At 39.8% G+C, this 72,089-nt stretch overlaps 1 long non-coding RNA gene across 2 annotated transcripts; it reads left to right on the top strand.

Moving 5' to 3' along the window:
- The first annotated feature begins 17,075 nt into the window (after positions 1-17,075).
- Positions 17,076-45,623, top strand: LOC129397200 (uncharacterized). 2 transcript variants are annotated; one of them, XR_008624436.1, is made up of 4 exons: positions 17,076-17,276; positions 18,317-19,899; positions 24,276-24,344; positions 40,609-45,623. It is a non-coding gene; the product is annotated as an uncharacterized LOC129397200 (long non-coding RNA). The 2 variants fall into 2 exon arrangements; XR_008624435.1 differs by lacking the exon at positions 18,317-19,899.
- The last annotated feature ends 26,466 nt before the right edge of the window (positions 45,624-72,089 follow it).

Genomic DNA, 72,089 nt, shown 5'->3' with positions numbered 1-72,089 from the left:
TTACAAGATGATCATTCTCAACTTCTGTCAAAGTTTCAATGTGCCCTCACTAACTACCAAGGGAAACCTGTGAGCATGCGGAATCAGAAACTGGCTCTCTTTGGCTTTGTGAGTCAAGGCTATGAACTCAGTGAGTTTTCTTTATTTTCCACTTCAGCTCCATGGTAGGATTGTGGTAGTTAATGTAGGAGTTGACGAGGGGCTGCTTTCCCCTTTTGAAAGCAAAGGCTCGACAGAAAACCACGTGATGTGTGGCTACCTGACCAACACCCAGCCAGCATCTTGTCAGTTCAGAATCATTAAGCGGACATCTTCCCTTCTGGGCCATGCACACTTGCATTTCCCTGCCTCCTTTCAGAAGAAGGTATGTTAGTGGGAGCCACTTACTGCCGCCTCTCCAGGGCTTTACAGGTGCACCTGTGTTCTCCACACTGTAGCTAAGTCCAATTTTCTGTTCCTTGTCTAGGATGAGACAATGCAGCTGTCACCTCTCTATGTTCTACAGCATTAGTTTAGAATACATTCTCCTGGGTTTCCTATACTCAGGAGCTTTCTGGACAGATTTTTTTAAAAATGTACTCAGGTCCTCCAGACGTAAATCAAATGCCGGCTGCTTTTCTAATCGCTTGTTTTCTTTTGAACTTGGAAATCACATGTGAAATTTTATCTTACTAAAATATAAGTTTACATGGCTATTTTATTATCAGATTCTTTTATATATCTAATCCATAAAACTTTGTTCATCTGTAAAATGGGTTTAATGATGTCTGCCTGATTTATTCCACAGTGTTTCTGTGTCATGTCTTGCTATGCCTAAATTATTGATTGATATAAAATGTCCATTCTGAAACTGCACTCACGGTGACTACCAGTGCAAACCTACACATATATATTATCACGTGCCTGCATAGGTTTTATTGCCACCAATATTTTGATCAACAGGAATTTATTGAACTGGCAAAGAATAGGTGAGGAATAAATTAAAAGTTGTAGGGTGGACCCCTGACCTCTAGCTGTTCAGAGTGCAGCGATGGAGCTTGAACTCTGGAGCCAGACCGGCTCCAGAGTCAGCACCCTTGATTTGGGTGCTGACTCTGCCACCCTCTCACTGAGTGATGCTGGACAAAGTGTTTTTTTTCCACTGGCCTCAGTTATCACATCTGTGGAATGGCCACAGCAACCACCCCTAAACTACAGGGCTGCTGGGGGGATTCAGTGAGCTCTTTCATGTACGCCACTTTGAAGAATGGCTTGTACATGATAAATGCTATAAGCCTTTCTTAAATATATAAACAATAGATGTTCTAGTGAGGGAAACAAATGTATTTTATATAATTTTACTGTAATCAAACAGCAGGCGGGGAATTTCTCAAGTATTGCCTATGTTAAAGGAAAGATGAGCTGACAGGACAAATGAAAAGGAGACTACTTGGCATGCACCTGGGATGTCATCCCAGGCAGGTTGTGCCTGCAGTGCAGTACAACTGCATAACGGGGACCTAAGAGAGGGTTGGAGGGCTGCGCTAGAGAGGTGGGCAGGCTCATTAGCTGGGCCTGGTGGCACGCGCCTGTAATCCCAGCTACTCAGAAGGCTGAGGCAGGAGAATTGCTTGAATCCAGGAGGTAGAGGTTGCAGTGAGCTGAGATTGCGCCATTGCACTGCAGCCTGGGCGACAGAGTGAGACTCCGTCTCAAAAGAAAAACAGAAAAGATAGGAGGGCAGACTCTCCTGGCCACAATGAGAAATCAGACCCCTTTCTCCTCTTTTAATTATCTGACTCTTGTTTGGAATTTCTGTTCTAAAACTTGAAGTCTGAGGGGAAATGTTTGCTTGATTTGTGTTTCCTCTGAGATTGAATTTGACTGGAGATAATGCTGGCATACCCAAAAGCTGCATGTCTGCAAATATCTGCCAGTTCTATTCTTGAAAATTGACATATGTCCACATTCTACGGAGGGATGCTTTTGCGATCCAATTAGAAATAATGAAGCTCACAATATTACACAAGAAGTCAATTCCCAAGAGCTAACAGTGTCCCATACCTAGCACCATGGCCCAGGGGAACCCAGAGAGCAACTCTCTTCCTCCAAATGGACATAACAAGCAGGTACTTCCAACACCAGCTGGCTTTGCTGCTCAATTTTCAGAGGATGCCTATCTCTGATAAAGGGGTGACTTCCACACTTGCTTCAACAAACCTACAGGTAGATTTAGAACAATGGCTTCTGTCTCACATAATTGTTCTTTAAACAAGTGCTTTCTTGATTGGAAAAGTGATGATTTTATTTCATTTTATTTTTAGAAAAAAAAAAGTCACTGAGCACTGGATGCCGAGGACAGCTGGAGTGCGTGGGATGTGGGACGCTATTTTTTCCTAGCTGCTTTGGGAACCAAGCAGATGGGTGGCTACTTGATGACATCAGGGGCCATGGATGGTGCATTCCAGCTGCTGACCACGTGAACACGTTTACTATGGGCAAAGAAGAGAATTTCCCTCCTGCGCTCTGCTTCTCCCTTGGTCCCAGCTTCCTTAGATTGTTTTTCTGGGCTACTGAAATCGTGTCTGCCTCCTTCTCTCTGAAATACACAGCCATGGAGAGTCTCCATGGGGAAAAGAATTTCCAAGTACTTTTTGTGAAACGTGCAAAGGGGCTTTGCAGGATTCAGGTAACTTGCTCAGAGCATGGAATTTCTAAATGAAGCAGTGCCGTCAACTTTCTCCCAAGTTGTGTAGATAAGACAAAGCAGCGCTCTCAGGAGAGCTTGGCTCACAGCAGAGGGTTGGAAGTGAGTTTCCTGCAATCACAGTGGGAAGGTCTGAGGTCTTCCTCCTAGCCGGAGACATTCGTCTGTTGTTGGAATGGAAACCAGTAATGAAAAGATAACACTGTATATGCATATTTGCACTTTACAGTTTGCAAAGAGCTCTATACTTTACACATGACAAATGTGATTTCAAATACTCTCAGCTAAACACCAACTACTGGGGCCTCTTGTGTTTGCAAGACAGCCAAGCCTTCAGACATAGGCTCAATATTTCATGGCTGATGAGATGTAAAATCCTCTCCTACGATAAAAGCGTCTGTGAATGTGTGAGTGACAAGCGGCATGGCGTCGTGAAACACGTGGGCTCCAGTCCTGGCTGTCCCAAGTCCCTCTCTGAGTGACAGTCTGCTCATCTGTTGAATGGGGATTATTCCCCGCATTGCCCACCTTACAGGGTTAGGTTGGGTCAGAAGAAAATCCACTTGAGAAACTGTCTTGGAAATTATTAAGTTTTATGTACATGTTACTAATATTACGAGTAGTCTAAGGCTGACATACTCTCAGGAATATTATGATTCTACATAGAATCTTTATCAGACAATAAACCTAGACTTCCCAAAGACCTTACCTCTTTGTTAAAACAAGAACACTTTATATCACATCCTCTTTGGCATGTCCCTCAGAAAAGGCCTGGAACAAAACCATGTAGACAGAATTCGGTCTGTCTGGTGCTTTTGGCGTTGCATTTTTTTTTCCTCCCTGCATTTCTCAGTTAAGCTTGACAATATCCCTGTGAAGTAGGTAACACCTCTGAGACTTCACCTTTGATGAACCAATGCTTAGAAATTTGAAGATTTCTCCAAGACTCAGCTAGGAGGAGCCGGGATTGGAACCCATGCCTTCTGATCCTGACAACTGAGGCATTGTCAGTGGTCGGCTTTCTGTGGGGGATCCAGCAGGCTCTGGTTCAGTCTCTCTTGGGAGCTTGCTGCTTTAGAAAATCTTTTCTCATTTTTGTTTGGTCATATGAGATTTCATCTCTGGCTTCCCAAGCGTCTCTGTGGGAAGGGGACTTGAAGCCAGTTTGGAGTTTTAGTAGAAACTTCTCCAGTACAAGGCAGGTACTCAGGGGTGGGTGCAGACTTGATTTTACAAGTACATCTGTTCTGTTTATTTTTGCTTCTTTGCAGTATTATCAACTTCTGCTCCATATGGGTGATCCATATTGTGCCTTGGTGAAATGATACCACATTATGCTTTTATGCCTTTATCATCAAACACTACTCATGAAAAAATCACCAGGTTTGCCTAGGTTCATCTGTTCAATTTATTTTTCCCAAACTTTATTTTGAATAAAACACCTACGGTAAATGTGATTTATGTAAATGAATAAAACAAAACTGTTATATAAGCTTTTTTGACATCATTCAGTCCCATCCTGTCGGGGCGCCACTATACAAAATCCTCTGGCAGCATGTTTTCCATAGGATTATATTATTTCTGAAATCGCAGAGCCAAAGAGATAAAACTATAATATACTTTCAAATGCTTTAATTTAATTTTTTCTCTTCTCTCCCCAAGCTTCCCATATGGAGGAACTCCAATATTTTAAGAGAAGCTTTTACTTATGAGAATCTTGCAGCACTATTCCAAGTGCCTGTAGCTATTCCTCTCTCTCATACTCTCTGCCTTTCTCTATTTTTCTCACACCTCGCTCCCTGATTTTATTTAAAGAATGGCAATCTATCTTTCCTTCCCCCTCCCTCCTTTATTGTTATATTTTCTTACTTTCTACCCCCTGGGACCCTGAATGGAAGAATTTTCATTTTCCAAGCTGGTGCTAGGGGCCAAGTCCTGTGCCCTGGATTGACACACATCATCTCACGTATTTCACAGGATGCACAGCCCTGGCAGGTGTTCTTATCTCCACTGGGCAGATGGGAAATGAAGGCTTGGGAAGCTGAAGGGCCTGCCCGGCTCAAGGGCACAGCACTAGACTAACCGTGGTGCCACTGAACTTGGGGACATCCATGTGCACGCAGGCCGTCTTGGAGGATGAAGGCCTTTGCACTCACTCTTCCATTGATGGAGACCACCATGTGTAGTTAATGCCCTGGGTAGCAAGCCCTGGCTTCTGCTAACCGAGGCTCACCACATGGGAGACCCAATGGGTCATTTCATCCTGAGGAAGCTCCCGAGGGCCTAAGTGTCAGCCTTCACTGGCTCCTTTGTTCCATAAGGCAAGGAAACTGAGTCCCAGAGAGAAGGTCACGGCCTGCCCAAAGCAACACATCTAGCAATATGAAGTGTGTGATAATGAGATCCTTGAGCTCTGTGTCCAGCATGCATTTCCTTATCACCTAACATTCAATTGAAGACCCACACTGGCCCCAGAATGAAGAAGTAAACCACTGATTAATTCACTAAATATTAGTTTACAAGAACTTCTTAAAGTACATGTGTTATATCAAATGAGGTAATAGACATTTACATTTAACATACTATATGAAAGCTTTTTCAAATTATACATTAGTTAAATACATGTTATTTTTGTTGTTGTAAATGTGAACATTTAAGAACAAAAGTGAATTAAACTTAATCTTTCCATCATAAACAAATGTCAGCTGGCTTGGGTACCTTTGGCTCATTTTTATCATGTTTGTTGAGAGTTCTGTCTTTTATCAAAAGTTGAATTTGCATTACTATTGAGAAATCCTCTACAAGATTTTTCAAAGAGTTCTTTAAATTTTGTTGTAATTTCAGACACAATATTCAAGCACTGAACTCTTCAGCCCAGTGATTTTCCTGTGGATTACTCATCAGAAGATACACACTCACTACAGTAACTCCAGAGGCTATAAATCCCTGGAAAGTTCATTCGAATGACAAATTTCTATATCCTCATTTTCCTAGTACCAGGATAGAAAGTATTGAATATTTCTGAAAGTCTCTCTCACTGCAGAATAGCAGGCAAAATTAAAAAAGAAAAAAACCAAAAACACACCAAGATTCTTGAGTAGAGAAGAGCTAGAGATAGGCTGATATTTTTTATTCCATAATTCCTGGTGAAACTGCTTAGCCTAAAGGTAGTCATGAGAACACTTAGTCCCAATGTGTACTGTATCTCTGAGATGGTAACTGCAAAAGAGTAGTTGTACATTTGGTGGCCACTAAGCAGATATCATGAGCATTACTGTTTTAATACTTACTTCATTTGCTCAGAATTCATGCTCAGCATCAGTGTTTGGGGATCTGTTTTTAATTATGAAAACTGAGGTCCTATATTGCTTTTGTTCTTCTCTTTTTGCCACATTTCTGCTGCAGGGGAAAAATGTGCTCTCAACAGCCTGAAAACCTGGCTGAGGACTCCTTCCTAGCTCAGCCCCTGATGCTCATAGGGAAAGGATCAACATAAAATCATTTCTGTTTCAAAGTGCAACTTACTCCTCATAATAATTGCTATCCTAAATAAGGTGGCATTTTTTTTTCTCCTACACAGTTGGTATTTGGCATTTAACAATGCAACGCCTTACCTCATTCACTGCCTAGACAATGAGAGCTTTAAAGCGTTAGAGTCATGGAAGACTTTCTGAAATGTCTTACCTTAATTTAGAGTGAGGAGCTAAGAAAGGTTGGCCAGGAAAAGGCAGAGGCAAAATCCTGAGTCCAGAGTCATAGTCTAGCAGCAGTGGCCCCTGGATGCACCATTGCTTTACACGCATGAGGTGTTCCACATGGATCATGTAGCAGTTGGGCAAAGAAGGTGTCCTCCTTGTATTGTAGCTGATAAAGCAGAAGCTTAGAGATACAAGTGACTTGCTCAATTCCTGCTTCCAGCACATTCAGGTATTCTCACACCTGGATCTCTGCTCTCTTTCCTCTTTCTGCATCTTAATTCCTTTCCAGATTTGTGCCCATTTTGCTTCAGATTTGGTGTCACACTCAGAGATTATTGGATTGATCTATTACTCAATATTCTCCCAGAGAGAATTGCAGCCGGCAGGAACATTCATTGTAGACCCAGGTGTTAGTGAACAAGCTCTACCTTCAACCCTGTTCTGGACTAGCAAGTAATGAATTACACATTTAATTTCAGTACTCCAGTTGACCCTTGATTCCCTCAGTTGGCAGAATCCATTTCCCTAGACTTTAGAACAAGAAAGAAACACTTGTTCTCTCCCAAAAATACCCAAGTCAACAAATGAAAACATGAACTTCAAAGGATGACTTCAAGCCTAGAGTCTGGAGGAAGAGGACAGAGTGGTTTTGGGAGTTATTTAACCACTCTAACCATATTTCCTCTAATAAATGAGTATGCTAGTGCTTAATAGACCACATTCTTTTGATAACTATTTAAGTTAATGCACTCAAAGGTGCTAATATTCTCACCAGTGCAATGGAGAGCATTGTAGTACTTTGAGATGACATTGCTTTCACCAACTGAGCCAATCCTACTCCTACATTTGTTTCTATTGCCATGTAAGTTAATGTAGGTTTAAAATCTCAGGCTTCCAAGAAAGAGTACTAGTCTCAGGAACTACCCTCATTTCTACCTTGCACTTCCTATACTCCATGCCTAATTCTCTAGGTTCTATTTGAGATATGACTCCTATATGTAACCACACTCTCCAGCCCTGATCTCAGTTTCGCTGTGGAGTTTTAAGGCCTCTATTGTCAAGTATTCATTATTATTTCACATCTGTGCAATTGCAGTTGCCAGCAGTGTCTTGCAACTCTGACCCCCTTTCTTAAATAAATATTTTCATTATGTTTTGGGTTTCCAGCAAAATTGAACAGAAGGTGCAGGTATTTGCCATATTTTCCCTGCCCTCACATATACATAACCTCCCACTATCAACATCTTTTACCAGAGTGGGAAATTTGTTACAATTGATGAACCTATATTGACACATCATTAGCACCCCAAATTCATACATGCCATGGCTTTGGATAAATCTGTAATGGCCTGTATTCACCATTATAGTATCATACAGAACAGTTTCACTTCCCCATAAAATCCCCTGTGATCCACCATTCGTCATTCCCTCTCCCCAGCCCCTGGGAACAATTACATTTTTTTTCTGTCTCCACAGTTTTGCCTTTTCCAGAATGCCATTTACCTAGAATCATATCTTATGTAACCGTTTCAGATTGGCTTCTTTTACTTAGTAATGTGCATTTATGTTTCCCCCATGTCTTTACATGGCTTAAAGTTTATTTTTTTTGTATTAAATAGTATTCTATTGTCTAGATTACCAGTTTGTGTATTTACCTACTGAAGGACACCTTGGTTGCCTCCAAGTTTTGTTAATTATAAATGAAGCTGCTATAAACCCCATGTGCAAGTATTTTTGTGGACATAAGCGTTCAATTCATTTGGATCAGTGTCAAGGAGCATGATTACTGGATTATATGGTAAAAGTATGTTTAGTTTTGTAAGAAACTGCCAAACTGGCTTAGAAAGTGGCTGTGCCATTTTGCATTCCCATCAGCAATATATGTGAGTTCCCAATGTATGAGATTTGGAGTACCAAATCCTCATCAGAATTTCATGTTGTCAATGTTCTGAATTTTGGACATTCTAATAGGTGTGTAGCAGTATTTCATTGTTTGAATTTACATTTCCCTAATTATATATGATGTGGAGTATCTTTTCATATGCTTACATGACATCTGTGTATCTTCTTTGGCAAGGTGTTGGTTAAGATTTTAGGACACTTTTATTGAATTATTTTCTTACAATTTAGTTTTAAGAGTTTTTTGTATATTTGGGGTAGCGGTCCTTTATCAGAGATTTCTTTCTGCAAATATTTTCCCCCAGTTTGTGGCTTGTCTATTCACTCTCTTGACAATGTATTCGCAGAGCAAAAATATTAATTGCAATAAAGTATAGCTTATCCATTTTTTCTTTTAAAATTGTGGCTTTTGTGTTGCACCTAAAAAGTCATCACCAAACCCAAGGTCATAGTAGATTTTTTCCTATGTTCTCTTCTAAGGATTTTATAGTTTTACATTTCATATTCAGGTGTATAATACATACTGAGTTAATTTTTGTGAAGGATGTATGGTCTTTGTCTAGATTCATTTTATGTAATTTTTGCATGTGGATATCCAATTGTTCCAGCACCATTTGTTGAAAATACGATTTCTTCTCCATTGTATTATCCTTACTCTTTGTCAAAGATCAGTTGAATATATTTATGTGTGTCTACTCCTAATCTCTCTATTCTGTTCCAGTGATCTATTTGTCTATTCTTTCATCAATACCACACTCTCTTGATGATTATAACTTTATAATAAATCTTAAAGTTGAGCAGTGTCAGTCTTAAAACTTTGTTCTTCTTTTTCAATGCCGTGTTGGTTGTTCTGGGTCTTTGCCTCTCTGTATAAACTTTAGAATCAGTTTCTTGATATCCACAAAATAAGTTGCTAAGATTTTGATTAGGACTGCACTGAACCTATAAATCAAGTTAAGAATAACATCTTGAAAATATTGAGTCTTCTTATCCATGAACATGGAATATCTCTCCATTTATTTAGTTCTTCTTGTTTTTTTCATCAAGGCTTTGTAGTATTTCTCATACAATTCTAGTATGTGTTTTCATAAATTTATACTTAAGCATTTTATTTTTGAGGAATGTTAATATAAATGATAAGATTTTTAAATATAAAATCCCACTTGTTCATTGTTATATGAGAAAGTTATGACTTTCATATATTAACCTCATATTTCCTAAATTTGCTATAATTATTTGTTAGTTTCAGGAGTTTTATTTTGTTGATTCTTTTGGATTGTCTATATAGACAATCATGCCATATGCAAAGAAAAATGTTGACTTCTTCCTTCCCTATTAGTATGGGTTTTTTTGCTTCCATTTCTTGTCTCATTGCATTAGCTAAGATATTCAGTATGACATTGAAAAAACATGGTAAAAAGAAAAGATCCTTGCCTTGTACCTGATCTTAGTGGGAAAGCTTTGAGTTTCTTCCTATTAAGCATGATGTTAGTTGTAGGGTTTTTGTAGATATTCTTTATCAACTTGAGAAAGTTACCCTCTACTCCCAGTGTACTTATAATGTTTATCATGAATGGATGTTAGACTTTTTCAAATGCTTTTTCTGCATTTATTGATATAATCATGCAGTTTTCCTTCTATAGCCTGTTTATGGATGTGATGAACTACATTAATTGATTTTTGAATGTTAACCAGTCTTTCATACCTGGAATAAATCCCATGTGATTGTGGTGTATACTTTTTTTATATTATTAAATTTGATTTGCTAATCTTTTGTTAAGGATTTTTGCATCTATGTTCATGAGAGATATTGGGCTGTAGTTTTCTTTGTCTTGTCTTTTTCTGGTTTTGGTATTAGGATAATGCTGGCCTCATGGGGAATTATTTAGGTAGTATTCCAGCTGTTTCTATCTTCTGAAAGGTATTGTAAAGAATTGGTATTGTTTTCTTAAATACTTGATGGAATTTACCAGTGGACCCATCTGGGCTTCACACTTTCTCTTTTGAAAAGTTATTAATTATTGATTCAAATTAAAAAAATAAATGTAGGCCTCTTCACATTGCCTATTTCTTCTTGTGTGTATTGGCAGGTTATAACTTTCAAGGAGCTGGTTCTTTTCATCTAGGTTATCAAATTTGTGGTTCTAGACTATTCATGTTATTTCTTTTATATCATTTTAATGTCCATGGGATCTGGAGTAATGTCACCTCTTCCATTTTTGATATTGGTAATTTGTTTTTTTTCTTTTCTTTGTTACTTAGCCATAGTAGAGGCTTATTAATTTTTTTGCTTTTCTTTAGTTTCCTACAGTGCTAGTTTAAACCATTGATTTTAGATCTTCCTTTTTCTAATATATTCATTCAATGCTATAAATTTCCCTCTAAGCATTGCTTTCACTATATTCCACAAATTTTGATACATTGTGATTTCATTTTCATTTAGTTCGAAGTTTTTTTAAATTTTGATTGACATCTTGTCTTTGATCTATTTTAAATAGATTAAAATTTTTAAATTTTAAATTTGTTAAGGTGTGTTTTATAACACAGAATGTGGTCTATTTTGGTGAATGTTCCATGTGAGTGTGAGAAGTGTGTATTCTGCTATTGTTGAATGTAGTAGTCTTAAGATGTCAATTAAATTCAGTTAATTAATGATGATGTTGAGTTGTACTATATCCTTACCAGTTTTCTGACTGCTGAATTTGTCTATTTCTGACAGAGGGGTGTTGAAGTCTCCAACTCTAACAGTTGATTTCGCCATTTCTTCTTACAGTTTTATCAGTTTTTACCTAATTTTTTTTAACATGTATTTGTTAGGCCAATATATTTAGGAGAGTTATGTATTCTCGGCAAACTGATCTTTTGTTGTTATTGTTATGTAATGCCTCTTTATCCCTGATAACATTTCTTGCTCTGAAATTTGTCCTATCTAAAACTAATACAGGTACTCCTGCTTTCTTTTTATTAGTATTAGCATGGTATATCTTTTTCGATGAATTTACACTTAATCCATTTATATCTTTATATAAAAAGTGTGTTTCATATAGATAACATACAGTTGGATCTTTTTTTTTAGCAACTTTTTTTTTAAAATTATACTTTAAGTTTTAGGGTATGTGTGCACAAAGTGCAGGTTTGTTACATATGTATACATGTGCCGTGTTGGTGTGCTGCACCCATTAACTCTTCATTTAACATTAGGTATATCTCCTAACGCTATCCCTCTCCCCTCCCCCCACCCCACAACAGGCCCCAGTGTGTGATGTTCCCCTTCCTGTGTCCATGTGTTCTCGTTGTTCAATTCCCACCTATGAGTGAGAACATGCGGTGTTTGGTTTTTTGTCCTTGCGATAGTTTGCTGAGAATGACGGATCTTGTTTTTTGATCCACTGTGACAATCTCTGCCTTTTAGTTGATGTATTTAGACCACTGATGTTTAAATTTATTACTGATAGAGTTAAATAAATAGCTAATATATTTGGAATGTTTTGTATGTGTTGTCCTTGTTTCTTATTTTTTTCTATTTTTGTCTTTCAGTCTTTTTCTGCCTTTGTAATTTTAATTGTGCATTTTATTACTCCGTTTTCTCCTCTTTCTTGGAATATCAGTTACATGTTTTTAAAAAATTTCCATTAGTGGTTGCGCTAGAATTTACAATATACATTTACAATGAATCCAAATTCATTTTCAAATAACACTATACTATATCATGACTAGTGAGAGCACCTTATAATAATAAAATAATTCTAATTTCTCCCTCCTGTCCATTTTATCATTGCTGTCATTCAATTTTACTTATACATAAGCATATACAAACATATATACATACATGTAATAAATAATCAAATATACTGTTATTATTTTGAACAATCTACTGTTAGATCAATTGAGAATAGAACATAAATGTTTTTTATTTTACCTTCATTTATTCCTTCTTTAATGCTTTTTCTTTTTTCAATGTAGACCTGAGTTTCCAACCTATATTCTCTCCCTTCTCCATAAAGAATTTATTTTAACATTTCTTGAAGGCAGTTCTTTTGGCAATATATTTTCTCAATTTTTGTTTGTCTGAGAAAGTATTTATTCCTACTTTGCTCTTGTAGGATAATTTAACAGGGTACAAAACTCAAGTGGTTTTCAGAACACTTTAAATATTTCACTCCACTCTTTTTCTGCTTCCATAATTTTTGAGAAGATAGAGGTAATATTTATTTTTGTTCCTCTATAGTTAAGCTGACTTTTTTCCTCCTGGTATCTTTCAAAAATTATTCTTTATGTTTCATTTTCTGCAAATTGAATATAATAAGACTATTTTTTGTTGTTGTTGCTGTTATTGTTGTTGCATTTATCCTGCTTGAAGTTTTCTGAGCTTCTGTATTTGTGGTTTGGCATCTGACATTATTTGGGAGAAATAGTATTGTGGTTTCAAATATTTCTCTGTCCCATTCTCTCTTCCTTTTCCTTATGGTATTATCAATATGCATATGTTATGCCTTTTGTAATTGTCTCACAGTCTTACGTATTTTGGTGAGTTTTTGTTTTGTCTTTTTTATCTTTGCTTTTCAGTTTTGAAAGTTTCTGTTGTTATATCATCAAGCTTAGGGATTGTTTCTTTAGTCATTTCCAGTCACCTAATAAGCCTATAAGACATTCATTTCTGTTACCATGTTTTTGACCTCTAGCATTTCTTTCTGACTCTTTCTTAGAATTTCCACATCTCTGCCTACATTGCCCTTCTGTTCTTGCATGAGGTCTACTTTATCCATTGGAAGCCTTGGAATATTAATGGCAGTTGTGTGAAATTCACAGTCTGATGATTTTAGCATTCCTGCCATATCTGAGTCTGTTTTGGGTGCTCTGTCTCTTTGAACTGTTTTTTGCTCTTTAGTATATTATATAATTTGCATGTGGTCTTTCCCCACCAAAACTCATGGTGAAATTTGATTTCCAGTATGATAGTGTTGGGAGGTACAAACTAGTGGGGGTTATTTGGGTCATGGAAGTACACCCCTCATGAATAGATTAAATGCCCTCCCTTAAGGGTGAGTGAGTTTTTACTCTCAAGAGAAAGCATTAGCTTCCAAGAGAAAAGGGATGTTAAAAAGAGCCTGGATTCCTCAGTTTCTTTCTCTTAGTTTGTCTTTTGCCTGTTTGCACATACCTCCTCCCCTTCTGCTTTCCACCCAGAGTTGAAACTGTATAAGGCCCTCACTAGATACAGCTGCTTGATCTTGAACTTTTCAGTCACCAGAATCATGAGCCAAATAAACCTCTTTTCTTTATAAACTACCCTGCTGCAGGTATTCTCTTATAGCAACGCTAAGCAGACTAAGATAATATGCCTTACAAACTTGCAACTTTGTCTTGATAGCTGTACATGATATACTGGGTAGAAAGAACTTGCTGTATGTAAGCCTTTAGTAATGTGGTGGTAAAGTGTATGGGGAAGAAAACATTCTGTAGTCCTATAATTAATTAGGTCTTAGTCTTTTAATGATTTTGTGCCTCTGGCTCATTCACAAGTATGCTTTAGTTTAGTTTTGTTTTTTTCACTTTCTTAGGTGGTACAGAATAAATAGTGGGTCCAGAGTTAGGTATTTTCCTTCCTCCATGTGAAAGATTGCAGCTGGCTGGAGTTGGTATTTCCTTTCCTCCAGCTCAGTGAGGCTCTAATAAAGCCCCAACAGGTTAGGATCTCGCTAAATAGTTCTCCTGAGGGAAGATCCTATTAAAAAAAGAACATAATATTCTGGCATGTTTTAAAATGGCTACTTTTCCCCTCCCTCTGTTGGAAGCACAAGGGGATTTTTTTCTCCGATATTTACTATAAGAACCTGGGTCGAATTTCTATTGGTAAAACTCACAAAGTGTGGAAATACTCCTATGACTGGGTCCCCTTTTTGTTTTTAACTCTCACAATTACTCAAACTTAGCCTTTAGCAATTTGTGAATTACAATTTGGGTTTTCCCACCCTGGCACTGGTTCCCACAGAAGCTTCTGCTTGTGGATTTTTGCTCTGGTAAGTTGTAAATCTCTATTTGCCTATCTTTCTCTCCAATTTGAGGAACAGTAGTTTGCCCTATGACCTCATTTCCCTTATCGATGTGAGAAGAGTTGTTGATTTTTTAGTTTGTTCAGTCTTTTGTTTGCTGCTGGGATAGGGTGTTGACTTTCAAGCCTCCTGTGTGCTGGATCAGAACTGGAGCTGCTCCATTCTTCACGCAACATGTTGAGTCACTCCCTGGCTCTCAGTTGTCTTTAAAATGAGATTAACTTTCTTAAGTAGGACACACAATCATGGCTTCATTCTCCAGCTCTCCCTACCTCTGCAGCCTCCTGTTTTCCCAGCGTATTTACACCACAGCCGTAGCAAACTTAGAAATCTTTCACAAACTTGGGGTCCTCTCTTCCAACTCTGTACATTAGCAAGTGCCATACCCTATGTGTTAATGAACATTCCCTCCTCTTTACCTGTTGCATATATACTCATTCAAGATTTTTGTGCAAAAGTCATCTCCCCTTTTTCTCCTAAAACCTAAGCTAAAATAAGTGGCTTCTCCCTTGTCACTTGTAGTATTTGACTAGAGCACTCAAAGCTTTTATTTTATTATCTGCATTTTTCCTTCCCCATCAGCCTGTGCTCTCTACAGTGGAGTGTCTCTGTCTAATTCACTTCATTGAGCAAGTGAAAGAATCAACAGTTGAAAATAAGAAGGTTGAGTTTTTCTTTGCAAAAATCCTTTCCATGATTCTTAAATTGAGTTCTGTAATGGTCCTTTAGAATTATTCAATGACAAGATTTTACTTCTTAAGTTTCCTTTTGTTAAATGGATATTATAATCAATGTTGTCATTTCTCCTTTAATAATTTTATAATCATGATATTGCATAATTGCACTTGTAATTAAGACACTGGTCAACTCATTTAAAAATAATTAAATGTTACTTAAAAGTTATGACCTCTATCACCATTGCTTAACTTATCACATTACTTCCACTTCTGGTTTTGTTAGCTGCAGTTTTTAATCATGATATTTGAGACATTAAACAATATACTATCCATATCTCTTATAAAAGCCCATGAGGTAGATACTATTATAATTACAATTTTATGAATAAGGAAGATTAAGATCAAAAGATTGAAAAGATTTGTGCAGGTCACAGAGTTAGTGAGTGGCAAATTCAGGACTAGGATTTATCGTTTTTCAGTCCTCCTGAGCAACAGACATGCTGCTTTATGTTTTATGGGAGCTTTCTGGATGGCCCTCTTTTGCCTTTATTTAACTTTCTTGTTTTCAATAAACAGATTTAGATTTAGAGCTCTATATTTGTATTTCCAACTTTCTATAATCTGCACACAGTGATATTTTCCCTCTTCAATCTGTTACCTTTAGTCATTTTTAGTTTTATTTTCTTATTTATCAAAATCTTCTGATAATTTTCTCTAGCATTTTTGTCTTCTTTTCCCTCTACTTTCCTATTCTTGTGTCTGATTAGAAAATGAATTATGTAAAGTCATTATAAAAAGTAGCTGCTTTTCCATTTACTCATTATTGAATTTGACCTCAATGTAGGAAAATAAATAAGTGACACACTTAAACCATTTAATCAAGTAACATAGATAAACTGTCCTGAAATACCATGTTGCAAAATACTATGCTACATAAAGTCATCTTAGGCTCATTTTGGTTTCTTGCACAATTTCAGTGTATTTGTCTCATGAGAAGATAGTGCTCAGTGAGGTGTGAGGGTTCACCTTGACAAGAGAGTGAGGCTATATATAAACAGGTAACCTGCACCCCAGAGGCTGCAGGGGAGGCTTTTGCAACAACATAAAGGGGAATTCAAAATGGCCATATCTAAAAGCATACAGGAGCTTTATTCCCCTTAGTAATTTGAACTTCCCTGCTATTTTGGGAGATCATGAGATCTACTCTTGTTCTATTCCTGAGGTGTGCATAAAATGAGTTCTCTTATCAATTCTGCCTGCCCAGTACAGATAATTTTGTGACAGAACAGAGAGCTTCTTTGTGTGAATTCTACCCAGTTGCCTTTGCAAATGCGGCATGTGATTTCATGGACTTTTTACTTTTTTTATTAGAAGTTACTGCATTTGAATTAGCTACAATCCCTCTTTTTAATAGACTGCATCAAAAATGTCTACGTTCCATAGCATTGGTGGAACCATGCATTATGTCTGAGGACAAGGACAGGAACCTTCCGTGGTGTGCTATCAGCAGCTTTAAATAGGCATTGAGTTTGAAGATAGAGCACATGATGAAGGAAAGTCAGACCCCAGTCAGCTATTTAGCTTTCAGTTCTGAGTAACCTGTCATTGCTTGCTTCTGTAAACCCAGCTAATGTGATTTATCTGATCCATTTCAATGCAAGAGAATGAAATGGCTCCGGTATAACAACCAATACAGAAACAGCAGTTACAAACTTACAGGGCTGCTGCTGCTTAAATATCTAGGCTAAGTACTTTTGAAATTAGCACTTTCATCTTGTTAGTGGTCTGTAAATGAGAACCCCTCTAAGCAATCAGATGTTCACAAATAGGGCCATTTCCCATGGACCAATAATATTCAAAAGACTAAAGCTGTCTTGCTAAGGAGGTTTGACTTTGTAGCAGGGTTTTAACAGATATCCAAATACACCACAGGGACTCTTCTTCTGGGAGCACGGAGTGTGTGACTCTACTCTGATAGTCTTGTAGGAACTGATGTCACTGCCCCACACTCCTCTTGTCCTATTCTAATGTCATGTCTTTCCCTATGTCTTTCCAGCAGTGCCTGTGGGCTCCTGAAGGAAAGGAGAGATGAGATCATTATGGGCAGAACTTAGAACCTCTGGATGAATAGAGACGAGGTAAAATTCTGGCACCTATCCACAGCCTGAACCTTGGAGAGCACCTCCCTTTCATATGACTTCTGCAAAGGGCATGTTTCAGCTCACAGGGACAAAGAGTCACTGCACCAGAGAACCAGAAAGAGGTGAGGAAGAACATGTGCTTTCAACCATTCCTGATGTCTCCCATATGTCATCTAGCCACCTTGTTGCTGCCTTTCACTGCAATGTCTCTTATTATCATGTTTTTAATATTTTAATGTGTTTCTATTTAATCACGAGCCATGTTTACAAAATTTCTATTGGCATGCAGCGTGTGTATCCCCCCATCCCCTGCCTTCTCTCCATTAATGTTTATGTCAGTCATTTACTTAAACCTAAGAATTGATAGGCAGTAGGCAGAGTGTGGTACACACTGATATGTCACCCTCATCCCCTTTCAGTGAAGAAATGTTTGTCCCCGGTGCTGAGAACACCACAGATGATCTTTCTGCCCAGAGCCACCATCTTGTCTCTAAATATCAGGGTTATCAATGCCTGGCCATCTCTTTTCAATTTGGGACAACTGCCAGCAACCACTAGCTAGCTCCAGAATTCCTCAGGTATGGAAGCTGTCCCTGGGTCTCCATCACATCTGACTTCTTCTTCTTTCCAATTATGCTTCTTCTCCCACCTCCACTTTCACAAGTGTGTTCCTCAAAGGAGCTCCTTTGTTAAATGGCCTGTACCTAAATGTCATCCCAGTCTGCTTCTTGGGGTAATCCAAAATGCAACACACAACAAGCCCTGGTCCTTGCTCTTGAGAATTTATAAGTTAGGATGGTGAACTGGCCTCCACAAAACCAGGGACAGTGTGACAAACACATAAAAAGAAGCACAGGAAAGGGGCTGAGTGAGCCAATGGACAGTGTGAGGGAGCAGGGTGGGAGGGCAGGAAGGCTTCATAAAGGCAGTGATTAAAATGTGTCTTGAAGAGTAAAGAAAAATACCTAACATTAGGTGAATAAAAGCAGAGAGGTGATAGATTGTTTCAGATCAAAATCACAGACAAAATTCAAGAGTGGCTGCATTTTAAGAGACAGAGAAATGGTAGCAAAAGTAGTAAACGGCAGAGAGTAAACAATTAGATAGGAACCCATGTAGAATTTTGTGAGCCAAACTAAGGAAATTTGCCTTTTTTCTGGAGACCAGGTTTAAAAACAGAAGTTGATCCCTTTCAAAATAAAATCTGAGCCAGAATCCAAATGCATAAAACGGATACCAGCAAAGCTACCTGACTGATTATGGCAGGGTCTTAGAATTCAACCCAGTGCCTTCTCTCTTCTTCAGATGTTTCAGGAAACTGCCACAACCTTGTAGAGCACAGTTTGAAAGCTACTGCTGAAGAAATATGCCATCTTGAAGGCTTTTTAAACACGGGATTTGCAAGATAGGGTTCGCATTTTAGAAACATTATTCTGCTTGCTACACTACTGAGTTTGGATGAGGGAGACTTGAAGGCAAGGGAGCTCTGTTATGAAATAACTACGCTTTTCTTACAGAAGAAGACTATAATAGACTGTATCAAAAATGTCTACGTTCCATAGCATTGGTGGAACCATGCATTACGTCTGAGGACAAGGACGGGAACCTTCTGTGGCGTGCTGTCAACAGCTTTAAATAGGCATTGAGTTTGAAGATAGAGCACATGAAGGGCATGTTACAGCAGAGCTGAAGGGAGAACAGTTGATGGGGCTTGGTGATCAACTGATTTGGAGAGTAAAGCAATGAGAAGAATGACATTCATGATTTGGTATGAATTAAGGGTTTATTGGACAGAAGAAATGATGGGAAAGAGCAGGCATGGTGTAGGGGTGGAGTTGGAAACTTCCTTTCATATGGGCAACACCTCAGCAACCTCATTTAGACATAGGACCTGTGCATAGTAATCCCTTTTGTCTTGGAGGTGAGTTGTTGATTTTATTTTTATTTTTATTTTTTAGCTCCTTGGCACTTCTTTCTAAGGTTAGGGATCAGAAAGAAACATAATTGAGTTCCTGCCAAATTGAATATGCAGAAAGGGCACTGATAGGGGGATCAGTTCCTTACTTCTACCATGAGACAGGCAAGATAAAGAAGAGTTGATAATTTCTGCACCCATCTTACTTCCTGCCCACCACAGAGCGGTTCACCCAGTGGCCTGGTTGGATGTTAGCCATTGGCAGGGCAAGAAATCCAACAATCGACTGTAGAAGAATTCCAGAGAATCAGTATGGATCTCTTTCACACAGACAAAGTCTTGTTCCAGCTAATCTTAGGCTCCTATGTGAGAGGAAAGATGCTGGGAGGCCAGCACGGTGGCTCACACCCATAATCCCAGCACTTTGGGGGGCCAAGGTGGGCAGATCCCTCGAGCCCAGGAATTCAAAACCAGCCCGGGCAACATAGTAATAACCCCCATCTCTACAATAAATTAAGAAAAATAATTAGCCAGATGTGTTGGTGCATGCCTTAGTCCTAACTACTCTGCAAGCTGAGCTGAGAGGATCACTTGAGCCCAGGAGGTCAAGGTTGCAAAGAGCCATGATCCTGTCCCTAGGCAACAGAACGAAAAAGATGTGAGAAATACTCAAAGTCTTGGTCTTTACCCAGAAGAATCAGAGCAAGGAAAAGAAAGATCTCTTTCCCCAGTTCGACATCCATCTTCCTAAATTTGGACAAAGGGATCCTAAACCACAGCGTCCTACAGTGAGTCAAAACGCCCATGCACTGATTCTCATCTCACTGGAGGTAAGCGCTGGGTCCGAAGTAACCTTCACTTTACCAGTTATGGTTACCCTTTATGTGAAGCTTGAATTGTTGCCTACTGTCCCGACTTTGTTTCGCTCCCTAGCCTGCTTTGATGGGACCCTACATCCTGCTCTTCTGCCAGGCCATTTGGTTAGGGATCTGGGAGTTGTTCTATGTATCTCCATGTCATGGTTATTTCTCTTCCTTCAGATAGACCCCATAGACCTCATAGGCCCCTTATGTCTTTTGTAAAAAGCCAGTTTCTTTGAACTAGAACCTTCCTACACATCATGTAGTTCACAGGATCATTTGGTTCTTAAACTTGACTGCCCTTCAGTGTCACCTGGGAAATGTTCCAAAAATATTGATTCTGGAGTCTTATCTTAATTTAACTGAATTTGAATGGAAGATTGAACATGGGAATGTGTATTTTATTTTATTTTTTAGAAAAACTTTCCAAATCATTCTCACAGCTCTGAATGATTGGAGAACTAGTGACTGGGGTTAGTTTTCTTAAAATCTCCTTGTCCAAGTCTAGCTTTTGATACACACAACAGAGAAGGTAGTTGAAAGAAAGCTCTGGAAGAGCTCAGGGTTCTGATCTAGTATTGGAAGGAAGACCTACGCACGTTGTCTACTGGGCGAGCAGATGGCAAAGTTGGCATGCTGTCTGGAAGGTTTCAAATGCCGACTGCTTTTGTTTCTAGTCCAGATTTTGGGAGGGGTACACAACCTCCACCTTCACAAGCTGCCTCAGATCTGCTGAAGGACCTGGGAAAGTTGCTCAGTACAGACCCAGTATCCCACACCAGAGAGGGAAGATGACACTCATTTGTTTATATATCTGAAATAAGCAACTTCCAGATATATAGAGGAATAAATGTTTCCTTCCATCTCAATTCATCTCACTCTCCTAGGTTAACTAGTTAACTGACTAAAAGGTTGCTACCTTCGAGGCCAGGCATGGTGGCTCACGTCTGTAATCCCAGCACTTTGGGAGGCTGAGGCAGCAGGATCACCTGAGGTTGGGAGTTCAAGACCAGCCTGACCAACATGGAGAAACCCCATCTCTACTAAAAATACAAAAATTAGCTAGGCATGGTGGCGCATGCCTGTAATCCCAGCTACTTGGGAGGCTGAGGCAGGAGAATTGCTTGAACCCGGGAGGCAGAGATTATGGTGAGCCGAGATCATGCCATTGCACTTCAGCCTGGGCAACAAGAACAAAACTCCATTTCAAAAAAGAAAAGAAAAGAAAAAAGGTTGCTACCTATGTAGACACCATTGCATACGCGAATGTGGAAGTAGAGACAGAGGTAGGAAGAGGGACAGGGAGAGGGACAAAGAGAGAGAGAGAAAGAGAGAGAGAGAGAGGTACATTTGGCAAGTTATTTAACATTTCCACGTCACAGTTTCCTTATCTAGAGGATTAATGATGGCTCCTTCTTCATAGTGCTATTATGATAATTAAATGAGTTAATATTTGTAAACTTCTATGACCAATGTCTGGAACATAATAACCACTCTGTAAATGTGGTTAACACACATGCACATATGCTTTCAATACATAGGTTTGCAACTTGCAGTTTTTCACTGAAGATTATGTCTTAGATCTCCTTATATGACAGTACACACAAATATAGCATAATTTTGTAACAGTTACATAGATTGCATGGTGTTATATGGATGGACTCTACATTATTTAATATTATTCTTTGGCTGGGCAATCGCGTTGTCTTCAAAGTTAGTATTTTAAATACTGCAATAAATAATGCAGTGAATACAAGTATTTGTACTTGCATGAGTAGAAAAAAATTGTAGAATAAAAAGTCAGACTGTTGAGACAGGGGATGCAGATTTGCAGACATGAACAATAATGTCAGATTTCTACTCTCAGGCTGCCCCATTTACACCCACACCAGCAGCACATGAGAAAATCCACTCCCCTCACAGTCACAAAAGTTGGGTAGTACAAACTCATAAAAACCTTTACTAACGTGAGGTCTTGAAGAATAACAGCTTGATTTCATTTTAATTCCAGACAGAATTCTATCACAGGAAAGTTAGAAAGCAGGTATTATCAGCCTTTTATCTGGACAGTAGTAAATATCAATATCTAAACTGTAAGGTTGCCATGAGCTGAAACATGAAATGGGGTATTTAAATAAAGTTCTTAAGATTAGCATTCCTTTGCGGAGACTGCCAAACCCAAATCATCTAATGTTGGCATCACTATTAATAACATGTTTTTCCTTGAACCAATTGCTTCTTGGGGATAGGTAGATGATAGATAGATGGATAGATAAGCAGATAAACAGATCGATAGCTATATAATACAGATATAGCTTATAGACGAATAGATAGATGAATGTGGGCAGAGATAATACGTACATAGGTAGATGCCTAGCTTGGTAAATGATAATCAATAGAAATAGAGGCAGATAGAGATACAGAAATAGACATAGATAGGGGTAGATCTATGAAATCCTCTTAACATTTGCTTCTGTGAAGAAACTTTCAGGCTCTACTGAATGATGCTTTACTGTACCTCGAATTTAAATGATGCGATGTATATGATATCTGCGATGCATACAAAGACAGGGTCCCCTTGGACACAGGTCACCCTGGCTCACCCCACCAGGTCTGCCACGGACAAGCTGACCGCCTGCATATTCACTTTCTCCTCTCTGAATTTAATTTCTTCATTTATAAAACAAGGAACATAACATGTATAGCAAAGTGAAGTAGTGAAGATTGACAAAATAAAAAAGGAAGCATATCATCGAGTTTATGGTAAGCACGTGAGAAAGATCACCCTGTTTTATTCCTAAGTTACAGACACGGCTCACAGGCTTAAGTGTCTTGCTGTAGGTCATATGGCAGGTTAATGACAACACTGGGGCAAGAACACAGGTTACCCTCGTCCTGGGGAAGGCTCCCACACCAAGCTACACACTTTTGCAATGCTGTTCCAGATGTGAAAATCCGCTAAGACAAATAGGTACGTTTCTTGCCTCTGCCCTTCTGAGTCTAGCAGTTGAGAATACAACTATCTGCAAACCAATCTTGCAATTTCAAGCCAACATAATATTTGGGGTAATTATATTTACATAAAATTTTAATGACTATAATTAAAATGGATAATCCAAATTCTAATAATTATATTATAATTAACTAAAAATCTTATTCAAAAGCAAATATGCCAGGAAGACTTTCATCAGATGAGGAAGGTGCATGGCTGTAGTTTAAAAGCACGACTTCCGAATCGAACTTGATGAACACATGTGCTTCTTTATGTCTAAACACGTACAGAGCATTACCACCCACTAGAAGGAAGACTAGACAATGAGACTTTGCTCTTCATGTAAAACTTGTCCTTTAACACCCGGGTCAGGTTGTCAGTCCGAATGAGCTTCAGTGCATCCCTGGGGAATTGTCTCTTGGTATTAGTCGGATTGAACACTAGATGGCACTGTGTTGCAACAAAATTTGGATTTTGAATGCATTTTTGTGTGGCTGTAAATAAGGTGTTGCTTGGGGTGGGGAGAGGTGAAATGTCTTTAGAAATAATCAGTCTTCCTCAGTGGTCTCTTAAATATTCACTTGGACCAAATATTCTAAGATTTATCTATCACCTATGCAGCTTTATTTCAAATGAGCATGCACATAAGAGATGTGTCTATTTTATGTATCAGTGGTTTCAAAAGTCATATTCGAATACCCATTTTTTCATGGCTTTGTGTCATGAGATGGAGAGCAAAGCAAACTGAAAGCGGTGAGGCAATGTGTCCAGCTCTCCTTTCAGCCTGGGCTCTCACCGGACTTCTGGACTTATCGCACTGATGCTGAATGTCTCCACCCACAGGCCCCACAGGCATCACAGACCCATCATCTGGGACATCTTCTTATCACCAGCCTTCCAATCTCCCTAATATCCAGCCATTGGCAAGGCTATAAAGCCAATTTTGTGATATAAAATATTTTCGTGATTTATTTGACTTTTTTTGCCCCTCAATTATCACACCCAGTGAGTCATCAAGACTTGATTTTAATTCATCATTGCCTCCAAAACCCAAGCAAGCTGCTTGGTATATATGACCGAGTGCAGTGGAATCACTGTCATATTTCTTCTTTGCCTTTGACATCTTCTATTTTACAGCCCCAAGGCATTGTAAGTACTCCCACCCCTGCCTGGAAAGACAGGGACGGACATAGCTCTTTCTCTAGCTCCCTGTAGCTCTTTCTCTAGCCAGCAAATTTTTTGTTTAAAACCTGACTCCAAAGTTCCTTCATCTGTGCATTCTTCCACATAGCTCCCCCTAACTTTGCGCATCCTGCATTCTAATGATTTCTTTGTATTTCTACTTTCCCTTTAGGTCACAAAAACACCATGGGAGACGATGATGTCTTTTCCTTTTTGTTATCTTGATAAAGCTTCATACATGGTAAGGAAGTGAAGGTATAAATAGCATTTTTGTAAGACGTGTAATATTTTCCTCTAACTTGGAATTTATTAATTAAAATTTAACAAAATGATAAAATGGAAATTTCAGTTGAGGAACTAACAAATCGACAGATGTCTTACTCCACAACGAGGTGCAAGATCTTGAGGCTGGATTTAGAAAGAGGAAGAGAAGACCAGTTGCACAGCTCATCACCCTTCACCCATCTGATGATATGAAAGGTTTGAAGGAAGCCAGAGCTGCAGCCAGATTTTTCTCCGATGAGTTTTGATGAACTACAAAGAATGAAGATGCTCTCCCTTGTCATCCCCAGTCAAAGAAAAGGCACTTTAAAGAAATCACTCACGAGCCAGATATTGCGGGTGTATTTTGGTGGACACAGTGAAGTCACGTCTGGCTCCCTCCGCAAATACTGGGAGGGTGAGAAGTGGGAGGCAGCCGTGGGACCGCTGAGTGGAGGAGGCTGACCTTTGAGGAAGCACGTGGGATTTTTCCCCGCGGAACAGACGTGAGCCATGAACACGGGAGCAAAAGTGTGCTAGAGTAACTCCCGTCAAAGAGAGACCCTTACTAGGGCAAGAAGACCTTGATCAAAGCATACCCAGATGCCAAGGTTCTGAGGAAGGAAATAAGTGACCACCAGGCATGGTGCTCTGATTATTAAGCTAGTTTCTCAGCTCCAAACTCAACCTTCACTGCTTAGCCTTGTGACGGTGGGAAGGCTTTCCCCTTTGCCAGGGCTCCCTGATCAGTTCTGCCCATGTGCTACTAAGGGAAACGGTAAGGCTGGAGGAGGGAAAGGGGACACCACCCTTCTCTTTGCACACTGCTTATGCCAGCAGCATCCGAGCAATACCGCTTGCCCTGTAGTGCTTCTTGAGTCGGATTTCAGTTCAGTGTCTGGGTTTTTGAACATTTCTATAACCATTCTCCCTCCTCAATAGCACTCCCACATCAGAAGCTGAGTCCCAGCTCCCTGACTTCTCCAGATCCTAGAACTATCAGCACCAGCAGCAGCACACATTCCATTCCTGTGGGGCTTGGCTCTGTGAGGCTCCTCTCAGCTCCCAGATTCTCCCAACACAACTTCTTTCCTTTGTTCCCCCAGACTTCGAGCAGGTCATTTCTTGCTATGCCTGTCTAACCCCTTCCCTAAATTCAATTCTCTCTGTTAAGATAACCAGTATGTTTCTGCTTTCCAGTCTGGATTCTGATTGATACACAAAAGCTGCATTCCCACATCAAGGGAACTGCGAGTGTTCACCCTCCGTGGTAAGGGGAGACTGGGAGACCCCACAAAAGCATCCCAAGAGAGGAAGAGTCCCTTTACACACCTGCTGCCCCGTGTGTGGATGCCCACTGAGCACGGAAGTTGTCAAGTAAGAACTCTCAACTCCCTAGTGTTCCAAATCCCAGTTCTGGTGGAGTCAGGTATTACAGTCATAGCAGAGCAGAGGACCTTAGCAGCCCTAGGCAGAGAGGGGCTGAAGAAGCCAACCAAGGCTTCAGGTGTAGTTGGAGAAAGAAGTCTCAGCTTCGATCAAGTTTTCAGGTTGGATTAATACATGGGAATGAACTGTTACGTATCTGCTATATTGTTTTTGTGATATCAAGTAACCTGATTTTTTACATGTCCAAAAAAACAACAACAAAAAAGTATTGAAGCCTACCTTAAATTTCATCTAGGGACAAAAGGAAGAACTAGCCCACCAAGCAGGTTTAAAGGGAGTGTCAGACACAAAAATGACATGCCCCATATTGCAGTCTAGAAGGAACAATACGGTGAATTGTCTACTGCAGGTAAGCCAGGGGTGTTAACAGGCATCCTGAAAGGATACGGCGCAGGGTGCTGCAGCCAGGCAGTAAACAGTTGCATTTCTCTTTTCTCCACTGTCCTAAGGAGACTGCCCTGGGTGGCCCCTGCCTCGATTAGGTCACCAGATAGTTGCATTTGCCCTCCTCTGCCAACTCCCTAAGGTCAGGGTGGTGGCGTGCGGATTCCTAGCAGACGGCACAAGGTCTGAGGAAGGCTGGGTGGTGGACACACAGTTGATTAGTGATAGGAGCCATGGTGGAGGCTTGTCAAAAGTCAACAGAAATACAGACCAGCAGGGGTTGCCTGACTCTACGTGGAGCCTTGAGGCTGGGACTCAGCAAGAGCGGCAGGAGGGGACTGAGCTTGCTTTTAAGGACTGTTCAGAGAGCAAGGGGACCCAAAGGGAGAAGGAAGTGCATACCCTGACACAGAGAGTGAGGTGGAGACCCCAGCCGTGTCACAGAGCAGCGTGGGCTGGAGACTAAGCGCGGGGTGCAAGGGCTTCACGCGCCCTAGGGAGGAGGTCACTGTGGGCAAGAGGTGGAGTGGGGTATATGGAACAGCCAGGCACTCGCAATGAGTCCATCTCTCAGTTCACCCCGGTCAGCCCTAGACTTCTGGGCTAGCCCAGCCGCTCCTTGCGTCCTGGGATGGGCTGCAGGCCTGCGAGTGGCAGGCGCAGCCCGGCTGCAGGAGCGCGGCTGGGGCTGGCCGCTCTCGCTGCCCTCTCTCCGGAACTGTTTTTTTCTGTCCTGGTCTCTGAAAGCCTTATTGATTGCTCAAAGTGAACTTCTCAGCCCACGGTTTCCTCACCCCCGGGGCAGCTTGCATTTCCTCTGCCGGCGGCCTCTGTCGCCTCCCCTCCCGCGCGCCTCGGCCTTTTACATTTCAAATGCTCGACAGCTGGGCCAACTTCTGCTTCCGCCCAAAGAAGGGCTCTTTGCCGCTCACAATGGCCGGCCAGTGGCGCGGGGGCTCTTTTCTCTCCAGCTGTGAGAGAGGCTTTTTCAAAGGCCGGGGGGAAGCTGCCGTCCAGCTGCGCGCCTGGCCACGGGGGCCCTGCATGCTAATCAGCGGCGCGCAGAGCCGGGCTCCGTGGGGCCGCGCAGATGCGCCCTCTCCGCCCGCAGCGCCTTCCGGGCAGGTGAGGCCAGGCCGGCCGGGCGTCACCGCAGGTGTGCACTCCGCGCGCGCACTCAGCTCGCTTTGGTGTTTCTCCAGGCCCCCAGGGCCCACCACTCCTGAGTCCCAGCCCACAGATCTGCCCGAGTCTCCGCCCAGGAATGTGGTCCTGACGCAGGGTGCTGGAACCAGGCTTCTGTATGCACTAGAGAAATGCCCTTGGCTCTATGACGGTGACCACAGAACCTGGACACACTGGGTGGGGGCGGGGGCCGGGGGTGGTGGTGGAGTCCTGATCCTGGCCACAGCCAGATGATTTTTGGAATAATCCAGCTTCAACTTGTTCATCACAGTTTATTCCCAGTTGAGTGCTTTTGTTCACCCTGGTCTTTATTTTGGGAGAATCTTCTGCTTTGTACCATGAGCGTCACTGCCTGTGGAAACCCTCTCCATCTGTGAAGTCCTCTTTCATATGGCCTGGCTGTCCATCCCCGCAGGCATTCCAAACGTCTTCTCTTTGGAGCACCGTGTTATTTCACCGTGGTATTTTGCATCTCCTGTGTGCCCATCTCCACCCTCAGTCTGTTTCCCTGATTCACAGCATCTGTCTGGCTCCTGAAGGCATTGACTTTGCCTGGTTATGCTTCAAAAGCATCACCTCTGTCCGTGGAATAGTCTCTCATAGAAAAACAGCTCTCTCTGTGATCAGAAGGTCTTATTGCCATCAGAATCTGTGGTCTATATCTTTTGAGCTCTGCATTTTGACATAGATTTCAAAGATTAGGAAGGTTATCACAGAGACCTAAGTATGGTTAGACATCGGAAACTCCATTAATTATTAGTTGCATCACCATTTCCATTCATGCAGAAAAATAACTTGATAAAATTTATCTCTTTTTTTGTGGTAAAAACAATCCTCAAGAATGGTCCTAGCCATTGCAATATGAAAAGAAAAAAAAAAAGAAAGAAATGAAAACTTTAAACATTTAAGTAATAGATAAAGTTGCTATTATATGCAAATAACATATTTTAATAGAAAATTCAAAAGAATCCCCAAACCATTAACACTAATGCCTACTATATTCAATTCATTTATTCAACAAACATTTATTGAATGCAGTGGCTATTCCAGTTGCAGCAGGTGAGAAGTGCAGACAGTTATGCTTAGATGGGGCTAGTCTTTTATTTGTTTAAAAATAAATTTGTAATGTGTCTTATGATGACATGAATGCTCTGGAAAATAATTTAAAAAATAAATTTATTCACATATATTTTTTGAAATAGATGGTGATCAGAGAAGGGCTCATAACAATGAGATGACATCTGAGCAGTGCCTTGAAAGAAGTGAGGGAATTAGTGAATAGCTGAGCGGAGTGGGGGGTCATTCTATACTGGAGAACGATAAGTATGAATGGTTCAAGGTGAGGTTGGAGAAGTGATGCAGGTTCAGATGACTTAAGCTCTTGAAGGATTTGAGATGAGGGCCGTTCATGGTCTTCACACTCATTGCTGAACGAAGCACAAGATTGAAAACTGAGCAGGCTCTTTTTTACCACCTCAGCTTAGGAGTGTGCAGTGGATGTGGGGGTGTGTTGCTCATAACTCCCCCTGAGGTCTGAGGTATTTATTATCCCTGTTGTTGAAGTGTCGGGTGGCTCCCTGGGACATCCCTCCCCATAAATTTCTCAGATAAAGAAAGCCATCTAGCACAAGGAAATGTCCTCTTCCTAGAAGCAGCCCACTTCTAATGATGGCTGACATGGGAGGACAAAGACACAGCTCATGCCTCCATCTGGAACAATTCTGAGATGCGATTTCACCTCCAGGGCCCTTGTGGGATCAGCTAAGGCTCTGCTGGAAATGAATCACAGTTCAGTTCAAGTCTTCCCTCTGCCCAGATCTCCACCTCTAACTCCCATACAGGGGAATTCCTGAAGGGCTGGCCCAATAACCTCCCATACCAAATCTGTGACTCAATTTCCCAGGGAACCAAAGACAAGTGGTACATTCTTATTTTTTTTCAACAAGAAGTAGTCACATTCTCCCATGTTGGTGAAAGTGCGATGAGAAATGCAGTCTGTGTGCCTGGAAGAGAAACCCCATTGGTGAGCATTTACAATGTCCGTCATATGTCCCTTTAGATATCTACAAAGATACTAAGTAAGCAAGTTGATGTATGAACCCAGACTTCAGGAAGTATGTCCAGACTGGAGATACTAATCCTGGGTGGTATTTAAAGACATGGAACTGGGTGGTATTACCTAAATGCAGGTGGAGAAGAGAAGAGATGCAAGAACTGAGCTGTGGGGCACACCGATACTTACAAAATCCAGGAGATAACAATGAGCCCGGAAAGGAGACTGAGAATTTAAAGATGGGCGTATTCTGTGTGATAAAGCTCCTCAGTAAACACCCTAAGAGACTCCCACACTTGTACGCAAGGAAACATGTAAAATGGACATTGCAACATTTCTTTTTTTGTAATACAGAATAATGGAAATGATTCAAATATTCAGCCACATAAGAAAGGATAAATAAATCATGGCAAAATCATAAAGTGACATAGAATATAGCAGTTAGAACCTGTGGGCTTGCATGGCGTGTGTTGATATGGATAAATCTCAAAAACATAATGTTGAGCAAAAATCCAGGTTTCACCAGTATCCATTTAATATGCTACTATTCATAGGAAGCTTAAAAAGCATTCAAAATACACCCTAGATTGCTTATGGATGCATACTTGTGTAATAACCATCTGCACATGCGATGCTGTACATTCTGCAGTGGGGGAGGGAATGGGAGTTAGTGTGCATCCTGCATGTCATACATGCTGCCCTTTGCTAGCCTTGTTGTTGCTGTTGTTGTTGTTTTGTTTTGAGATGGAGTTTACTCCTTTACCCAGGCCAGAGTGCAGTGGCATGATGTCAGCTCACTGCAACCTCCGCCTCCTGGGTTCAAATGATTCTTCTGCCTCAGCCTCCCCAGTAGCTTGGACTACAGGCACGCACCAGCACGCCTGGCTAATTTTTGTGTTTTTGGAGATGGGGTTTCACCATGTTGGCCAGGCTGGTCTCAAACTCCTGACCACAAGTGATCCACCTGCCTTGGCCTCCCAAAGTGCTGGGATTACAGGCAGGAGCCACCATGCCTGGCTCCCTCGTAATGTCTGAAGTATTTTATACAGAAAGACACCTTCCCATCTTACTATTATAAAACCCCTCAAATATTAACAAAGTCAGCCCTGTTAGGTGTCATTTGTAACCACAAATTGAAAATCACTGGTAGCCATTACCTTTGATTCACTTGTGTGTTGCCAATACATCATGATGATTACAGTAATAATAATGAAAATGATTGTAATGATGATATACCCTTTGTTTAGCCTACATTGTGGTGGACACTTTGCCCAGCCTTCTGATGCATTATTTTATTTAATCCTCTGTAGGATCCCAGAATAGAGAGATGATTATTACTCTTATTGTGCAGATGAGAAAACTGATGTCTAGAGAGAATGAATAAATCCCATCTTTCACAGCTGGTAAGCAGCAGAACCAGAATCTATCCCACCATTGTTTTCCTCTAGAGAAAATATTCACCCTTGAGAAGCTTCACCCTCTCTCTGCACAGTATGAGCCTCAGACCATGTGTTCGGTTATTGTCTGTTAACTAAAAGTGAACCACCAGAACTGGAGGTGCCTGCAAAGGCCAGCAGGAGTAACAGCATGCGTCTGACACAGGTCCCAGAGAAGTTCCGGCTTCTCTTCTTTCTGAAGTATTGAACCACAGAGTAGTAGCAGAAATACCGTCAAGCCTTCTTTCCCATGTTCCCACGGCAGTGAACCCATTCGTGCTCTCAACACTTTCCATTCCACATATTTCTTCATAACAGAAGGTGTCAAAATGCTCCATGCTTCCTCTTTTGGGGAAATTAACTTAATTCAATTGAACTGCACTTATAATCACAGACGGGAATGACCTCAGAGAACTTAATTTCATTTTACAGGTGGAAAGGAAAACCCCCAAATTTAAGTGACGTCCTTGTTCCATATAGCACCCTTCCTTACTGGAACCCAGCGACTCTCAGTTCTATTTGCAACGGAGAACCACCTGGGGAATTTGAAAACATTCTGCTGCCCTGGCCACATTTCCACATACTCTGATTTAATTGGTCTGGGGAGGGACTTGGCTTTCGAACTGTCTTCATCTCACAGGTGCTTCCAATATGCAGCCATGCTGGAGAACCTCTGCTTTGTGTCTCCTTCCCTGACACATTCACATAAACACATCTTTGATCTTGCTGGCCCAAAGAGTAATGACTGAAGCTATGAGCTTATTTTACCAACAGAAGTGGGACTGGTTGGGAACAAATTGGGCAATGTTTGCTCTTCTAAAAACCCTCTGAGGTTGTTCTTAGGAGACTTTTCCCCCTATTTTTCCATAGACAGGTCTTCTGATATGTTAGGTTTTCTTCAGTGCATTTTTTGAGAGGTAAAGAAAATAAAAAAACATTGTTTTTATCAGCCACAAATGGAATATATTTGGGAGTAATGGCAGCTCAGAAAGTTAAGGATTGGATTTAGTTATATTTTGATAATCTGTAAAAGCCTAGCTCCAGCTAATAGAATGCATATTTTATTTAAAGCAGGCATTGTCAAACTTCTTCTGTAAAGGGCCAGATAGTAAACATTTTCAGCTCCACAGGCCATATGGTCTCTGTTGCAACTACTCAACTCTGCCATTGAGGTGTGAAAAGCAGCCACAGATAAGACATAAACAAATGGGTGTGGTTGTGCTCCAATAAAACTGTATTTAGAAAAACAGACAGTGGGCTGAATGTGGCTCATGGTCATTATTTGCCAATCTCTAAAGTGTCAGATTAGAAAAAGTACTGTTTGATGATGCTCCAACTCTAACAAAGGCCAAAATAGAATTTAAATGTTTTGCTTAGATGATGGGGGTTTCTGAACTTAAGAAAAAATCCCTAATGTTGTTTTAATATTTGACTCGGGTGTCCAAAAGCTTGCAAGACCCCAGTAGAAATTAAACAGAGTTTATTTCAGTGCCTTTTGAGCATCTCTGTATCTTTTTAATACATCCTACCTTTGGTGCTATTTACAAATGTTTCTTTTTTTATCTTAATAAAAATTTAGCAAAAAAGTCTGCTAAACCCCAGAAGCGTCAGATAATTACTTGGAAAATGGAAAGGCAGTGAACACTAGTCATTTCGTAATTTCAATTTTATGATTACTTTATTACAGAAAAACTTTCATAATAGTTGCATCATTTGAATCAGTTTTCGGTTTCAGCCCAAACCACGGGCACTTACGAAAACCTACCCTAACTTGATTTAGGTCTTCGAGCAAACCTAGAAAAATACTTACTAGAATGAAAAGAATCCTTAATGTGTTCTAATCATTGCTATGAGAGGTTGGAAGGCAGGCAAATGCTTTTCCTTTGCTATTCTCTCAGCTTGTAACATCCTGTCTAAATTCTAATAGCATCTCATGGCTATACAGGGCTCTTTCAGGAATAGAGGAAGGTGGCATTGAAAGTTAAGTATGACTTTCCACTGCAACTTGGCAATGACCACTCACTTTTGCATTAATAATGAATGAGTATCTAAAGGTTAGTGAGCGAAGGTAGCAGAACCAGCCAGAGGGAGTCATCAGGAAGCATCCCAGCTGAAATACACTGTGCAAGCCTGGGAGGAAAGAGGTTCCCCTGAAAGGCACTATCTGGACTGATGGGTTTTCAGGGAGCCAGTCATTCACTAAACCCATATAGGCTGGGAAGCAGATAAAGAACGGAGGCCGCAACGTAATCAGATGGGATTTGGGAACAGAAAGTCAGATAATACCATGTCTGTCTGGACCTTAGACCAGCGCTCTAGAGAGTTCTCTGAGTAAAACGTCAAAGTTTGAGACTTTTGCAGGACACTTTCAACTCTCAGCTGCCTTCAACTCCTTATTGTCACTTTTGCTTTGTTTACTTTACTGCAATTTTCATTTATGTTTTCTCACACCTGTAATTCCAGCACTTTGGGAGGGTGAGGTGTGTGGATCACCTGAAGTCAGGAGTTCAATACCAGCCTGGCCAACATGGTGAAACCCCGTGTCTGCTAAAAATACAAAAATTAGCCAGGCGTGGTGGCAGCCACCTTTAATCCCAGCTACTCAGGAGGCTAAAAGAGGAGACTTGTTTGAACCCAGGAGGCAGAGGTTGCAGAGAGCCGAGATCACACCATTGCACTCCAGCCTGGGCGACAGAGCGAGACCTTGTTTCAAAAAATATAAATAAATAAATAAATAAATAAATAAATAAAAATAATAAATAAAATTTAGGCAGCAAGAGTAGGAGGTTTGATTGTGTGTCTGTTGCTCTAGTCTCAGGAGCCTAATCAGCCAGCCATGAACTCATGGTTATAGGGTTACAGCATTCCTATGACTTTTAAAGTCCTAAGATTGGTTCAGTCAACAACCCAAAAAGACTAATCATAGTGTGAAATATCTACTTCCTGTGAACTGTACATTGTCATATTTCCACTTTAGTGCTGGGGAGTGCTAAAAAAACCATGTTGGTGCTAAAGAAAATACCTTCTTCTTCATGTCAGTAGGGAAAGTTTGAAAATTAGCCTTGTTTTCTACCAGCAAACTCTAGTCATTTGTTCTTTCATTAAATCCTATTACTGAAATTCTGCTGGGTGCCATCACTGTACTAGGCATGAGGAATACAGTGGTTAGGAAGATCCTGTCCCTCTCCCAAGGAGTTCCTAGATAGGTATGGAAGGATGACAAGAAATAAATAGCTACCACTATTATGAGTCGCATGGTAAGCACAGGGTGCTGGGACAATTCATAGCAGTGAGTTTCTCCCAAATCTAGGAGTCAGAGAAAATTTTCCAGGCGAGTGATATCTATCTCGAGACTAAGAGGATGAAGATGTCTTTGTTTCACATCTGAAAATTTATGTCAATTTTATCAGCTGATTTGAATTTTTGAATGAGGATTGCAACTAGAATAGATTGTTGGTTTTTACATTAACTCTTCCTCTAATAAAGTTGCCATTTTTGTCCCATCACAAAGAATGTATATTAAGTAACATTATATGATTTTTAAAAAAATCATATATGATTAAGTAATATTATACAATTTTTAAAAAAATCATATATGATTAAGTAACATTATACAACTTTTTGTTCAAGAAAGGACAAAAACATTACTGGAGAAACTAAGCATCTGGTTCATCCGATGTCATTAGACACTAGGGCCTACAGATAAGAAAATGATGATGAAGAAATGGCAGAATTTCCCCTTGATGATGGGAGGCTTGGTCAAGGCCAGGAAGACCACTATGTAGGGACTGTGTGGAAGAGACCTTCAATACTCTGACTCACTCCCCAACTAACATAACTGCTACTGACTGCTGGCACCATATTTTAATCAAACTTTTTCAAGATTCATCCATCCATTCATTCAAAAATATTTTTAATGAAATATTTCAATAACAACTGAAAGTGAAATGGCCCTTTAAATGGAAGAGCTCATTTTTTGTGAGTGAAGCAAACAGGAGAGTCATTCCCATCAGGGTGTCAGGACCATTCGTGGTTGGCATATGTCAAGTGTTGATACTCAAAGGTGGGCAGAACTAACTCAACCTGAGAAAACAGAAAAAAGTCCCAGATTCAGGCAGGTGGGGAAGAGAAAGAAGAGCATTCTGTTTGGTCCATTTAGGTTAAGCCGAGTGAAAGGACAGGATGTGCTTTAGAAAGAGCGAGCAGCTTGGTTTCTTTAAAACATTAACGTTCTGGGAATAAGGATAGAAGGACAATTTGAACAGAATGTGGGGACATTTTTTCACTTTTGGGGATTTTATGCTTTGATCAATTTGGAATTACTAAAGGACTTTGACCAAGGCAGTGATTCAATTAGTTTGTCACGTAGAAGATTCTTCTGCCAATACAACGGTGAAGGGCTGACCACAAAGACAATAGAGACAAATGTGTGTGCATATGTTGGGGTAGGTGGAGAATAAAATTCAATTGCCCTGTTGAGAGATAGTGCATTGAAAGGATGTATTGAAGGCAATTTTGGGAATTAAAATGTTCAACATTATTTGACCAGTGAAATGTGGAGGTGAGCATGAGGAATCAAGAATTATTATAATTTTCTCATAGAATACATGTTATGGCACAGGGGAAGCCAAGAGAAGCATGTTTAGGGGAATATGTCATGAGATACAATAATCTTAGGTGATGGGCTTCTTGATGTGCCTCAGCTTTCATCATGTATTTCTTCTTATTTCCTTCACTCAGAAGCTGTAATTTATGCAAGCTTCGACTGACTGTAATTCACTTACTGCTCAATGAATATTCCTCTGAATGATCTGTAAAGGCTATTTTGTCCAAAAGCTGTGTCTGGGACAAATGTGATAGTGTCAACGGATTTCATTCTGGACAAATGCATAAGAAAAAAATTTTAAAAGCTGAACACGCCAAATTTCTTATGATGAAACATTTCTTTAAAAAATAGGAGAAAAAAGTACAACGGCTTTAGAAATACCAGGTGAGGGATGTGTGAACTGATGAGTGTGTGGCTGTCACTTGCCCGTTATCACACGGTAAAGTGTCAGCAATGCCTCCACACCAAGTTAGACAAAGAGAGCCTTTAGAACCTATTCTAATTACTCTAGAGATGCCCACAGAAGGCTGACTCTGCACTCTGTTGATTTATTTGAGTAAAAAAATTAAGTGGTTCAGACATAGGATGGATATATAAGATCAGTCTTGGATTAGCTCACTGCACTGTATACCTTTTCCTGTGTTCATGGGTCATTTGAGCCAGTGGAGCTCTGTCTATAAGAAGACCTTTGTGCCTAGGGCTGAAGCGTGGGGAAATATAACATGTTCTCCTGTTTTCGATCATTGTGTCCCATCTTAACTGCAGAATGAGTGTTGGAAAGAAATTCTGACTTTGAATTTATCACAAAACACCCTTCAGTGTAGGATCCCAAATACTCTCTGAATGATTAAATAAATAAGTGAATGGATATCTTTCCTCCTGGAATGAAAATGGTATTTAAAGTAGACCTGGGTTTACCTCCCAGCTCTGATCTTGATTAGGTGTAAAACCAGGTGCAACCTATTTGACCCATCTTAGCCCCAACTTCCTCCCTTACCTGAGAAACAGGTAGAGATACCCATTTCATACACTAGTACATAAGGAGCAGAGGTAATATAAGCAATGGACTTTACTCATTGTTTCAACAGTTGGCTTTCAATGCATGGTAGGTCTTACTAGGGTTATAAAGATTCTTTGCCAAGTGTCTGATTCTCTAAGCTTGATATGGTTTGGCTGTGTCCCCACCCAAATCTCACCTTGAATTGTAATAATCCTCATGTAGGAAGGGTGGTGCTAGGTGGAGATAATTGAATCATGGGGCAATTTCCCCCATACTGTTCTCATGGTAGTGATTAAGTCTCACAAGATCTGATGGTTTTATAAATGGGAATTCCCCTACCCAAGCTTCTTGCCTACCACCATGTAGGACGTACCTTGCTCTTCTGCCATGATTGTGAGGCCTCCCCAGCCATGTGGAACTGTGAGTCAATTAAAACTCTTTCCTTTATACGGAGCTTGCAGTGAGCTGAGATTGTGCCACTGTACTCCAGCCTGGGCGACAGAGCAAGACTCTGTCTCAAACAAAACAAAAAAAAAAACAAAAAACCAAAAACTCTTTCCTTTATAAATTACCTAGTCTAGGGTATGTCTTTATTAGCAGCATGAAAACAGACTAATACAAAGCTCTATCATATACCCACCTTGTCAAAAAACAGGAGGAGATGGGAAGAGGGTGAAAATTTTTAAAGGTAAGAATATTGAAGGAGAACTATGGTTGAGAATACATGCTGAGGGAATCTAGAATATTCAAAAGAGAATTGGCGCTAGGGATACATGTATCATAGCACTCCTTTCATGGTTTATCCCAGAAATAGAAGCTTTTTGGATAAAGGATTATTTGTACAACCATTGATGAGGAGAGGAGCTGACAACAGACTGGAGCGTAGGTAATGTGACACTTCCTCGTGCCAAACTTTCAACACAGCTTGTCGTGGTTCAGCAGCATCAGTGGGATTTATTGGTTTGTTGAAAGTGACAAAAGTTTTCTCAATAGGCAATGATAAACAAAGGAGATTGTTACAATAAGAATAATTTTGGAGTTCTAAATCAGATATAATTTCACCAGAGAGAATGAAAGTATGGAATTTTACAAGTTGTGTGTGTGTGTGTGTGTGTGTTTACACCATTATGCTGTGGTCAGGCAGCTGCTTTTCCTTCTTTTTAATTAGCATTTTAAGAAACATTTCACATTCATTGTTTGTTTTTATATACTCTAGTTTTCTTTTTTTTTGTAATCATTAGAGTCTCTGTTTTATGTGTATTTCACACACACACAAAAACACACACAAACACACTCTTTCAAAACCCCAAAATGGTATTTTTTAATTGCCCTATGTCTCTAAGTTAAAGGAAGCTAACATTTTCACCTCTCCTTGTTTCAAGTAATATTGTTTATCAGCACTGAACTTTTCCTTTCTCAAGATGCCTGTGTTTGACTGTGAGTTTGATGATCATTCCCCCACATGCCTATGTGAAACCTGTAATTAAAGACATTTTATGAAAAATACTGTAGTTGTCACAAGCTAAAAGACCTTGCCTTCAAGTGGTGAAGCTGAGGCTCCAAGTGCTTAAGTTAAAATATTGGTTATATAATTGACACACGTGCGTGTCAACTAAATGATTTCCTTTGTTTTCTCTTCAATATTAAATATTTAGCAGAAAGAGATAAGTGCAAAAAAGCAAGTGTATAATATGATCAGTGTTTTGTTTTATTTCCTTTTTAATCTTTGATTTTTGAAAATCTTAATTCAACAATTAAAGGGCACTTGGTGCCACCACTATCCTCCATCTCACTCCCTCATGGAGCAACTACAGACTTTAATTTCTTTTAGTCCAAGTAAGATAGCTGTAGAACAGGGAAACTTTAATATGCATAAAGGCTGAAGGGTACTAGAGCTTAATTTCTTACTCACATAAAGTATAAAAGAGGTGTTCCTGTTGGTGGGCATCCCTCTTCCAAGCAGGGATGCAAGGTGCAGTTTTTTTCTTTTCTTTTCTTCCTATTTTTTTTTTTTCTTGAGATGGAGTCTCGCTCTGTTGCCCAGGCTGGAGTGCAGTGGTGCGATCTCTGCTCACTGCAACCTTCGCCTTGCGGGTTCAAGCGATTCTTCTGCCTCAGCCTCTGGGACCACAGGCACATACCACCATGTCCAGCTAATTTTTGTATTTTTAGTAGAGATGGGGTTTCACCGTGTTAGCCAGGATGGTCTCGATCTCCTGAACTTGTGATCCTCCTTGGCCTCCCAAAGTGCTGGGATTCCAGGCATGAGCCACTGTGCCTGGCCCAGCTTTTTTCATATTGAGTAGAAGCCCAGGTAGAAGAGAAACTCGTGGAAGATGGCTAGAGCAGAGCTTACGGGCCAAGCTGGAACCTGTAAAACAGTATACAGCTGTTTTGCTCATAGTTTATGGGCTAGAACTCTGTTACATGGGCACACCTAACTGCAAGAGATCCTGGAAAATGAAGACCAAGCATGCATGTGTGTACACAGGAATGCATGCACAGAAATGGAATCACACTCTTCCCATATTTTGCTGCGCATTGCTTTTACCATATCAGCCCATACAGCTCTATTGCATTATTCTTAGAGTTTGTATAGTGTTTTGATAGAAGAATGTTTTATGTTTTATTTAACCAGTTTATAAGCCCTCATTTTTAAAACCACACTAACTTTCACAACAGAGTAAAAACCTTGCTTATTAATTCTATGAAATGACGTGTTTTGGAGATTTGAATTTTGTTGGTAATTAAGCCTTTATCACACCAAGCACCACTTTTCATCTGAATTTTAAGGAATGTTTGCACGAATCTCTTTCCAAATTCATTGCGCAGTTAGGTGCTTTCTTAGAAAAAAAAATCATCCACAGACAATAATTTAACAATTTTATTCATGAGAATGGGGATCCCCCAAGCACTCAGTTTGTCTGTCGTATTTCCCACTCTCCTTGACTAGTTAACTGTTGCCCTAGGCTGTGGATGTAAGCAAAGTATGCTTATTTGGGGCCAACATATACAAGATCGGCTGCAAACTTCAAGCTGTCTTCCCCTGTCATGGTGATCAAAGATGTCTCACATTGAAGTGGTAGATGCACTAGATCAGAGCGATAAGAATCATTGAATTACTACGTGGAGGGCTACCCTGAAAAATTGCCAAGAACTGCAGTGGAATTTTCATGATTAAGAAACGCAAACCATTATTGCATCAACCTTCTAAGACATAGGTGTTATTACCAGAGCATATTCTAGCCTAAGAAAATGCTTATGCAGTATTATTTATAATATTAATCATATTACTTTACATTATTATATTAATTTACATGTTTTGATGGATTTATAGCTTGCATAAGGCTTTCCTAATCATTAGCTTAGGAAATAATTTATGACTTGTACAACAATGCAACTGTGGGTAGAGACAGTTTTGAGATGTGTTCTACGCAACATTTATGAATTTATGCTATTTTACTTTTGAGTTTGCATATCTTCTTTTAATAACATGTTTCTGCTTTTGTGTATGTCTTCTATCCTATTGCAACTTTTCATGTTATGTGATTTTAGTAGGCAACATTCAAATTTAGTTTTACCTGTAATAGCAAAAGTGAATTGTCTCAGAATGAGAAGCTGAGAACCACCTTTCTAAATAAGCTATTTTACTCTTAGTCCATAGAATTTGAAGCCTTTTTTTCTATCAGAAATATTATCTCAATAATACTTCAAATTGCTTCCTGTCTATTTTTATTTTTTTTAAGACAGAGTCTCCGTCTGTCTGTCACCCAGGCTGGAGTGCGGTGGCTCGATCTCAGCTCACTGCAACCTCTGCCCCCTAGGTTCAAGTGATTCTCCTTCCTCAACCTCCCAAGTAGTGGGGACTACAGGTGCATGCCACCACACCTGGCTATTTTTTTTATTTTTAGTAGAGAAGGGGCTTCTCCATGTTGGCAAGGCTGGTCTTGAGCCCCTGACCTCAAGTGATCTGCCCGCCTTTGCTTCCCAAAGTGCTAGGATTACAGGTGTGAGCCACCGCACCCAGCCTCTGTCTGTCTAGTTTTAAGAGTGGTCCTGTGGCAATCCTTAGCTTCTCTATGTGTTTTTAAACTTAATTCCATCTTGTCTCTCTTTACTTCCTATCTATAGAACACTTCACTCTGTCTCGATTACTACATGGTGAATTGAAGTTCTAGTAGAGAGGGAGTTGAGCTGATACTGAGGAGGTATGTATGCTAATACTGCCCAGTACTAACTTGGTGTCCATTTTAGCAGAAGGCAAGTCACTGCGTTCCTTTTTTCAATCAGTAAAATTATAAGGCTGGGTTTGATTACCAATTAAGATTTTTCTGTATACCAAATTATCTGGTCTTTGGAGAATGAAAAGCTGCTCAAATCTTATAATCAAGCAGCAAAGAAGTACTAGGTAACATATTTTCAGTATATGCTATGAGCCAGTTCACAATGCCATGAACTTCACTATATCATCTCATTAAACAAATTTGTGAGATTCTCTTACAATTTCTGTTTCATACATGGGAACTGAGGCATAGAGAGTACCATGCTCAGGGTCATGGAAGGAGTAAGCACTGAAACCGGCAGTTGCATCTGAGTGTATCTGACTCCTGGATCTCAGGTCTTCTACAAGAAAACAATAGTAGTTGCTACATAGGCCCTCAGAAAATTAACACAATAAATAATAGGTGCTGTAGTTTGTACCAGAAGCCAGGCACATTTCTGCCCTTGGTTGCAGCCTCTTCTGCCCAGACATTGTCGGTCCATACTTCCACAACCTGTCATCTCATGGTTAAGGAATCCCTTAGGAGCAGCAGCCACTGCAGCTTCTGGGCTGGCTAGCCACGCTTCTGTAGATTCCACGGGTGGGGAATGGATCTAGACAGCCTATTAGTCACAGCACAACAGGCAGCATGAGCTTCTTGTTGCATCTGTTCCATATGTCCCCAAGGTAGGCCCAGGTGATTGCCATGTACAATGGGGTCTGCATCACAGCTGAGGAACATGGGGTGCCAAACCCCTAACCTTAATGGGGCTGCTAGCAAACCTGCCCAAACTTTGTTTCTGAAGGAGACACTATCCTTATTATCTTGATCACAAAACAAGTCTGCCCTTTGCCCTTAAGGGAGACACTAGCTTCTAATGCTGCTAGATAAATGTAGTCTGAGAGGCAGAGACACCATAGAGAACTGCATCCTGACAATTCCTAAAGGTGAAAATGTGGCCAGAAGCAAACTCTATTCATATATGTGTCCATCTGGTGGGCTTCCATAGCATTTGCCTTGCTCAGACTTCTCTTCACAGCCAAGAAGGATGATACAACGTAGAGCATGGAGTGTGGATGAGAAGTCCCCACAAGTTCCCCAGAAGGCTATTTTTCTCTGGAGCAGATAGTCTGAGTGTAGATTGGTATAATCCATTTGGAAAACATTTTGGTAATATGAAGAAAAAGACATATAAGTACACTGATACACATTCAATGGAAATTACAGGTCTTGGAATCAATTCCCAAAAGCATAATTCAAAACTCTTGGGAAGACCCACAAAAATAGATCCTTTATGCAGCAAAAAGGTGATCATAACTTAAGAATAGGAGAATAGATACGATATAGTGTATTTTCTTGATGAATTATTATCTTTTTACTTAAAATGATGGCTATGGACTCCAATAATAAGAAAAATGTCTATGACATAATGTTATATGAAAAACTGGGTTTAAACTGTGTATATAATATGAGTACAAATGTGGTAAGACACTCACTCCTAAGGGGAAAATGTTTGAAGAAAATTCATTAACTCCTAATCATTTGTTGAATTAGACTGAGAGAATGAAGAATAACTTTTTTTCTCTTTCTATAATTCCCTGCTAACTTTAGACACATAGTTAGATTTTATAAGGAAAAATATGTATAAGGCTAAAAAGAAAAAAAAAATTGTAGTGATGTATTAATGTCCTCTCTAGACCTAAATCAGAAACCACCAAGCATTTTTCTTCTTTTTAATGTTGTCTTTTCATTTATTAGGTTTATTAATTAAAATCCCTCCATTAAACCTATTTGTCTGCCCAGCATAAAACAGCATCTGGGCCTCTAAAGAGAAGTCATGGGACAAACTACCTGCCCAGGGCTCACTGTTGAGGCAAAGGTACCCTTCATCGGACAGGATTCCATTTTTTCTCTCCTGGATCTTTCCTCTTTTATCTATTTATTTATTTATTTATTTATTTATTTATTTATTTATTTATTTACTGAGACAGGGTCTCGTTCTGTCCCCCAGGCTGGTGTGCAGTGACGCGATCTCGGCTCACTGCAAGCTCCTCCTCCCAGATTCTCGCCATTCTCCTGCTTTCGCCTCCCGAGTAGCTGGGACTACAGGCGCCCGCCACCACGCCCGGCTAATTTTTTGTATTTTTTTTTTAGTGGAGACGGAGTTTCACTGTGTCAGCCAGGATGGCTTCGATCTCCTAACTTCCTGATCCGCCCCCCTCAGCCTCCCAAAGTGTTGGGATTACAGACGTGAGCCACCGTGCCAGGCCGATCTTTCTTTTCTCTACAGGAATCCCCCCAGGAATAAAATGCAAATTTGCATGGGTATTGCAAGGTCCTTAGAAGTTAGTATTGACTCCTTCATAATCCTCTGGCCCCACCCGTCATTAATAGAGCCTTCCATTAACAGCATCTCCCCGCCTAAGCATGCTGGGTCCCACCTCGCGACCACCCCTTACTCTAACTGGACCCACACAGAAATTTTTTCAAGCTCCTAGAATGTTCCAGGGTCTCTGGCTTCCAAATCTATCACCTACAGTTCTATCTGCCCAGAACTCTCTGCCTCCCCAATTCACTCTCACCAAACTAGCTGTTTCCTGATTAAAATTGCTTTCTTCATGACAAAAGCCTGTACTCCAGATCCCCCGGTCTGGATCAGGCACCCCTGCTGGGTCTCCTCCCTAGGAGACTTCACCTTAGTCCCTGCCGTTACCTGAGTCTCATCGCCCTCGTGGTGCTCTCAAATGCTCCCTCCACAGTCTGGGAGGTTTTCACTGGGGACTATCCTGGAAAAGGCGTAACATGTGATTCTAAGAGGTGACAGTGAGCACCCACATGTCATCTCAAACTGCTGAGAACAGGGAAGGCAGGTGAAGGTCCCGCTTCTATTGTTTTGTAACAACGTAAAAGCACAGTTTATTTCCTACATAAATTTTATTTTCTAAAGAGGCCTGATCTTGGGTACTGAGATGTGAGATGGACTTCACGGAGAGCTGGCTGCATCACGAGCCCCAAAGGGTAAGAATCAGGCCTGGGACAGAGCACTCACACACATACCGTGTGCTCACAGGTAAGGGCAGGGGTGAGCAGCAAAGAAAGCTTTCCATGGCTCCCATGTAACCTGACTTGTATCTCTGCTTTCACAGAATGAGGCATAAAACTACCAGCTAGGCACTAGCCTTCCTTTCTATTTAAATTTGCTCTTTTGGAATGCGTTTCTATGTCTCATCTAAGTTATTGTCTCATAGTGCTTGGATAAACTTTGTTTTCCATTATCTTCCTAAAAATAAACTTCTTGAAATACTGTGTGTTAAATCATCTCAACTTACATCTGAGGTAATCAGGCTTTTGGTAAATTCATGAAGTATTTGTTCCAAGTGTTGGAAATTCACCCTTGAAGTCTCATCTCTGAATGAAATGTCTGCCTTAGAGAATAACAATGATCACAGCACCCCAGGACTTCTCCTGTATCAGTGGTTCTCCTCCCTCACCATCTAAGGGGAGGGGCAGAGAAACACCTGCTCTCTCATGGCAGCTCCACACCCCTCCCCACATCGGACTTCCTCCTTGGTGGAGAATTACTGACCATTCCTGTTAAGAATACAGCACATCTGACAAATAGATTGAATTGAAAAATGTATAAAATCATCCAATTGTTAATTGGAGAACTAGGTAAAATCCTTAATATGTAGAGAAATTTAAACGTACTTTTATAGGTTTATATGTATTTGGACAAAGATTTTTTTGTTTTTCTCCAGGCTAAAACACCCATAACCATCATCTTTGGTGAGGAGAAAAGACAGATATTTTAAAAAAATTTGTGTGATGAGAAATTATTTATTCAAATATTGTTTTTTCTTATTTTCAAACTTTATTTTTTCCCTAAAGATAAATACCCATCACTGTATACATCTACTTCTTGGAATTTGCAAGGGAACCAGTCAACAGATTTTTCAAGCCTTATAAGTTTATCCACCTGAGAAGTTCACCAGCTACATAACATCCTGGACTCTGGAGCCCAAGAGATGTGTAGTTGCCATTTTGGAGCCATTTTCTTTAATAAATAAGTAGTGAGGCTGCCATTCTTGTCAAAATTGAGGACCACAACCCTACTCATGAAACTGAAAGATTGTTTGTTATGAGGAGTTCTGTTTGAGCCATACAAGCAATGTATCCTTTTTAAAGAAATGTATCCGGAATCTTAGGTGTTCATTGCTCCAAGCCAAGTGCAGAATAAAAAGAAAAAAAAAAAAAAACAAGAAGTGTGAATATTTTTGACCAATACAGTGATTACACTCCATTCCCCAAAAGATTGCCTACAAATGTGTCTAAGCTAGAAATCATCTACAGTCAATACTACGGGGTGGATCAATGGTGATTTCATCAGCACCAGCCCAGCTGCTCCATGACAGAGAGGCCTGCATGCCACCCTCCATCTTCCACCTGTCCACGGCTGACACACGGTGGGAAAGGGTTTTGCTGACATTGGTGATCTGAGCTGAAAAAGTGAAGCCACCTTTTGGCATATAATTCATATTGGTTTTTCAATCATTTGTGTCTGTGTGTTTTCTTTTTGTTACATTTTTTCCCCTTCTTAAGAAACTCGTCATGTGGTATTGAAGGTGACCTGACTATGGCAAAGAGCACGTTCTGTGTGGTTTGCCTTTCCACCCACGCACAACACACTTTGCAGACTTGACAGGGATGGATCAGCCCCACAGAAGAGAAAACAGAAAACCAAAAAATACCCCTCCTCTGAAAAATACCCCCGGTGTGAAACTCTTTCTGAGAAAGACTGGCCCTTTTCTTTAATGTAAAAAAATATATATAACAAAAATAGATTTCTTCTCAAGACTCTTGTTTATTCAGATGATATCAATTCTGTTTCCAGCACAACATGTTGTAGCTGCTACTCAGAGATTTTTAGAAAGTCAGATCAACGCGACTGCAATGGGTTTTTGCCGTGAGTGAGCTGTGCTTCTCACTTGCTTACTAGAAGGTAAATGCATAATTATACAGCACACTCACGGAACAGCAGTGAACTTTATGGGCGTATTTCTAAAACAGTCTGTTTACATCAACGGTGCTATACAAGTAACAAATAATAATAACAGTGTGAAGAAAATTAGCTCCTTAGGATGCATAACAGTTAATATGTAGCTCTGTATAATTAATATCCTGCAATTTAATGTGTTACTCATTTTCTTTTTTCCCCTCCCCTTTACTAGGAAGAAAGAAACAGAATTTGTTTAATTAAATATGGCATTTTCACAGTAGTATCAAGCCATAATATATCAGGCTGAATTAATCTGATTTCCTATCCCATCCACTTGACATTGGGCATCAGTTTATGCCCGACTTCCACTATACCCACTTAGAATATGTAAATGTTGTCACCTCCTCATTGTTATTTTTATCTCCATGCCTAACAAATGTGTAGAGAGTTCTCTCCACTTTCAAATAATTGTATATACATTTAATCAGTGGTTTTCAACTGGGGCCAATTTTGCTCTTCCAGGGGACATTTGGCGAAGTCTGGAGACATCTTTGGCTGCTATAACTAGGGAAGGAGGGAGTTCTATTAGCATCTGGTGGGGAAAGGCCAGGGACCCCTGCCGTGCCCAGGCACACCTCCACAGCAACTATTCAGCTCAAAGTGTCAGTAGCATTGAGGTTGAGATCCCCTGCATTAGCTCCTTGATCTTTAAAACCATCCTCCAAGGTAGGGATTGTTATCAGTCTCCTCATTTTATGCATGAAATAAAACAAAACAAAACTTAGGCCCAGATGAGCCAAGAGATTTGTATCCAGGATAATCACAGGGCACAAAGTGAAGGACTTGGGTCTTGAATTCAGGACTCGAGTCTAAATCCTTCCACACTTGCCCCAGCCTTTTTTTTTTTTTCTTGCATGAGTCCTGCTTGCATAAGGCACTTTTGTTTACTGTAGCTGGCAACATATGTGCTCTACAGAAGTGTGTGGGGGCACATGTATTTTCCTGACATTCACACTCTTATTCTAGCAAACAGTTCCTAGGAGGCAAACAAGTCTGACTTGAGGCAAAATTGTGAGAAAAAGCCAAGCCCATCTTTGTGCGTGTGTCCTCCTGTGTTTGTCAGTGCTGCCCCCAACAAAGTGGCCACCCTAGAGAGTCCACTGCTGTGTGTTCTCATTCTTTCCTGGCCAGGGATACTTAACCCCACCCATCAATGCATCTCACTTGTAAAATACATATCAGACCCATATTGCAGCTAATCAACGAGCCAGGTGGAAAGATGGTGTGCTCAGAATGTGGGCATTTCCTGGTAAGCAGGAAAGGCTTCCTGGCCTCTTCAAAGCAGATCAGATTCCCATCGAAGCCTGTCCTCTTTTCTGAGGTGTCAGGGCCACGCACGTTGTGGCTTTTCAATGGAAACATGGTGCCTGTCAGATTCAGGAAGGCGTTTTCCTACTGCCAAATGAGCTCTCCATGCTCCCCAAAACAACACTCACGAAAAGCTGCCCAAAGCTAGGGATACAGAGGAGAGGGCTACTTTTTAGAGTGACTTCTAACAAACCATTTTTCCACAAGACAAAAGAGCAGAGAGATTCAGTTGTGTGTTCATCCTGTGGTCTACAATAACAGCAGCCCCTCCACCGTCAGCACCGCCCATAGTATCATGCCTCTGCCTTCTCTCTAGAGCAGTGCACTCCCGGAACACACTGGGAAGGGGCCCTTCCTCTAAACTATCTAGCTGTCACTGTCACCACTTAATAAACAGTTAAAATGCAGTGACTCAGATTGCAGGTGTCAGTTTGGCCTGGGTGATTGTCAAATGGACCCATCCCAGCTAATTTAGGTCTTCCGTGGCTCTACTCAGGATGCCTAAAGGCAGGCCTGATGCCAACACATCCTGGCAAATTCCAGGAGCAAGGGGGGCAAGAAAAGTGCATGGAGAGTGCATCCGGGCATGGTGGCATCCAGGTGTGAGTGACGTGGAAGAAAGACTTGGGAAGGAGGAGCCTCATGCTCTCAATCAGTGAGTAATTTATGGTCTGTGCTCCAAAAACAGCAGCAGTCCCCCTTCTCCTACAACCTCTGGAGGCAGAACCCCTGGCTCTGCCATGTCAGGTCTCTCCACACCTGCTGTGATGAGCAGGAGAGAAGAGAGTGTTTGTCACTCAAGGGAGTTCTTCATGGATGGCTCGCACTTGCCGTCGTGAGCCAGCTGGTCCCATCACTCCTTGTACAAGGGGCTTCTCTCCTACGCTCACTTAATTCAGTCAAATAGCATCCATGTGTGGTTCTGGGCCACATTCTATCATCCGGAGTGGCTCATTAAGGATGCCCAAGTGGGGTGAAGAGTGTCTGCAAGTAATTTTGTAAATTTTAACAAACTTAACAAGAAACAGTCTAAAGCATTCAAAACACAAAATCGACCAAGTGCCTGCTACAGGCCAGGCACTGTGCTGGGCTCTGAGGCTGCTCCAGCATAATCCTTGAGCTCAGGAGTTTCAGAGGAAGCAACCAGTTGCCAAATAACTCTATGTACATAATAATAAGATACATGGGATTCTTAAGAAGAAAAAGAATTTCTATCACTGAATACTGGAGACAGGAGATTTGGTGTTGGTAACAGAGAGTATAAACCACGAAGTGCACATGACTTACTGACTTCAAGGTGTGTGGCCAGCCAACAGGTATTCTTGACATCCTTAGCATGGAACATTTTGGAAACATTGTGCTTATTATCCCCATCACCAGCCTTTGCATTGATGTTTATTTCTTAATTCCACATTTATTCATCTTTCCACATTTATTTATCTTTCCACATTTATTCATCTTTCCACATTTATTCATCAAGCTTATTCATGTTTCCAGCCTATTTTAGGGCAAAACATTACCTTGAATTTTGTATTTCATGGATGTTCCGATCTGGGTTTTTTTCTGTTCTTTAGACCCGATTGAAATACTATCTCCTCCAGCAAGTTCCCACTGAATGCTTCTGGGATCCAATAATCTACACAGAGTGCCCACTCTTTATTTGCAGGTTTTTAACTCACACATCACTTTTTATTTTTTATCATATGAATTAGGTTTACTGTTGTGCAAATTGCTTTATCCAGTTCACATTCTTACAATCACGAGAAGAATATGTATATCCAGAAAAATGCTAAACATGTACAAGTTAGTCTTTGGATTCATTGTCGCTGAAATCTCACCAGCGCTTTCCATGATCCCCGTACAACACTGCCCTTCCTCCATCCCCACGAAAGTCAGGCCCTTCCCACCATGTGCTGGCAAAGAATCCTGAATATGTCCCTTCCAGAGCCCTTAGAAATGACACTGCCACTTGTATTTTTGTGGTTCTTTCTCTCTGATGAAACTTGAGTCCTAAAGAACAGAAACTGAATCTTGTTTGTGCCACATCTTGTTTAGGGCCAGATAAACAGGAGGAACTTAGTGTTCATGTTGACTGCATGTAGGTTTCTGTATGTAGGTTTCTGTATGTAAGTTTCTGTATGTGGGCATCTGCGTGTGGGCATCTGCGAGTGTGTATCTGCATGTGGGTATCTGCACGTGGGTATCCGTGTGTGGGCATCTGCATGTGGGCATCTGTATTCTGCATGTGAGTATCTGCATGTAGGTATCTGCACGTGGGCATCTGTGTGTAGGTGTCTGTATGTGGGCATCTGCACGTGGGTATCTGCATGTAGGCATTTGCATATGGACAGCTACATGTGGATATCTTCATTCTGCATGTGGGCATCTGCATGTGGGTATCTGCATGTGGGCATCTGCATTCTGCACATGGGTATCTGCATGTGGACATTAGCATGTGGGCAGCTGCATGTGCATATCTGCATGTGGGTATCTGCTTGTGGACATTAGCATGTGGGTATCTGCGTGTGGGTATCTGCATGTGGGCATCTGCATGTGAGTATCTGCATGTGGGCATCTGCATTCTGCATGTGGGTATCTGCATGTGGGTATCTGCGTGTGGGTATCTGCATGTGGGTATCTGCCCGTGGACATTAGCATGTGGGCAGCTGCATGTGGATATCTGCTTCTAGGTATCTGCATGCAGGTGTCTGTTACTCACGTGGGCAGTAGCTCTGAGGAGCCAGCACAAAGTCCTGAGGCTGGAAGCCTGGGACATCCCACTATTTATGTTACACAGATAAGTAGTAACATGCTCGAAACAAATCGTTCAAATCATTCATCACACTGGAAACGTCTTACTATGAGTAAATTCCACCCGTACATAAACAATTTTTGTTTTGTTCTTTAACCCAAACTTATGGACTGACCTTCAAGTGGCAATCTGAGTTTTAACTTTGAACTGTCTCTCATTAGGTGTTGAAAGCCAGCTGAGCAATTAGCACTTGAGGAAGTTAGTGTCAGATGTGACCCATGGATGCCTGTGTCCAGAGCTTCGAAATCCTGTCTTCTTATTAGGCTAAACCCTTGGATAACACACAGACCTTATTAGTGAGCCTCAGTAAACTATCATCCCTGAGTTACCTCTGAAACTCATGATGGCTACTTTTTTTAGAATATTTTTGTAAATAATTACCATATAGAATACATATCTGTCTGTTTTATATAGTTTCATGATAGGCATCTCCGTTGTAACCAAGAAAGGTAGTATAACATGGCTGGGAACAATGGATCACTGTCTTGGATCCCATGCCCATGGGTACTTCCTCTTTGACTAGCTGTGCATGAACTTGACTAGGCACTTACCGTGCAAACGTCCGTGCCTTCTTTGTCCAAAAACGATAATAAGAATTATCTCTGTGTTTGTGAAACTGAGTAAAATTAATATATAAAATGGCATACATGGCCAGGACATAATTAAAAATCACTTTTTATTATGCTTTTGTTCAATGTCAATGTACATTATTCTTTTAGTCACTGTTTAGTAACAGATAATAAAGTAAAATGAAAAATGCCAGTTTTTCTTTTGGCTGCTATGAAGCTCAGAGCAAATGTTTAATCCTTAGTCACAGTAGTTATCTGAATCTGGATGTTCATTATGTGGCTTTTCTCTTCCTCTCACGTTATTTTTGTTTTTATTTGACATTTAGATTTCTGAAGTCCATATTTTATCCAAACAACACATTTTCAGAGTAGATGAGATAGGTTCCATAAATAAGTAAATACATAATTTTTATTTATATAAACAGAAAATATAGGCTCCCTGTCATGTAGGACTTACAATATTGTTAGGGTAGGAAAATACACATAAAGTAAAATTATAGATGTCTGTGTGTACACGCACACACACACACAAATGCAGAGTGCTGTGACTGTAGCTTTCACAGCTGGCTCTCCGAAAACAACAACGAAACCCCTCATTTGTAGGGTTTGCCAATTTCCATGGTGTCAATATTCTTACCATGGCTAATTTTAAGCTCCCACTCATTTAAGAACTGGCTCATACAATTCCGAAAGTACGAGTTGGCTCTGCAGAAAGATGCTGAAGTGGCCTAGTCTCAAAGTGGGAACTCAATTCAGAAAAGAAGGGCTACACGTCTGTGGACCAAGAGAGTCTAAGAAAGTCTTGGGGAGCATAGACAACCTGAGGTGCATCTTAACAGACTCATACCATTTGGAAATAAATAAAGACAGGTGAAAAAGTTCTAGCACCTGTGTGTAGCCAGCTCACTCATTCATTGTGTATCATTGCTTTGTTTATTCAAACCATTTTTTAAAAATTATGACCAGACACCACGCACTGGCCAAAGAGTTTTAAAACGTGGAATTTTAATCCCCGCCCTCAAGGACAGGAGGCCAGAGAGTTGTAAAGTGTAAAGTAATGTGGAAACAAGGGGAGAGCCACATGACACTCTCCAGGTGATATCCGAGAAGAGTGGTTAACCTGCCTGGTAGGGAAGGGCAGGGAGCTTTGTGAGGTTGTGACCGAGGCTGAGAGGCAGGCAGGCGAAGCGCATTCCAGCTGGAGAGTCTTTGAGTGAAATAAAAAGTAGAGGACGCATGGAGTGTGGACAGCTCCAAGCACGGCCCTGTTGTGACATGACATGCATGCTAGGCACAGGCAGGAGCAAGAAATGTCTCAGGGACGCGGGAGACGCAGATTCTGAAGGATCTCAGGGCCCTGGAAAAGAGCATGTCGTTTCAGCAAGTCTCGACGCACCACTGCTGCGATTGAGCAGTGATCAGAATTGCATTTTAGATCAGCCACGTGAATGGATTCGCTGTCCGTGTTGCCTTTGAATGGCTGAGCGCAGAGGTTATGAGACCCCTGTAAAGGCCATTTCCAGCGTCCAGGCAAGAGTTGGTGAGAGCTCAAACAGAGTGACAGAATCAGGGATGGAGAGGAATCTACAAACTGTGCAGTTCATAACTTGTCTCTCAGTTTGACCTTTTTACTCAGCTTATACTGTAAGCCAAGCAATATCATTATCTATAAATTTAGGTTTACATTTTAAAAGAAAATAACATGATTTTTTATTAGCTAGTTTTGAACAGTCTTGTTTTGTTAACTTTCTGTTTATTCATGCAACAGACTCTCTGACAGATACATTAACCTGGAAGGCATTTTACATACATCGTATTCCTGTTTTGATACAACCTATAATAATAATTTTCAATTTTTCTTTTACATTAAAAATAACACATTTGTTACTAGATGAGTTTTATGTCAGTTGGGTAAGATAATAATTCAAAATTTTACTGAATTTTTTTGTTTGCGACAGTTTGGCTCTGTCACCCAGGCTGGAGTGCCTGGCATGATCTTGGCTCACTGCAACCTCTGCCTCCTGGGTTCAAGCGATTCTCGTGCTTCAGCCACCCGAGGAGCTGGGATTACAGGTATTCACCACCACACCCGTCTAATTTTTGTATTTTTTTGTAGAGATGAGGTTTCATCATGTTGACTAAGCTGGTCTTGAACTCCTAGCCTCATGTGATCCACCCTCCTTGGCCTCTCAAAGTGCTGGGATTATAGGCATGTGCCTCTGCACCTGGCCTCATGTATTTCTTTATAACAATGCAAGAACAGCCTAAAGCGAGTTCTCTTTGGAGGTAGTTTGCATGTTACATTTTAATGCTAATAATGAACATCTTGCATATACCTTGATCCCATATTTTGAAGTGTTTCCATAGGAAAGATTTTTATGAACATTTATTAGGTCAAAAGATATGCACATTTTTGTGGTTTTATTTTATCTTTCATGAGGAATGTTACCTGCACTCAATCTACACCAACATCTTTGGAGTTTTGGCTTATTTTAGATCTTTGAGCAGATTCAGTTAACTCATTTATTTTATTGTGTTTTGTTTTAGGAGACACTGGTTAGAGTCTGGCCAAATTCCAGTAAAATAGGAAAATATCAAATCTGAGACAGAAGAGAGTCAGAGTCAAGATCCCACATTAATCTACTTATTCCATCTGCAAGGGGCCATTGGGCATTTGGGGCCTTGACAGTGCTTGGCCCAGTCGGTGCTCAATAACTATGCATTACATTAAAGATAAATGAGAAATCTGAGTTGTACCCCAGCTGAAACCAAAAGGTGATGGAATACACAGCGGCTCCAGGAAGTCTGGAGTTATTAGTTGACAGCAGTTCTGCTCTTGCGGGTGGGTATCTTCTGGGTAGATCCAAAGGCTGGGTAATCTGAATGGGCATCTGGCCACAGCTCTGAAGCACTGAAGTGTGAAGGTCGAAGCCCATTTAGATCAAGTCACAATGAGCTCACAAATCCATACATCCATGATACATTGTCTGTAAGCAGAGGGAAAATGTATATCCTGCATTAGAACATGTGATGAATCCATCCTACTGTTCATGAGCCAATAGCACCTGTTTTAGGCTTTTTGTTTTGAAATAATTACAAATTCACAGGAAGTTGAAAACTTACTATAGAGTGATCCTATGTACCTTTCATTCAATGATTTTTCCCAGTGCTTACATTCTTACATATTATGGTACAACGCCAAACACAGGATCTGACATATCTACCATGTATGTATATAGTTCTGCTACTTTATCACGTCAATATGTGCAATCATCACTGCAGTTAAGATAGAGAACTATTCCATCACCACAGAGATCTTTCTATGCTGCTTTTTAATAGTCACATTCCCTCACCCAACCCACCAACATACACTGTCTCTAAACCCTGGCAACAACTAATGTTTCCCATATCCATAATTTTGTCATTGTGAGAATGTTATATACATAGAATTATATAGTGTGTGACTTTTGAGATTTACTTTTTAACCTCAGCATAAGGCCCCTGAGATCTGTCCAAGTTGATGCATGTATACATAATTATTTCACCTTTGTATTCCTAAGTAGTATTTCATGGTATGCTTGGTAAACTATGGTAAACAAAATACCACATTTTGTTTAACCATTCAGATTTCTCATTTATTTTTAATGTAATCAAAGGACATTGGGGATGTTTCTTAGTTTGGGCTATTACAGACTAAAGTGAAGGACTTTTGAGCTGTTTCTCAGTTTGGACTATTACAGAAAAAGCTGCTGTGGACAATCTTGTTCAGATTTTTGTGCCAAAATAAGTTTTCCTTTCTCAAGAATAAATACTCATGAGTGCAACTGCTGAGTCAAATGGTAATTGCATGTTTGGTGTTATTTTTAAAAAGCCATTTTTTTTTATCTGGAGTCACTGCATCATTTTACATTCCTACCAGCCATGTAGGAAACATTCTGTTTCTCTATATCCTTATCAGCACTTGGTATTATCACCCTTTTTAATTTTATGTGTTTTAATAGGTGTGTAATAATATCATGGTCTTGGTTTGCATTTGTCTAATGGCGATTGTTCAGAAGATGTTCTAAAGATGCAGATCATCTTTTCATATGCTTATCTGCCATCCTTATACTCCCTTCAATGACAGATACCTTCATATTTCTTGCCCATTTTCTCCCTGGGTTGCTTGTTTGTTGTTTTTTTTTTTTTTTTGCCATTGTGTTTTGAGAGTTCCTAATATATTCTTGATATGATTGCCTTTGTCAAATACGTGGCTTTCACACATTTTCACCCAGTCTGTAGCTTTCCTTTTTATCTTCTTTACAAGATCTTTCACCGAAAAGATAATTTTGATTTTGATAAAGTCAAACTATTTTCTCTTTTATGGATCATGCATTTGGTGTCATGTCTAAGAATGCTTCACCATGCTGTAAATCTTGAAGATTTTTCCTACATTACCTTTTAAAAGATTTGTAGTTTTATAATTAATATTTAAATTTATGATCCATTTTAAGTTAATTATAGTGGTTATAAGGTTTAAATCAAGGTTTAGTTTTTAACCTATAGATGTTCAATTGCTCCAGCACCATTTATTGCAAAGACTATTCTTCCTCCATTGAATTCTTTTTACCTTCATCAAAAATTAGTTGGCCATATTTGTGAAAACCTACTTTTAAATTCTCTATTCAGTTTCATTGATCTTTGTTCCATTATACTCCATCAATACCACACAGTTTTGGTTAGTGTACTTCTTTGATAAATCTTGAAAATTTGAAAAGCGCTTTCTCCAGCTTTATTCTTCTCTTTCAAAATTATTTTAGCTATTCTAGTGCCTTTGTAGTTCCATATAAATTTTGGAATAATCACCTCTATGTCAACAAAAAATCTTGCTTGAATTATGATAGGAATTACATTAAATTGGTGTGTCAATTTGAGGAGATTTGACAATTCACTATGTTAAGTTTTCCAATTCATGAACGTCGTATGTCTCTTCATTTATTTAGGTATTTTTATTTCTTTAATTAGAATTTTGTAGTTTTAGCACATAATTTCTTTGCATATTTTGTTAGATTGACACCTGAGTATTTTATCATCTTTGAGTAATTGTAAGCAGTATTGCAATTTTAATTTTCACAATTTCATTGCTAGTATGTAGCAATACAATTAATTTTTGTATGTTGATTTTATATCATGTGACATTGCTGAAATCACATATTAGTTTTAATAGTTTTTACAGATGACTTGGGATTTTCTCTGTAGATCATACTGTCATGTGCAAATAAAATCAGTTTTGTTTCATCATTTCTAGTCTATATGCCTTTTATCTCTTTCTTGCCTTATTTCACTAGCTAGAGTTTCCAGTACCATGTTGAATAGCAGTGGTGAGGGTGGACATCCTTTGCTTTTTTGTAGTCTTAGGGGCAAAGTATTCAGTCTTTCATCATCTAGGTATAATGTTTGCCATAGGTTTTTGTTGATGCTCTTTAGCCAGTAGAGAAATTCTCCTCTATTTCTAGTTTTCTGAAACTTAGAAACTTAAAAAAATAATGAATGATTACTCATTAGGAAAACGCTCCTTCTGCATCCTTTGATTTAATCATCTGATTTCTCTTCTAGAGTTGTTAACATTAACTACATTAACTGATTTTCAAAATTATTGAATATACCTTCCATCCCTGGAATGAGCCTCACTTAGCTATGTTTTTAGTTTTTTAAAATATATCGTGAAATTCTACTTGCTAATATTTTGTTAGGAGTTTTTGCATCAAAGAAACTGTCATCAGACCGAACAGACAACCTACAGAATGAAAGAAGAAATTTGCAATCTATCCATCTAATAAAAGCCTAATATCCAGAATCTATGATAAACTTAAACATATTTATAAGGAAAAACAACTCCATTAAAAAGTGGACAAAGGGCATGAACAGACACTTCTCAAAAGAAGACATTTGTGTGGCCAACGAACATGAAAAAAAGCTCAACATTACTCATCATTAGAGAAATGCAAGTCAAAACCACAATGAGATACCACACCAGTCAGAATGGCAATTATTAAAAAGCCAAGAAACAAGAGATGCTGGTGAGGCTTCAGAGAAATAGCAATGCTTTTATACTGTTGGTAGCAATGTAAATTAGTTCAACCATTGTGGAAGACAGTGTGGTGATTCCTCAAAGACCTAGAACCAGAAATACCATTTGACCCAGCAATCCCATTACTGAGTATATACCTAAAGGAATGCAAATCATTCTATTATAAAGATACATGCATGCATATGTTCACTGCAGCACTATTCACAATAGCAAAGACATGGAATCAATCCAAATGCCCAAGAACGATAGACCAGATAAAGAAAATGTGGTACATATACATCATGGAATACTATGCAGCCATAAAAAGGAATGAATTCCTGTCCTTTGGAGGGACATGGATGGAGATGGAAGCCATTATCCTCAGCAAACTAACACAGGACAGAAAATCAGACACCATGCATTCTCACTTATAAGTGGGAGCTGAACAATGTGAACATATAGATACAGGGAGGGAACAACACGCACTTGTGCCTTTGGCAGGGTGAGAGGAAGAAGAGCATCAGGAAAAATAGCTGATGCTTGCTGGACTTAATACCTATGCAATGGGTTTATAGGAGCAGCATATCACCATGGCAAATGTTTACCAATGTAATGAACCTGCACATCCTGCATATGTACCCCAGAACTTAAAATAAATAAATAAATAATTTTTGAATCTATATTCCTGAGGGACATTAGTTGGTAGGTTTCATTTTTTGTACTGTCATTGTCTGGTTTTTGGTATCAAGATAATCCTGGTTAGCTTTGTAAGATAAGCGGGAAGTATTGCTTCCTCTTCGATTTTGTGTAAAATTAGTGTGTGTGTTTTTTTTTAACTTTCAGTAGAATTCACCAGTGAAGGCATCTAGGCCTTGAAATTTGTTTTTAGAAGGTTTTAAATTATGAGCTCTTCTTTAATAGTTATAGGGCTATTCAAATGATTGGTTTCTTATTGAAAGAGTTGTGGTAGCTTTACTTTTCAATGAATTGTTATATTTTATCTAATTTATCAAGTTTACATGTGCAGAATTTTCCATAATATTCACTTATTATACTTTTGCTGTCATCAGGGTCTGTAATGACGTACCTTGTTTTATTATGCATATTCATAATTTGTGTCTTTTCTCTTGTTTTCTTTGTCAGCCTTGATAGGGAAATATACATTATATTGATCATCTTAAAGAACCAACTTCTTATTTCATAATTTTCTCTACTTTTCAGTTTTGTGCATCTGCTTTCTACATTGTATTTTTGTTTTCAATATCATTGATTTCTAATGTTATCTTTATTACTTTCTTCTGTTTGCCTTGATTTTCTTTTTGGTTTGGTTCTTTTGGCCTTGGTTTCCTGATTTGGGAGCTTAGATTACTGATTTTAAATGTTCTCTTCTTTAATACAAGCCTTAGGATCACCATTTTTTCACTTATTACTTTTTTAGCTGCATGTCAGAAATTTTGGTATCTTCTATTTTTATTTTAATTCAGCTCTTTGTATTATTTTATTTTCCTTGAGACTTCTCTTTTCTGCATAGGGATTATTTAGAAGTCAATTATTTAATTTCTCAGGTTTGGGAAATTATCCTGCTGGATTTCTGTTATTGACTTCTTGTTTGATCCCACTATAGTCAGACAACACGCTCTGAGTAATTTCGAGTTTTAAAAATTTATTGTGGTTTGTTTTGTGGTCCAGAATTTGGTCTATCTTTGTTTATGCTCTATGGGTACTTGGAATGAATGTGTAGTCTGCAGTAGTAGTTGCGTGGAATGTTCTATAAATATCAATTAGATACTAATTGTTGGTGATGTTGTTGGGTTTTATATCCTTGCTGATTTTCTGTCTAGTTGTGCTATCAATTATTGAGTGAGGGTTGTTGAATTCTTTCGTTTTGGATTCATCTATTTCTATTTTCAATTCTGTTACTGTTTGCTACAAATTATTTTACAGTGTTTTTGTATGGCACATGCACGTTAAGGTTTTTTTTCTTCTTGGTGGATTGGCCCTTTCGTGATTATGAACTGTTCCGCTTTATATATGGTAATTTGTTTTGATGTTTATTTTATTTGATATCGATATAACCACCTCTGCACTCTTTTGATTAATGTTTCCCTGGTATATCTTATTTTAAACTTTTTTATTCAACTTATCTATATTATTATATTGAAGTGACTTTCTTGTAGAAATTATATAGTTAGATCATCTTTTGTTTGGCTATAAAAATCTACTTTGCCATTCTCTGTCTTTTGTTTTCAGACCATTTACAGTTAATGAAATGATCAATTTGTTTTGTTTTTTCATTTCTTCATTTTTGTTTTTCTACCTTCCAGTAGGTTTCTTGAATATATTTTAAATTTCAATTTATCTGTAGTGATAGTAACTGTATCTCTATTTAAAGTGCTTTTAATAGTCACTGTAATTATAACCATATATATAAAATTTTACTAGTCTGAGCGAAGTATAATACTCTTATCCCCTTTAACTTCCATTTACCCTCCCTCATTTATAATAAGGATCTTAAATATTTTCTCTACATAGATTGTTCAATTGTCATACATAATTTAGAAAATTCCAGAAGAGAAAGGAATTCTATTACACTTTACCCATGTTTTAGTTTTCTTTTTGATGTTCCAAGATTCTTTCTCTTAATATATTCTTTTTCTTTAGAGAACTTCTTTTAACTATTATTTAGAGTAGGTGCACTGGTGATAAATTTTCTTATTCTTTGAGAACGTTTTGATTTTCCTGAATTCCTGAAGGATATTTTCAATTAATATAGAATTACAGGTTAACAGTTCTTTCAGTACTTGGGAAATTGCATGCCATTTCCTTCATACCTTTTAAAAAAAATTTTTTTAACTCTTGTGGGTACACAGTAGTACCATTTCCTTTTGGTCTCCATAGTTTCTGATAGAAAATTTACCAAGGGCCGGGCGCGGTGGCTCACGCTTGTAATCCCAGCTTTGGGAGGCCGAGGCAGGCAGATCATGAGGTCAGGAGATGCAGATCATGAGGTCAGGAGATTGAGATCATCCTGGCTAACAAAGTGAAACCTTGTCTTTACTAAAAATACAAAAAATTAGCCGGGCTTGGTGGCGGGCGCCTGTAGTCCCAGATACTCAGGAGGCTGAGGCAGGAGAATGGCACGAACCCAGGAGGCGGAGCTGGCAGTGAGCCGAGATCGCGCCACTACACTCCAGCCTGGGCGACAGAGGGATACTCCGCCTGAAAAAAAAAAAAAAAAGAAAATGTACTGAGTTGTTTCTACCCTGTAGGTAATGTGCCATTTCTCACTAGAAGTTTCAGTGTTTTTTCTTTCTTATTTATTTGATTTTTTACTTTAGTTTTCAAAGGTTAATTTTGATGATGTGTTTGGGTGTGGATTTCTTTGTGTTTATCTTGTTTGTTATTGCTCATCTTCTTGAATTTATACATTTATGTTTATTTGTAAATTTGGAAAGCTTTCAGCCATTATTTCTTTGACTACTCTACCTGCTCCATGAATATTTGATATTCTGTTATAATCACACATATCTCTGAGGTGCTCTCTCTCTACTGTGTTTTTCTGTTGTTGGGTTGGGTAATTTGTGTTGTACTACATTCAAATTCACTGATGCTTTCTTCCCTAGGGTGCTGATGAGCCTGTACAGTGAGTTTTGTTTTTCTCTTCGTTTTTGGCTAATGCTAAAGCATTTTCTTTTAATTCTATAATTTCAATTTAGTTCCTATCTTCCATTTATTTGATAACTTTCTATATTTTTATTTAATTGTGTTTGTGTTTGATCATTGAAACATTTTTATAATAGCTGTTTTAAAATCCTGATCAGATTATTCTAATATCTGTGTCATCATGGTTTTGCTGTCTAATAATTGTCTTTTTTCATTCAATCTGAGATCTTCTTGGTTTTTAGTATGATAAATAATATTTTATTGACATGTGGACATTCGGAGAATTATGGTTTGAGACTTAGGATTTTATTTAAATCTTGTCTGTCGGTGGGCCTCCTCTTATAGTACTCTGGCTGGTGAAAGGGGATCTCCCTCATTACAGTCAGGTGAAGTTGACACTCAGTGTTGCTGTTGGGTGAGGATGGAGGTTTATTCTCTCCACTTGGCCTCTGCTGATACCACCCTGGCTGGAAGGATGAGAGGCACATTATTGCTCCTCCTTATGCAGCCTCTACCAACACAGTATGTGTGGAGTGGCCTGTTTAATTCTGGGTGATGGTGAAAGTCCGGACTCTTCACTAGGCTCGGATGAGTCTACTCTAGGGAGAGGGGAAGGATGTCTCATTGCTGGTGGGGGTGAGATTTCAGGTTCTCAAGTGGTTCACATTTATCCCCAAATGTCTGTAGAATAGTGATCCCAATAAGATTGTGTTCATTTTAGATAAAAATAAAATATTGGTCTTGGCAGTGAAAATTAAGTGTTTATTGTAAGAAAGCTAAGTGATTTATCAGAGTCTCACTATATACAGGACATTCAAAACATGGCTCATACAGAGTCTGTTCCCCTAAATTTACTATCCATGGTCCATCCTAATCTGTGTCCAATATAGCTTTCCTACTCTCCTCTACTCCTCCTCATTACTCACCCTGCACTCCAACCAAATCAGTGGTTTATGGATATCCACCCACATCTAACATGTGCCCTCTCTTTCCTGACACTGCTTTCCTCTGCCTAGAAAATGCTCTCATCTCTTCGACTACTTTTAACACGCTACAAGCCTTGTTTGAATACCCACCCCTTCACTCAAAAGTCTTGCTCAACCACAGAAAGCTTTCACTCCTCCAAAATCTGAAGTCATTATTAGCATATTCTAGCAAGTCCCATGATGTATTGCAGGTGTTTTTGTTTGTTTGTTTGTATGTGTCCTGGTACCCAGATTATCTAGTAAAACCTTTGAGGAAATGCTTGGAGAGTATGTTGCTCAGAAAAAGCTTCTTTAATTACTCGTTTTTGTTTTTTTTTGCCATTTGAATGATGGTGAGGAATTAAAGAAAACCAAATTAGGAGGCGATGGACCAAAAAAAAAAAAAAAAAAGAAATGATCAGATAATTACTGAAAATTATTTTTAAAACTGTAGGCATTAGTGAAAATAATGCAAAAATAAAATTGTATAGGTACTTGGTAAACATAAAAATATCCCAAAGTTTATTTTTTATACAATTACAAAGAAGTATTCACTGTTAGACAGAGTTTTAGTTCACTTCATTATTTCTACTATTATTTACCAAACAGTAACGTCTGATTGAATTCTAATGAATCAAAATAAAGAAAATCATAATATTCTTTTATAATTATATTTTAGATGTTAATTTATGTCTCATCACTTGTAAAAATGATTTCTTGCACTTTGACATATTGAGTAGTTTTGGTGGAGTTTCTTGTTTTGTTTTCCATTTCTTCATTCAATTGTTTACTTACATTATGTGTGGAAATGTCCCACAAGAGCTGCATATTCTTAAAATTGTTAAGAAGGTATTTGAATTTGAAATGTAACCGAGGACCTCTGAGACAAAATTTATCGTGTTGGCTTTACGTTTTTTTTTTTTTTTTGAAATGGAGTCTTGCTCTGCCACCCAGGCTGGAGTGCAGGGGCGCGATCTCGGCTCACTGCAAGCTCCGCCTCCCAAGTTCACGTCATTCTCCTGCCTCAGCCTCCCAAGTAGCTGGGACTACAGGCGCCCGCCACCACGTCCGGCTAATTTTTTGTATTTTTAGTAGAGACGGGGTTTCATCGTGTTAGCCAAGATGGTCTAGATCTCCTGACCTCGTGATCCGCCCCCTCGGCCTCCCAAAGTGCTGGTATTACAGGCATGAGCCACGGAGAAAGTCCACACTCTCATTAATGCCCTAGGTTTTTTCTAGCTTTGTGCTTTATCATCCTAAATATCTGGTTTTGCCTGTCTGATTGCTTCTTGATCAGAAAAGCAATGCTCTGTCTCCAACCTCAGCCCTCATTCCAGGAAGAAAGAATATAAAAGTTACCCAAAAAGAGGTAGCCATCTTTTGCAGAAAAGCAAACTTTCCCAGAAATTCCCAGCTGACTTACATTTGCATCTCCTCGGCCATAACTGTGTGGCCCAAGCTGTAAAGAAAGGGTGACAAATGTTCTGCTTTTACTCTCCTATCCCAGCACATTGCCACCCTGAGAAACATCAGTGCTGAGTCTGTGAAGAAGGGGAGAATAGATTTGGGGTAGGGAATTAGTAATGTTTGCCACACTAGGTTAGAGCTCTCTTCTTATGAGCAGATAATTTACTTAGTCCTTAAAAAGTTAAGTTCACAGTGCCCTGGAGCAAAGGTAAAAATGCTTCAAGAGGTGGAGCCATTCTGAAACAGTTTGAGACTCAGTTGAGTAACCTCAGGGCCCATGGGGGCTCCTGCTCTGCATACCTCCTTCTGACAGGGCCCTTGGTTCTTGTTGACTTCCACTTGTTCTTGGTCATCATCCTGACGTCTGCATTGCCTTTTCATGTTAACCACCAGGATAAAAGTCATAATTTCCATCTGTGGTTGGTTGCCACATTGCAAAAAAATAGTGTTTTTAATTTTTGTGTATACACAGTAGGCATATCTATTTTTGGGGTACATGGAATATTTTGATACAGGCATACAATGTGTGATAATCACATCAGCGTAAATGGGGTATCCATCACCTCAAGCATTTATCCTTTAATTCAGGAACCTTCTATTTTATTTCAGAAGTGGCTAATATCCTCATTATTGATATACTGTGTAAGAAATTACTTATACATTACTAGTATAAAAGGACTGCCTTATAAGGAATTCCGTTTTTTACCACCCATTCAACACTAAACAGTCCCCCTTCACTACCTACCATTACATGCAAACAAATTTTCACTGTAGTGAATGCATTTTAAGATAACCACAGATGAGAGTGAGAAAGACAAAATCAGAAAATACAATCAACCTTTGCTCTGTTTGAACCATTTAAAGTTACGTGGTTGTAGTTGATAACTTACTTGCGTTAAAAATGTATCCTTTTGTCAGCACTGTAGCTTTTGTTAATTTTTTTTTCTTAAGAAGAGAAAAAGTTTCTCAACTTAGTATAGCAAAACCCTTTTCTAAAGGGCCTATAAATAATTTTGAGTCCCTGGTGCTGCCTGGAAATGCAGCTCTTCTGAGCTGCAATGTCGGCTATTTCTCTGAAACTGGAGTAGTCATTCAAAAATAGTTTCACTCAATTTAACTGCCTATTGAACCCTGTAAATTACAGATATTAAGCCTTTGGTTTCACAACAAACTTAATGAACAGTTCTGACAATCTATAAGCAAGGCCACTGGAAATTCATGGGCCAGATGGAATCACAGATTACACCATTTTCCTACTGGCCTGCAATTTTCTGGCACCTGGATCTACATTCCAGGGATACACATTATGTCTGGTGCAATAGTCCCTGCCCCTAATAACTGAATTTGTGTTTTAGAAAGCTCAATCCTAGCAGAGGAAAGACTTCAAACTTTCAATCCTGATTCTTTGCGATATCAGGACAGAGCCCAACCTATTGATACTTAGAATGCAAGGTGCTATAAGGGACCCTTTAAGAGGAAATTCGTCTAGAACAGGGAGGGACTATGGGAACAGGCAGGGGAAGCAAGAGTAATGGAATAAAGAAAGAAATCTTATCAGATGTGGGATAAGGAAGAAATTACATAAATTGGCAAAGGAAGAAAAGAAGAGAGCTTGAAATTCAGGACATTCCCCTGAGAATCTCTCAATTATTTGTGGGAAAATTAGCACTGGCGATGTATATTTTGCTATAAAGATTCCACGTATCTGCTCTAGAGTGATTCTAAGGGGAATGCACTTCATCACTGAGAGATTCCTTTTCACATCCTGAAAAATGGCCAAGTGTCAGTGACATGATTGGGCGTGAGGGAATCAGACTGTGTGAATCAATTTCCTCATTCAGAACGTTCATAAACCACAGCCCCTGTGCTCCAGCATGCTATAAATTTCCTGTTTTCAAAGAACATGTATCACTCTTCCCCCCACCTTTATATTTATCATGCTGTATTCTAATTGTTTATTTATTTACCAATTTGTTTTTCTCAGAGTAGGTAATGTGGTCTTTGAGGAAGAGATTCATCTTATTTACCTCCCTGTCTCTTGTGTCAATAGGAGGCCTGAAAAACAGTCAAATCTTGGCTGACAAGATGCATGCTCCAATTTCCTGGGGCAAATTCAATGATTTAAACATGGATTTTTATTTGAAGTGGAGAAGGGCATCCTAGGGAGAAGCCAAAACCTGACTTGAAACATTCAAACATATGAAAGGTAAAGCATAACGCCTGTATAGTCAGCAGCACTGAGCACTCTTCTTGAGGAAATCTGTGGATGTGATTTCATCTCGATGCTTCTCGCTTGACCCACTGTGGATATCAAGAGAGATGGTTTCTCTGGCAGGAAGCAGGGGCTCTGTCTCCTGGGTGCTCACGGGATAGAATGCTTTTGGTGGAAAGCAGAGGACATTTCATTGGCATTATACATTCCACACAGAACTTGTTATTAGAAACAACAACAACAACAACAACAACAACAACAATAGAATAGGTTGATATCAGGGGCTGAAAGGTCCCGGAGAATTGGCAGTGCAACTTATTTTACAGTTGTGGAGGTGAAGCCCATCTGAGAGAAGGAAGTCACCTGCAGGAGGTGGCTGGGTCACCACATGATTACTTTTATGCTGTGCAACATAGGGTCGCTGTTCCCCCTGGAATACCGAAAATTGGCGAATGCCTTATGAGGACATTTTTCTTATTTTTAAAAACATCTGACCAGGTGTAGTGGCTCACACCTGTAATCCCAGCACTTTGGGAGGCTAAGGCGGGTGGATCATGAGGTCAATAGTTGGAGACCAGCCTGGCCAACATGGTGAAACCCCGTCTCTACTACAAATACAAAAAAAATTAGCCGGGTGTGGTGGCGTGCACCTGTAGTCTCAGCTACTTGGGAGGCTGAGGCAGAAGAATCGCTTGAACCCGGGAGGTGGAGGTTGCAGTGAGCCAAGATCGCACCACTGCACTCCAGCCTGGGCCACAGAGTGAGACTCCATCTTAAAAATAAATAAATAAAATAAAATAAAAACTAATGAAAATCAGATTTTTGTTATCCATTGATTTGCCAAAATCGTAAAAATTAAGTTGTTTTATAGGTGAGGAGGAGATAATATTTCTTTATTTTTGGCTGAAATGATGGTGACAGTTTAGTCAAATTTGTTATTTGTTGATAGATTGCTAGGAAGACATGTGCCAATAACACCCAAACTATGACAAATGCTGTGCATTGTTTAGTAACCATACTTTGTTTTGATTTTTAGGTGATCTTTAAAATATTGTTGAAGTGCCTGAAGAAGTGTGTTTAGTGGGGGGAGACAGAGAACTATATCTGAGAGAGGATGCTCACCAAATATTCCATCTTCTTCCCCGACACATCCTGAGCTCCTGAATGTTAGGCAGGGCCAAGTCACTATAGCTTTCCTATAAAATGTGAGCAAAACTAATGTGCATCATTTCTAGTCTGAGGTGGTCGAAAACTCTTATGCAATTTGCTCACTTTTCTCTACTACAAGGACAAATGCATTTACCAGACAGAGGAGGCTTGTTTTCATCTCCCTCAGCACCCCCCTGCCAACCCTTTTAGCACAAAGAGCATGAGGAAGAAATAAACTCATCTGCTGCTTATTACAGAAAAATGAGGTCATTTGTTACTTTCGCATACACTAAACTAGCCTGACTAGGTCAAGATCTAACATTTCTCTGATACCTACTTACCCTTTCAGGTGCTTTTGAATCACAGTTTCACTTAATTCTTACAAAAGTCTATGATGGAGCTGAGATCTCTACCATATAGATGGTACAGTTGGGGGAAGAGCTGAGACTCAGTGAGCCTCCATCCATTTCTAAGGCCCCACATTTAATAACTAGCTGCACAATTGGACTGGAATCCAATCCTTCCTGGTCCCACTGCCTATGCACTCCCCACTGTACCATGTCACCAGATGAGCAGTTAAAATCTTGTGATAGTAGCAGAGTCCTCCTGAGTTCAAATCCACCTGCTCCATGATTTTTCGCACCCTGAACCAACTATATCTTTTGGTTAATGCAGGTTCCAAAGGAATCCACTATGGTCATCACAACCACTGCCATCACAGTACATGCAATATTATTTTTATTTCCTAAAAATAACAAATGGCCGGGTGCAGTGGCTCACTCCTATAATCCCAGCACTTTGGGAGGCTGAGGTGGGCAGATCACAAGGTCAGGAGATCGAGACCATCCTGGCTAACACAGTGAAACCCCAACTCTACTAAAAATACAAAAAATTAGCCGGGCATGGTGGCGGGCGCCTGTAGTCCCAGCCACTCAGGAGGCTGAGGCAGGAGAATGGCATGAACCCGGGAGGTGGAGCTTGCAGTGAGCCGAGATCGCGCCACTGCACTCGAGTCTGGGTGACAGAGCGAGACTCTGTCTCAAAAGAAACAAACAAACAACCAAAAACAAACAAACAAAAAGCAAATAGCAGATCGACTTTCTTAGCCAACCTAAATTGTGTATCAAATATAGAAATCACAGTGCTAACTCTTACAAAGGAATTCTAAAGTTGTTTATTATGGCATCTCCAATGACATGCATCACATCAGGTGCAAAGAGTCAGATTTGCATATGTCTCACTGATTATCTAAAGGAATTTTTCTCCCCCTCCTCCATCTCCTGCTAAGTTGTGTATCTATTTCCTTTCCTTCAAGTAGGTCACGTATTGCCAGAAAGGTTAAATGTAAAAGTCAGCAGTATCTGGCAGAGACACATGTGGAGATGGAGATGTTCTATGCTGCTCTCAGACTGATTAAATAAAGGATGCCGAGGGAGTAGAATGAGGCTGGATGCACACTTTACTAAATGAAAGTAATGCATTAGAATGCAGCTTTAGGGTCTCATTTAAAAATATAATTCAGGCACCAGCAGAAGCCTTTAAAATATCGGCAGATGTCTTTATGCCACGTTTCATGTAGAGGACAAAGTGGATTAAAAGACAAATGCAATCCGCAGAATGGTTCAGCTTCCCTTATAGTCCCTAGTGTTTTAATTTCTTTTACATGTATTTTATTGAAAGCGAATTTTTACACCTATTTTTTCATATGCTTTTGCAAAATTACTCAAAATCTACCTGAGATCATTTCAAACTGTTAATTTCTGTATACATTTTTCATTTGCACTTCCTTTCATCCAGCATGTATTTAGAACTTACTATTTGCGGACCGAAAAATGAAGACTGTTACCTTCAGTGGGGAAAAATGGAAATATCTCAGGGAGGCTGATTGGAACTGACTTTCCTTTTTCAATATCACAGGCTTCGTCAAGGGGGTTACCCCGGGGGATCATTTCTCATATAAACACTTGCATTTTCCTTTTCACGTTATGAGGAGGTGATGAAGGACAAAAGAGCTATTGTTCTCTCACTTCTACTTTAATTTCCCCCTGTGGTGTTTTATCAGGTTCTGCATTTTGGAATCTGTTTTCCGTTTTCCTGATCCTCCTATTTTTTTGAGTCAGTAATGAGGAGTTCAAATGCCAAGCAAACTGCGGATGCAAGCAATGTGCTATCTGTTTGGAGATGAACTTGGAAGATTTATCAATTAGGGAGGCTTTTGCGATACTCAAGTGGAGAAGTAGTTTCCAAAGCTACCTATTGTGTAAGACTGAGATAAAAGAATTGCCAGCCTCTTTACCATAGAGTGTGATTCCAGCTGACCGAAGTGAAAAAGTCAGAAATGAGAATGCTGCTGACCTGAGAATTTAGGGGAATCACAACACCCCTCGGACCCATTACTTTTGACTCGTGATGAGATTTTCTTTTTGAGAGGTTTACAGCAAGGGGCATCTTAAGGGATTTTGCCCCTAGACAAATCCGACTGGGCATGGCATTCATTAGAAATCTAAAACTGCTATTCACATATTTAGGAGCCAGATAAAGCTAAAAATTCATTTTGTAAATGTATTTCCTCTTAAGCTCTAGTGTCTTATGTATAAGAAATATCCTTAAAAGTGAATCAGCAAAGCTTCAGGAAAACCACTGAATCTAATTCTTAACAAAATTTTGGTTCTATGTAGAAAAAGTATTTTTTAAATGGTGTGTTATTTAATTTAAAAGATACAAATAAGTTAAAAATTAGAGCCAGCCTCACCATACAACTAGCTGTAAACTTAGGATGATGACCTGAAATATGATCAGCTCTCTATTGTTTGCATTTTGAAGAGGCTCAGAAAAGAAAAGTGCTAGGACCACTGGAAGCCACGGAAGTAGAATCATACATTGTATCTCCTGGTCTCCCAATTCCTTCCCTCCACTGTGTTCAGACTTCATTATTGCTTGAGTTTTGTTTTTGTTTTTAATACCATCCAGGTATTCCTTGAAGTTTACTTGGGTCACAATAAGAGTGGTTGTTTGCTCCTTTTGAGCACATTTGGATCTCACACCCTTGATTTGGAGGTTATCTATACAAGTTTTAACACACATAAAATTTACACTTCGTTAAAGCAGAAAATATTTATTTATTTTGTATAGATTTTGCCATCTGCAGGGGAGCATGTAATAAATATTTGATGTTCCTCAAATGGGCACACAAGAAATGCTTTGAAGATAAATTGGACTTGCCTTCTGAGATTTATTTAAAAATATATATCTGAGAATAAAGCTACTATGGAAGTGAGCAGACTTTTAATATTTCTTCTGGAAGCCTTAATTTGGAGACCACAACTTTTCATAAGGTTCTTGAATTTTTAGCGCTCAATGCTTCTACTCTGACTTTTGTGACATGTTAAGTCAGGCAATAAAGCAATCTGTGTCTCAGATAAAGTTTCTTATTAATTTTTATGTAAATTAGGGGCCCACTACTTTGTTTATTGGCTCCTACTGCAAAAAAGAGGGAATATGTCTTTTTAAAAATGATAAATTTCAATAGATCCGTCTGTCAAAGATGCAAAATAAATCTTCGTTTTCAAACTTCTGCTGCTGAGAGGGAGAGAATACCTCTTTTTTTAAAATGTGTTTTCATATTTGCATGGGAAAAACGAAACTTCAAGAATTAATGCAAGAAAAACAAGTATATAAAATGTGAAAAACAGAGACCTTTCGGTGGAACACGTTTCGGGTAGCGTTATGCACAGGATGGAGCAGAGGTCTGCTTGTAGAAGCCCTAAGCAAGCCTGACATTAATGAGCCACAGGATGTCAGAAGAAGAGGAGAAGGGTGAATTCATTCTTACAGATAGGCTAGAAGCCAAAAAAAAATTTGCAAGTTGTGGAGACTTTCCAATGTTTCTGTAAAATCAGGACCCGCAAAATTTCTTTTACTTCTATTTTCTTTTAGTCTTCTACATTAAAGTTGAAAATAGATAAAACAACTGTTATGGGTTGAATTGCATCCCCTCCAAATGCATAAGCTGAAGTCCTAAGCCTCATAGCCTCTGATTGCGACCGGAACAGGATCATTGCAGATGTAATTAGTTAAGATGAGGTCATACTGGAGTAGGGTGGGCCCCTAGTCCAATATAATCGGTGTCCTTAGGAAAAAAGAAAAGAAAAACTCTGCACAAGACACGCACACGTGCACGCACACACAGAGGGAGGATGGCATGTGAAAACGAAGGCTGAGATCAGGTTGAGGCTTCTACAAGCCAAGGAACACTAAGGATTGCCAGGAAACCACCAGGAGCTCGGAAGAGGCTTGGGACAGATTCTTCCTCACTGCCTTCAGAGGGAACCAACCCTGCCAACACCTTGATTTCAGACTTCCGGTCTGCAGAACTGTGAGGCAATAAATATGTGTTGTTTTTAAGCCAGCTGTTGGAGGTACTTTTTTACAGCAGCCTTGAAAACTAATATTACTCCTAAGAATTTTCATCATTTTGAATTTTTACTCTATGGCATAATTTTTTTAAAAAACTAACAAAAACAGATCTGGAAGAAGTCATGGGAAGGTTGAGGTATCCTGCTTAGCTGCATCTCACAGGGCAAGGGAAAAAAGAATAACAGATGCTGGATGGTGTGTAGGGCGTTTCAGCATTTCAGAGCATTGCACAAATGATAACTACTACACAGCTTCAATAGGGCTCCCTTTCTCCAGCTTTGGGGCAAGACCGATGAACGGGAAGCAAAATGGCTCCAAACCACAGAAAGAGACGTATGGATTAAAGTAGGCTATAGTTTCTTTGTAGTGTTTCTACTTTTACTTCTTCCATTTGTGCCTGGAGGATGCAGGCCTCCTTCACCCAGCAGGTGAGGTTGCTTCTAGTGTTCTATGTGTTTCATCTGCACAGCAAACATAATGTTGAATCACAACCCTTCTTGCTTCAGTTGGGGAATCTTCTCCATTCTTATGGAGTCCTGCCTATTCTACATCTAAGAATTCTCACCTATTGCACACACTTTTCTTTCTCTTTTTATGGGAAAGCTTTTCTTAACTTGCATTTCATAGCACTGTCTTTGACATGTGAAGAAAAATTTTTGGAGTTTAGAAACACTCTTTTACCCCATTTTTTGGAACAAAGCCTACCTTTCAATGAATCTTTTGTATTAGGTTATCTCTGCTCCTCTCCTAAATTAGTGAATGCCATTTATTCCATGAGTGGTGAAACTCAGGGCTAGAAATATCTATAAGAATTTAAAAAAATGCACCAGAAAAGAGTTAAACAACATTATCCCCATTACATCATGTTTTCTTTTGCAGAGGAAAGTGAAAGGAGTGGATACAGTATTGCCCTGGGAACCCTGCAAAGCTCAGGACAATTATAAACATGTGTGATCATTCTTGGGGGTTATTTGTTTGAATTAGGTATTCCCTTATCAAACTGATGAGCCTAATGTGTGTGTAATCTCCCCACAGAGCCTGGGTCTCCCTGGAGGAAGGCACAGAGTTGCACAACCCACGAAGGGACCCTTAAAGCAATCGGGAGCTCCACCTGAGCCCAGATATGGCAGGCTGACCTGTGACCTACCTCAGAGCCCAGAATGAAGGAGCCAAAACTAGCCAGCATTGAAACAGACACTGTGCCCTGCCTCTGGAGTCACGCAGGCCTACTTCCCTCATCCCCCCTTCCTGAGGGAGCCATGATAGAAGAAAGCCCAGATGAGGAAACTCTCAGGACTGAATTTGCATTTTAGACTCGACCTCTGGGCAAAAGGACTCATGGGTTTCGAGAAAGTGTAAGAGGTGATCATATAGGTTCTCCGTGCTTGGCACCTGTGTCTAGGAGTATTTGAAAGAAATGTTTAAAGGCCACTGGTTACTGCTTAGTTTTTGTTACAGCAAACTTTGAAAGCCATGTGTAGAAGCCTGGAATATCATTAAAAATAGGTTACAATAAAATACAATTCTACTTGTTTCTGGGTCTTGAACTGTCCACATCAAGTATGGAAATAGACGTATAGAAAGCCCTTCTTCTATTATTTCTGGCATATAATTCCAGCATTAAAGAGTTGATATCAACTTGTTACTCTCTCACAAATAAACAGAGAGATTGAGTGCAGTTCCA

This window comes from Pan paniscus, chromosome 12, assembly GCF_029289425.2.
Source record: "Pan paniscus chromosome 12, NHGRI_mPanPan1-v2.0_pri, whole genome shotgun sequence".
NCBI lineage: Eukaryota > Metazoa > Chordata > Mammalia > Primates > Hominidae > Pan > Pan paniscus.
This window is presented reverse-complemented; position numbering and strand designations above follow the sequence as displayed.